This window comes from Pollicipes pollicipes, unplaced genomic scaffold (assembly GCF_011947565.3).
Source record: "Pollicipes pollicipes isolate AB1234 unplaced genomic scaffold, Ppol_2.1 Scaffold_4881;HRSCAF=5763_pilon_pilon_pilon, whole genome shotgun sequence".
Lineage (NCBI taxonomy): Eukaryota > Metazoa > Arthropoda > Thecostraca > Pollicipedomorpha > Pollicipedidae > Pollicipes > Pollicipes pollicipes.
This window is the reverse complement of record NW_023596576.1, coordinates 55,353,570-55,425,658: the sequence shown is the minus strand read 5'-3', so window position 1 is coordinate 55,425,658 and position 72,089 is coordinate 55,353,570. Positions and strand designations below refer to the sequence as shown.

The 72,089-nt window shown below is 49.1% G+C and overlaps 2 protein-coding genes across 7 annotated transcripts; both read right to left on the bottom strand.

Moving 5' to 3' along the window:
- Positions 1–1,666: 1,666 nt before the first annotated feature.
- LOC119100611 (uncharacterized) lies at positions 1,667–3,120 on the bottom strand. Its single transcript, XM_037223689.1, has 2 exons — positions 3,065–3,120; positions 1,667–2,173 (listed from the first exon to the last, which is right to left on the bottom strand). Exons 1-2 carry the CDS (start codon positions 3,065–3,067, stop codon positions 1,667–1,669), a joined length of 510 nt encoding a protein of 169 aa, XP_037079584.1. The 5' UTR covers positions 3,068–3,120.
- A 14,795-nt stretch (positions 3,121–17,915) lies between these two features.
- On the bottom strand, positions 17,916–56,811 carry LOC119101573 (COP1-interactive protein 1). Of its 6 annotated transcripts, none has more exons than XM_037224917.1 (24): positions 56,479–56,810; positions 56,109–56,218; positions 54,894–54,991; positions 52,521–53,695; positions 51,833–52,016; positions 51,256–51,374; positions 50,426–50,592; positions 47,625–47,753; positions 47,228–47,300; positions 46,745–46,861; positions 46,391–46,526; positions 43,572–43,698; positions 43,247–43,367; positions 42,631–42,792; positions 38,250–38,357; positions 31,437–31,616; positions 30,186–30,225; positions 29,760–29,919; positions 28,980–29,151; positions 26,207–26,310; positions 25,325–25,478; positions 23,196–23,326; positions 22,826–22,967; positions 17,916–18,942 (listed from the first exon to the last, which is right to left on the bottom strand). In XM_037224917.1, the coding sequence occupies exons 2-24, from the start codon at positions 56,135–56,137 to the stop codon at positions 18,769–18,771; spliced, it is 4,002 nt and encodes a 1,333-aa protein (XP_037080812.1). In that variant the 5' UTR covers positions 56,138–56,218; positions 56,479–56,810; the 3' UTR covers positions 17,916–18,768. The 6 variants fall into 6 exon arrangements, with proteins under 6 accessions (XP_037080812.1, XP_037080813.1, XP_037080814.1 ...); XM_037224918.1 differs by having other exon boundaries at positions 56,530–56,810; XM_037224919.1 differs by having other exon boundaries at positions 56,638–56,810.
- Between the last annotated feature and the right edge of the window lie 15,278 nt (positions 56,812–72,089).

The window sequence follows — 72,089 nt, the reverse complement described above, 5'->3', positions numbered from 1 at the left end:
ATATTTATTGAAACTGAAAGCAGTATAGCAACTGGAGATACGGAACTCACTTGAGGTTCCCATGACGCTACAATTCTTTGGGTTATTTCGAAATGGGGGGGGGGGGCGCGAAATGGGTCGCATGCACCTAGCCCCGAAACAAGCGGATATGAAGCCTTGAGAAACGCATAACTGTGAACTGCGACGAACGAATTTGAAAGTGACTGTTTCAGTTCAAAACACCATGAAAATGTGACACAGGCCCTACACAAGGACTGTGCCACTACGCTGGTGTCTTGAAATCATCTGTGGTTGACCTTGTTACGCGTCGTTGATACTGGAACACTACGCTGCTCCGGGGTCAGCTCGCGCGCTGACCTCCAGTGTCGCAGGGGTCGCATGGTCAGCCTCCCCTCCTCCGGCCGTTCGAAACGCGAACGGCGGCGAGAGTGTGACCCTCACTGCGATGAGGAGCCGCGGGGTGACCTCCGTACAGGTCGGGGGTGGAATGGTACAGGCGCCCCAGCGGCGGCTCCCCTGAAGGACAACGTATAGCGTCAGTACCAGTCACCGACGCTTGCAACGAGACCTAGTTTCATTTTAACTTAGGATTGCATGCTGGAATACGCACGCACCGCTAAACAAAATATATCAAGAAACGCACTAAAGAAAATATGTCATGTACTTCGATTATGGGTCCAGACTCATAGCATTCACCACTCGTAGATATATGATTAAGTACACATACATTTTAATAAATGATATATATATATATATAAAATGGAGATTATTCATAAAATATATACCTTATAAGATATTTCATATACATTCATGTACACCTTGCGAGTTAAGTTCTATCGGCCCGTAGCCCCGTTCGTTTATGAAGCACAGTACTACCTGTCAACATTGGCTTCGAATTGATTTTGCCATTGCACTGGTACTGCTCTCAACAGATGTTGTTTGGTGCCGTTGCAAACTGTAAGAGCTCCAGTAGAATCGTCCGGGTTGGGAGGAACTTAGCATACTTCTTTGTTCCCAGAAATTTCTCAAATTACTTTGCCGGGCAATATTCGTATCGAAGTTGCTTGATCAGACACAATTTCACGGCAAGAAAATAGCGAAAAAGCTTTTAATTTCATAGCGATAAACAAACTTCACAACGGACTTGGCCCGATCCCGGCATAATACAGGCCAGCGCACAAAGCTGAAACACCGGGAAGGCAGCATGTTACCTGCTAATTTATCAGTGACGAGCGTGTCCAATACATCTTCTTCGATCTGCACATCAGCCAGGTAATCAAGATCCTGTCGACACAGGTCTTCGAACGCGAAGTCCTTCTCTATTGCGGAAGATTCCACCGCGGCCTCGGAGGCCTCCAAATCATCCTGGACCCAGCCGTCGCGAAACGTAACGTGGTGTTCCACCGTCGTGGACTTCTCGCGGTCACGGGGCGAGCTGGAGGAGCGCTTCGGTGAGGCCACCACGTCCTCCCACTCCTCGTATCCTCCTCGCGCTCGTGCTCGGCTGGCGGTGGCCGCGCCCGGCGCCGCTGGCGGGCCGGCCTCCTGAGGCGCCAGCCATGGTCTGACCCCTGGTGCGAGCCGGGGTCGCGCAGCAGGGCGAGCTCGCGGCGCAGCGCCTCGGCCAGCCGTCGGCGGTGCAGCCGGTCGCCGCGCACCTGCCGGCTCAGCTGGTCCAGATGCCGCTCGTTGGTGCGCGTCTGCCGCTGCAGCTGGCGCACGTCGGAGCCAAGCTCGGTCGCAGCGACAGGGCGGCCAGACGGGTGACAAGCCGGCCGTGCTGCAGGTCCAGGTGGCTGGGAGGCGCAGGCGACGCCGCCGCCGGGGCACTGAGGCCGAGGGACGGCCACCGCGTCGGCAGCAGCCGCGCCGTGTCCAGCTCGTCCGGGCCATAGCCGATGTCGCGTAGAAACAGGATCACCTCGAAGGTGAAGCGGTTGACGCGGAATGGCTCGACGGGCAGCGAGGCGCCGCCAACGCGCAGCGAGCCGTGAAACTGGCCGAACGGCAGCAGAACGCCGCGGGACTCGTACACCGCCTTGAGAGGGCTCCAGATGAGCTCGACGACGGTGAAGGGATGGGAGATGGTAAGCGTCACGGGTAGCTGGTCCGTCCAGGTGCTCCGGTACCAGCGGAACACCACCCGGCTGGTCTGCTCCTCCGCATCCCACACCTGAACCAGCAGACAGCTGGTCATGTGACGCCTTCAGGCTGCGCGCGGAAATCAGTTGAACGGACAGCTCGCTTATTTACCTTTTTAGGACATTACTTAACATACTTTGGCAGTCGTTTGAAGTGGGGAAACGCCATTTCACTCGAACAAAGTAGCGCTCTGCGCTGCGCTCAGTAGCACGAAACGACGTGTAAACAGCCTTGGAGGAAATCTAATAAATTGTTCAGTATACTTGCGCGGAACATTATTCCCGTAAATAAGACAGTAGTAATAACCCTATTCCTCGGATAAAACAGAAAACAGAAACAAAAACAGTAGAATGGAGATAAAGATGGGTTGATATTTGGGCAGCATGCCTTTATCGAAACAACAACAGGAGATTCCCGGTAGATAGACACTTCTGACATGGCAACATGATAAAATCTTAAAATATGATACGCGCTTCTGCGTTTGTTTCGATTAAGGCACGGTGACAAAAAAGGAACCCATCTGTATTTTCGTTCGCCTGGTTTTTCCCGAGGAATAGGGCGTTTCCTACCGCATTATCTATATGATGGAAGTTCTTCGCAACTTTTAAAGTGTGCTTCAGTTTAACCCACCAATTTTACATGGGGTACACACGTATTAGTCACCAATCGATGCACCCAACCAAATACTAAACGATATTAGCCCAAACATATTACGAAAAAAATGCCTTCACCACGACTCAATGCCGTCACCATGACGCAATCGGGCGCCATACAATCATAATATTCCAAATGCTTACCTGTTAAATACATTTCTGCCCTTTTCTTCGACACAGCCACACCCATCCATCAACGAGAACTGCTTAGTGGCAGCCGTGAGGGTCATCCCACCGTGCCCCCGGGGCGTTCCACCCGCCTCACTCACCATTTGTGGGCCGTGGGTCGGGGCGACTGTAGGGCTGACCTGACCCGGCCGCGGGGCCGCGCCGTCTGCCGTCGGAATCGATGGACCGCGTGTCGGTGTCGACGATCGATGGCCGTCGGCAGCGGCGGCCGACCCGGTAACCGACGGCTCCACGGCCGCGCTTAAATAGGTCAGCGGGGCGGCGGTCGCTCGCGCAACTCCGCACTGACCGCCCCCCCCCCCCCCCCGGTCCGGCGCCGGCCTGGAGGGGGACTGGGGCCGAGAGAGGTGGGGGACCTGACGCCGAGTGAAGGGGGGCGGCTCACGCCAAAAGGGAGCGGCCAAAAAGTGGTGGTGGCTCAACCGTGTGGCTGTTGCCAGCACGAAATGGCCACACAACGCAGCCCCAAGTCACTTTCGTTGCGGGTGATACGACCCCCATGTACCATAAAGGTCCAAAATGAAAAACGTATCCAAATGCGTTAGATGCCCAAATATCCATGGGATATCTAATCGCTTTTCACGCACACCAACTCCTTTATATGGGGTGATCAAAAAGTTCCAGGGAAGATACATATATAGCACTTTCAGCACTGTTTTGTCTCTGAATTTATTTCTAGCTTGAGAGCAATGTTCTTCTCACGTTTCTCCTTGATCCTATCGATGCTTCTGGGGAAGAACATCCTTGGCCGGCTCTCCAGCCACTCCTCAGTAGACCATCCATGTTCATCCCTCCTTCCCTGGAGATGTGACTGTTCATCCCTCCTTCCTTGGAGATGCGACTTCGGAGGCCGATAAAGGTGGAAGTTACTTGGGACTTAGTCCGGGGTAGGCCTGGTGCTGCAGATCCTCAAAGCCGCAGCTGCGAATTGTTTGACTGTGACAACACTGACTTTGTGAACAGGCGCGGTGGTCGCGAAGGAGCAGGGCTCATGTTCTGCTGAGTCTATCTTCTTTACTTCAGAATTAATTGGCAAAAAACACACCACGAAATAGTGTTGAAGAAGAGCGTGCGCAACACAGGCATCCGCAGAAATGTGCAATGGAAGGGGCACAAGTTTTAAAAAAAACTGGTCGGGACGCCGCAAACGCACAAAATTCCTTGCTGGCGTGATTTTAAATCATATGTTTTCGATCGTCTTGGACGTGCTTGCCTACCTTGAGTGTTTGTTGTTAACATGTTCATAGGGGGGCGGAGGAAACGTCCCTCTGGGGTCTACCGCGAGTGAACGCCTCTGATTCGTAAATAAGACCGACAGCAAAACACGGGGGGGGGGGTATAGTATCCACAGCTCATGATGTCCGCAGTTCACAACGTCCACAGTTCACAACGTCCACAGTTCATGATATCTACGGTTGATAATGTCCCCAGTTCCTAATACCAACAAAATGGTTCTGCCTACGTTCGCCAGCGTGGGAAGTTCCGTCGTCAGGAGAGAGAGGTGTCGCTAAGCATCGTGACATCATTTCCTCCGATTTGGTGTATAGTTGAGCACCATCGTTGCGAAGCAAATCTTCCGTGGCCTCTTAAAACCCGACTTTGAATAACCCCGATGGAGATAGGCCGACTCTGAATAAGAGACCTAAAACAAAAACCAACTGGAAGTTAGCCGACTCTGCTTATGACAGATGAAAACCAGTCCTATAGGAATAAGCCCGACCTTGCATGAAACCGACAGCCCGTCCACCGATTTAGTGGAGCAGTCACGTGACAGGCGTTACGGGGTGAAACTGACGTGCAAAAAGGGCACGGTAGTGGTCAGTCGGGCCGAAAATGTGTCGGCATGCAACTGTTCAATCATCAAGGGGAGGTCCGAGTCATGATAGCTTAGCCGTGTGTACCGTGTGACTTAGGAAGCTATAGCTAGGGAAATATAGATGTTTAGCTTGCCTGATGCAGCAGATAGTTGGAACAGTATGGAGCCATGAAACATGAAAACAAATATGAAGAAGACATTTTCAGTGATTAAAGTGGTCGGCACTTTTCACGCGGTTCTCTTATGCCTATAGCCATGCTCGATTGGTTGTTCCTGTGCCCTATACCGAGTCTTACTAATGAACATATTTAGACGTGCGATGCCAGCAATGGCTATGTCAGTATAAGAAATGCCAGCAATAGGCATGTTGAAAACTACTTTTGAGAACTTACACTGTACGACCTTTGAGAGTATGCTGCAAGGTCTCCACGATGAGACCCCTTGCTATATGATCTCGTCCGAGTCCAGGTTGTCGCTTTATGGTGTCATAAGTCGGAACGGTCCTCTTGCGGAGATTTCGAGACTCTCCGCTAATTTTACAACGTTCTCGGCATGCCGCCGCGGACACTTTGAGACCATTCACGATTTTTGCAAAGCCCCCGGCGTGCCGCAACCAACGCGAGTTATGCACAAAAATCATGCCCTTGAAGATATGTTTGTGATTGACAGGTGACCGTGTGCTGAAGTCGCAGCGAGTTCGTTTGGCGTGAACGTAAACTAAGTCACATGCAGTTAGTTTTTTAGTCTTGTCGAATCTCTGGTGACGTTTTGAGAATTTTAGGCAGTCATTTTCCGCGGGAAGCTTTTAATGCAACTTTGAACTATCGTGACCAAGCAGTACCCGCCCTTCCTGAAACAAAGTCTGCAAAGTAGGTATATTTCTTTTCATACATTGATGATAAGAGGTGTGCTCTTTTCATGCACTTTGCAGGTGGCACAACGTTTAAGGCATTATAAATAGCGTCGTAGAGAGACCAGAATAATGGGAAAATAGGCACGTTGACGTTTCGCCATCATTCCTTCATCAAAATAAATAGCAGAGGTAAGTTTAGAGTTGCCTGCCGAAGATTCTAATCGATTCTTCGGAGTTTTCCGTTTGTTGAAACAGCGAGCCACAGTTTTATGGGTCACCAACATTCGGGGGATTAAACAAGGGGAAATTGCCAGCCATCACTACAATAATACGTGTACGTGCAAACGAATTCAAGTAGACAGGCATCATGCATCCCGCGCCAGGCATCCCCCATTACATTTACATGGATGTAATTACATGTAAACGATTTTAAGCTAGCACGCGTTGCACGACAAGACACATCACGTTTGCATAATCGACCATGACGAGCCCTGTACGTTAAGATTAGGTTGCCGATGTTATATAAGAAAAAACGACTTATTCACCTGTTTGGATGGTCCTGTGCTCTGTATACATCCCTGAGCTCCAAAACGGGCTTAGTGTCCATACCTCCCTGGATTTCAACCTTGTGTGTTTTTTGCCAAAAAATGGTCACTGATATGAACATTTCCTGTTTTGTTTTTAGTGTCTTGCAGGTGCTCACTATATCTCAAGCGAATAGGATGCATGAACTCCACGACATAAACTATGTCCGTCCCATACTTTTCATACAATTTACGCTTAATCTCAAAATCACTTTTTTGCATGCAAACTCCTGAAATTCGGAGTTGCATAAATGGAATTTATTGCCACTCGGGGCACTAAGGCTTCGATATAAAGTATTTCACCAGGAACGTTTTTAGCTTATTATCGTTTATCCAATCTATGCGTATGCACAGTTTTGATTTCCCAAAATGATATGTTTGATTTTCCAAAGCAGGTTCTCATCTACGTAAGGTACCGTTAACAATCCGTCGTCCGATAGGACGCATTTCCGCCATCTACCACACATAGAAGTCGCGGAGAATATCCATTACTCAAAAGCGAAGCGCATATTTTGCCGCCTGCTGAGGCTCGACATTTCAAAACTGTTGCTCGCTGTTGAAAAAAAACGACAAAAAACAACAACTGAAAAATAGAGTAAGATCATCGGCATGCAATTTTGAATTTACTTCTGCTATACGTTTCGACAAAGGCATGTTACCGGAATATGAACACATCTATACCTCCATTCTTCTGTCTTTTACGAGGAATGATGCTATTACTGGTGTCTTATGCATGTACATAACGTTCCTGGCAAATGCATTTACAACTTACGTAACGTTGATAACAAAGTCTGTGTAAGCTTAAATACAACGCTGTGAAGCGGCGTTAATGCGTAATGAAAACCGCGTTAATTGGGCTTTGGTTGCCACATTTTGTCGTACTGGAGCCTCCACGAGCGCCATGCATTTCCGCCAACGTGTACCGCTAGCGCCCGTCGGCTTCGGGAGGTGGAGGTGTTGGAGGCATTTAACGGGAAGAGGTCATTTCCCGTGCTTAAGCTATGATGTGCACGGCTATTAATGTATTGCAAATTTGAGAGACTAGACTGGCTGGCTAATGGCCAGGACGTCGCTCTAAAATCGTGTGTGTAGGGGGGGGGGAGGGGAAGGGGCATCTTGTATGATCGACACAGTCTGCAAGACGTGGCAGACCGGTCCAGGGGATAACAGGAGCGGCTCCGACTATGACCCAGGTGAAGGGACAGCTTGCTTGGCCAGAAATGGGGCCAATACCCGTCCCCTCGGGACCGCACGAGGTTTTGGCGCCTCGAGGGAGCGCCAAAGTGATCGGGCGCAAAAACATTCATTTCGGGGCACCATAACATCTGTTTTTCTTTTGTTCACCGTGATGCCCCATGGTTACCCGTGACTCTGGCTGTACCTGTTACCGTGACTCTGGCGTACCTGTTGTACCTGTACCGTGACTCTGGCTGTACCTGTTACCGTGACTCTGGCTGTACCTGTTACCGTGACTCTGGCTGTACCTGTTACCGTGACTCTGGCTGTACCTGTTACCGTGACTCTGGCTGTACCTGTTACCGTGACTCTGGCTGTACCTGTTACCGTGACTCTGGCTGTACCTGTTACCGTGACTCTGGCTGTACCTGTTACCGTGACTCTGGCTGTACCTGTTACCGTGACTCTGGCTGTACCTGTTACCGTGACTCTGGCTGTACCTGTTACCGTGACTCTGGCTGTACCTGTTACCGTGACTCTGGCTGTACCTGTTACCGTGACTCTGGCTGTACCTGCCTTACCGTGACTCTGGCTGTACCGCTGGACCCACAGTGCCCTGATTCCTCGCATTTGCTGGGAGGCAGGGGTGTCGTTTTCAGGGGAAGGGGGACCTGAGTGCCCAATACCGACTATGAGCTCCTCCCCCAATGCTCCTCTGAGCCCGCTCAATGCATATGGGCTAGTAGGGAAAACTGGGCAAATAAGTACAGAACAATGATCTTCATGTTGGTATGCTATGCATTAGGTATCTAAGCACTAACACTTTCATGCTAATTTTATACCGAACAAAACGCTCTAGGTACTTGATGTATTTGTCATGCTATCACCTTATATGCTAAGCTAGCCTGCAAATGTCTGGCAATTTTTCAAATGGCAACGCCTGTATTAGAATACAGAACGATTGACTGCAAGATGCATCAGGTTTTAAAAATACAGGGTGAAACAGCTGATCAGTGGACTTATTTTGGCCGTTTAGTGGTTTGACGACCGTGACATGCGTTGAGAGCCCAGGCATGACCGGCACAAACCATCTCCACTTACGCCACCTTGCAGCCCACAAGGCCCAGGTGATGCCATGGCGTATTGACTTTTATGGGACACGAAGTCATTTTTCATAGTTTTGTGTGGGGAGGCAGCTAGACTCCCTGAAATCTAAAAAACGAAGGGTGCTAGAGACACCTAGCTCACCGAGTAGGTTAGCCCGTATATGAACTCACTTGTGCCACAATTTGAGATCCCTAAGTCATGAGGCTCTAAGTGCAGGAAGTGCAGAAAATTTCTGGGAAGTGCAAAAAAACCGGAAGCTTTGACATAGTGTTGAACATATCATGCTGCACTGTTGTTCTCGTCAACCATTTCGGACAGGGGGTATTCGAGGTATTTGCTATGGCCACTGAAATGTTGTTGGTCACAAACTAGGCCTTAGTAGAGCAGAGATACTGCCATGTTAAGTTGGTTCATGGAACGTAGCTCGAGATAGAATGTAAAACTTACTGCAGGAGTTTATTTCTCAGCGGGTTTACCAGTTTCACATGCAAAGGTCGTAGAAATGATTGTGTATTAGGTGCAGGGGTGGGTGCGCAGGTTTGGCAACAATAAAGGGAACCACGCTACAGCAATATATCGCTTTAACCACACAGTACCCACGTTGACTACGCTGTATTCATCTGCTGTAGGGATTGAGCCACATTTTCCGGCCGATGCCAGTGCAAAATGGCTTCAACTGGCATTTGTGTGCGGCAGGTGGCTCATGTGACTCACCTACACTCTGCTCCTCTCCGGTGTCGAGCGGCTCACGTGACTCACATACGCCCTGCTCCTGTCCATCATTTAGGTGGAGGACTGGGTCTTTTCCCTGCACCCGAGCATGACCACGTTGACTGAGGAGCGAGAGGCGGCACTTTTCTCCGAGCGGTGAGAGACCCCGCTGTGGTCTGGGGTTTGGGGGAAATTGCTCCTTTTCTGAGAAGTGAGGGATACCAATATGGTCTAAATGAGCGACACCACTGCTGTCTCCCTTGTAGATAAACGATTGCATGCCTCCAGTCTCTCAACTGATTTGACCTTGCATGGCTACGGAAGCGTGATCAAAACAGATTAGGGTTGATTGGGCACTTACCCTGGCCCATATTGACCTAATTTCCAGCCGCGGGAATAGCATGATATCTGTTCGTAAACACACCAAATGGAGCTGGATCATCATTGTATGCCTTCCATGATGAAATATGAAAAGATGAATCAGAACGGGAGTTTTGCAGAAGAGCAATATCAGCCTAGGAATCAGCACTGACCTGCGTTGTAAATGAATGCATTCGGTCACAATGTAAAATTATTGTAGCAGTGCGTGCCAGTTTTCACTCCATGTACGCTATCAGTAGAACGGAGCAAAACTTTGCCACATAAAGCACTGTTTTGTAATTTTTTGTCTGTGTGAACTGAAACTAGGAGCAATAGCGATTAGGCCTGTCTTTAACTTGACGATCTGAGTCACTTTCTTTTTACTGGTCAGCCAACGCACAAGCTATGGAAGCGTGTCTTGCATACACTTAATGAAGTCAATGGAAAAATGTAATGAACATAACCAAGAAAGACAGCCATCTATGCGGACACGGATTCCCAAAATTTGCCAACTTAATCATCCTTCTGGCAAAAAGTCTAGCATCTCGGAAAAGTAGTGTTTCAAGAGTTACGTATCTGCCCTGCAAAACCGCGGGAGCAATCATGTATATACAAGGTAGGCTATGAAATATGGGAACGAAACTCACGCTGGCTCAACTGAAAAGCATTGGGGTTGTCTGCAGGATTAGGTCATCGATGGTAAAAGAGCACCCTAACGACGGGAATGAGGTGAAGAGATGGAAAGATTAAGCGATGAGTGCTAGGATGCTTAGGTATACATTGAACGTCTGTTTGTCAAAATACGTAATTCGAGTGGGATTAAATATGAGCCATGTGCGATGAGCTTTACCGTGAAATGTGCGGAGAGAAACGGCCGGAGGGGATTGTTATGTATGAAAGAAACATGTTTATGCATACAATGTTACTAAAAGACACATACTTAATCGAAAAGAGATTCCTACAGGAATGTGTTGCTACTTCCGGTGTGTTAGTTTCTGCTGTGATAAGATTGTGCTGCACGTATGCCATGCCGTGCAACCATACATCAAACAAGTGAAGAAGTATGCGATAGACCGGCTGTGGTAGTGGTGGACCGCAATGGGACCGGTAGTTCCCTCGTCAATAAAGAAAAAGTTACATTCAATCAATGCAACACTGACCCCCAGTCGTTTTCCCACATGTAAAGGTATTACAGCAGACAGGTTAGGACATGCTTCCAAACTCTTTTAGCTGTTTAACCGGTTTAAGCCCAAACTTTTATTTTTGAAGCGTTAATTTGAGCTATTGCGTAATACAATATTTTTCAGATCACGCTAGAACAAATAACTTTTATTTGACACGCATGCGAACACGTTATTAAACTCAGGAATGCACCGCGAACACCGCGATAGACTGACTGACATTGCAAAACTGACATTAAAAAACAATTTTCAGGCATGTCGGAACACCGGTAGCGTTGATATGATGAAAAGGGCGAACGAACCTTTAAGTTGTCCTATGATGATCTTGAAATGGCGTGCCCAAAGTTTTATTTAGCTTGTCCTTAATATGGCGCTCGAGACGTAACCTGGCGGCGCTATGCTTCTTCTACATACGTGCCGGCTTAAACCAAACACAATTTACATTTCGGACGGTACGCACCAAGATATTTTTATATTCAGACCGGACCTTTTGACAATACATTTTAACCTGCAAGTTGAATATTTTCCAAAGAAATTTCTGCGAGTACCTGTTAATCATGAGAAGGACCGGCATCTTGATAATGCTCGTCCGCTCTATATCCTAACCAAAATACGGAAAAAACAGCCCTCCGAAATTGGCTTCGGATCACCGTACGTTTTGTGCCAGAGGGCTGCGCCGATCGGTTCTGGAGAACTATGCCGGGGATTGAGGGCTACATGGACATTTCAGTTTCCAGTGTGGTTCACTGACAGCGGCAGTTAACCATTCTGCGCGAACCATTCCGCGTTCGACCGTGCCCAACGTATCCAGAAAAGACAACGTTCTGTCGGACCCCAAAAAATCCAAAGTCAACTTGTTCGTTAGTTGCAATGGGTTCAGACAGCTAAAATTTCCAGAAGAGCCCCTGAATACCAAATCTTAGCACAATTATCTATGCATCTCAAAACCAAATCTTGCCCATTCCGCATATTTTAAGTGCTTGAAGCTACAGCTATCAAGGTTGGTGAAGCGACGAGAAATGCGGATCTAAATGATGGGAACGTGGGCTTGGCCACGTCCGCGGGATGACTCACTGACTGACTGGGGTGAAAGGTGCGTATTGAGGCAACAAAAAAAGCTCAGGGAAGCATTAGGACCACTGACATTTGATAATAGAACTTGAAATTATGTTCGAGTCCAAACACTAACTAAATAGGCAAACTTCAAATGCAGCCAAATACCAAATACTAAATACAAATACCACACTTCTTTCTTTCACGATGGCCCCAGAGTGTAGACCCAGTGCGCGGCAACTGCAGCTGTAGCGACCGCAGTCGTCATAGACGACAGAATCTGCGAGGAACCGTCGTCAGCTGTTACGGGCTAGAGGTACCACTTTTTAAATGCCAACACGCACATTGCGGGCCTGCGGTCGTAACAGTGACACCTCCATTGCTATGAATTAGGTCAGCGCAAATGAACACTTTTGATTTGCGCAGTGGGCTACAAAGGTCGGCCATTTACCAAGAAGCGCATTGGTTGAAGTTTGAGCCAGTGCGTCACTGTGAAACCATGTGGTATTCTGTTTTCTAAAGCCAAGATGCATTTCGGATAAAGACATTGTGCTAAGCACCACAGAGCACAAATAAGAACCGCCAATATTATAACGTCTCGTTAAATTGAATAGAGATGCCTCATTTTGTGTATTTTTGTTGTTGAAAATAGTGTTTCAAGCTTTCGTAGCATTTATTTCACAAGCATGTTGCCGATTTGGTTCCCTGCAAACATTAAATAACGCATGCTTGAAGCTCGAGTACGCATCGCGGTTGCGCCATGACCTCTGAGAACTATTGAGGTCGATGCAGTCGCTGGCGCTCCTCAGTAGACACATGCGTGTTGGAGAAGGTGAGGCAAAAGGAAAGCATGATTTCCATGGTGGTACGTATAGAGTCCAAGGAGATTTTTGTCGCCGGACCTACTCCAAATTCAAACTCTGAGCTGTTCCGAATGATTTCGAGACAATTGGTATTACCAATTAAATCCAACGTGTCAGATTTAACAAGAAGTAAAAGAAAGTTGTAACCCTCTTTTCACTGCCACTCAATTGGCGACAAATATTCAATGTCTTCATATGCGTGATGGATACTTTTTGGCGGTGATGGACCACTTCTCAGCGTCACCTTGACATTGACAAGCAAACCCTCCTGGTGTCATGACGGGTTGTAGTTTCTTTGCTTGAAGGGTTTTAAACAAACTGCAGCATTATCTTCAGCCCATTCATCCGCCCGAGTGCACCCATGTTACTCTAACGCATTCATCTTTAACATGCGCTCGGGCGGGGGTCAAATTGACCCCCGAAGGTTTTTCCAGAATGGTTTCAGAACGGCGTGGCGCATCCGCGCCAGATTTTGAATAGTTGTGGACAATTAAATATTGGATAGTTTGGCATCACAAATTTAGATGCACCCTGTAAGGTCGCTGACCTATGGCAGGTCCAACTCAAACCATGGTTTCAGCGAAGGCAATTTCTAGGGAATCCTTTAATCTGATCCAACAACGAAGTGTTAAACGAAGCCATGCATTTCTGAGATGCTTTCTTAGGCAACATAACAGTTTAATGAGCATATGACCGTGACCTATGGTCAGGTATGAAGGTCACTCCAAGATCAAAACCAACCTGTTTTGTTACTCTACGGCTTGCTGTATGGGATAGCTTCTGGCGCTCATTTCGAATCTATTGATAGCAGGAACCGCATTATACATCATCCACAGACTTCCTAGAGGTCAGAATAGGTCATTGACCTGAAATGACCCAGGTCAACATTTTGTTTTAGGAACATACTGCCCAGCGTAATCTTTGTCGCTTAGTCCAATGCAAAACTGAAAGCAATATTGTATGATTTTGGTCACCATGACCTTCAAAAGGTCAAAAAAGGTCACTGACCTTAAATAAGCATGCGACTTTTCGCTCAGAAGCAATTATCTATGTTTTGGGGGCACTTTGGAGACCAACCTGGAACTTGATCTTGTTTGACCTTTTTGACCCGAAGGTCATAATCTAGGAACCTGAAACCTCGACCTAAGTGAGTTCACGTACAGGTCAACACACCCCGTAAATTTGGTGTCTCTAGCTTTCTTAGTTCCAGAGATCTCAGCGGGGGCGGGGGGTCAAATAGAACGCCCACCCGAGCGAAGGGCATCTAGCCGGCCACCCGAGCGCGTGTTAACAAAAGTGAAAGGACTGTGCATTGTATCTGTTCTGCTGACCCATGATCCACAGGTTGGCAATGCACAGGTCATCAACATCTTTTTTGGTGACATTGAAGGGGTGAAATAGCGCGAAGCATTCAGCTACTATTCAGCAGGTGTGATCAAATTACAAGCCACAAAGTCTCGTACGAGTTCCCACAGAGCGCAGTAAAGGCAGGTGAATAGGTGGCCTATGCGGGAACTCCAATGCCAGGCAATTTCCGCCACCAGATCTGAGCCACAAATCGGTAACGGTAGAAATATCCGTTAAGTAGGTAGGTACTACAGGCAGCGACAGGAGTGTCACATCATTATGAAACCTGATCACTTTTACCCAGGCATGCACTCTTTCTGATCAGCCCAGACTCAAACCGGTCTGTTCAAGTCTGCCATCAAAGTCGATTTCACGAGAGGTGGGATCAAACCAGTTGCCTCAAACAACTTGCATCAGTGGTGGCAATGATCTTTCCGAACATGCAGGCGAACAACATTTAAAGACCGAAGGAACCACGATCCAACCTGTCCTAGCGGCCAACCGCATGCTTGCAGTCATGACAAATTCGCAAATGGCCGCTAAACGTTTTGGGACTTCTAAGAAGTGTTTCTACGTGGCGTCAGTGTGGGGTTGTTACTAGCAACTCAGTCTGGCTCACAATTGTGGTGACGGTCCCCGATCATGGCCGGGCCCTGTGCAAAACATGAGGCAGCCATGGGCAGAACACCAAACCTCCAAAGGCACCATATCAGACTGCTGTGGCCGCAACTCCAGGTCTCCGGTAGCGGCACAAACTCGTCAGTTGTAAGCATGCGAGTTTTCCCGCCTTTAGGGTTGCATATTAAGTCTCAGGAGTCGCAATACCAGGTGTTGTTGGAAATATATTCTGAGTCTGGTTTCGGCGCTTTTATTTCGATCCGCACTGAGATGTGTTAACATCCCCCAAAGCCATTGAAAAAAACAAATTTTGAGAGCTCGTAGCACCCTCAATAAGACCACATGCTGCTAACACACTAGCAATGCGAGAATGCAAATTAATAGATAGCAACATCCAGCAATATTTCGGTATAGCCATGGTGGTTTGTGTGCTCAGCAGTCCACCTGACTGGCGTGCCGGCCTTTGTCGTGGGGTGAGGGGTCACCGACGCGGAGTTTCGCTCGCCTGCGCCGCCTGACGGGCACAGCCGAGCCCCCTGTCATGCCCTCCCAACTGATGGAGCGCTCTGGGCGGGCCGCTGAGGTGAAGAGTGTGTTATATAAAACGGTGAGGGGCCAGCTGAACGTGACGTTTTTCCGGGAGTTATCGGTATCCAGTGGCATCAGCCACGGTCGCCGAGCTCTCCTCAGGCAGAATGAGGCGGCGTTCGCCCCGCCAAAGTTCGCACGGAAAGAAAGCGCAGCGTTTTCGCGATCGCCAGCTGGTGGTCACTTCCTTGCTTGAATTGCTGATAAAACCCACATTATGCGCGATATACTGCTCTAATCGCCACTCAGGAGTGCGCTGGCCGGCAACGATTTTTCGCATCCCCTTGCGCTGTCAGGGCTCATGTACCGTGCGTCCACTCAGGGAGCTAGAATTGCTTTTGAACTAGGGTGGGGGCGGGGGGGGGGGGGTGAAAGATTTCGTTGCAAAAACATCGTGCGGGAGTGAAAAAATCAATTCACAAAAGGTGGAACTTATGAGCTCGTGACTGATGCTTCAGCAAACAAAGACATCTATTTCGAGATGGCATGGACGTAATATCAGAAACCTGACAAAACTGTTTTGTCTTTTAACATCTCAGGCCATTAAATTGAAACAGAATACATTAAAGCATAGTAATTGCATGACACTATGATAAGCATTAACAATCATCAACACCAATAATTTGACGCTACACTTTGCACTTGCCTTCCACAGCACCTTTAACACAAAACAAAGGAAAGGAATTCAATAACAAGATAACAACAGAAAATTCAACAAGCGTAAAACACCCAGGCAAAAAAGAACACAATAGACGCACCTCTACCTTCTGTTAAGATGGGGTCAGAGAGAACAAACATTTTGTTACTGTTTCTCACAAAATACCAATGTTTATTTCTACGAAAGTAGCGTAACTATGCCTAACCTAAAGAGGCCTTACTTCATCTCATCCTGTCTGACCCGTTTGTATCACAGCAGCAGTTGTGGGTTACTGATTCTTACACATTCCTATTGCCACTTGCCATGCACGTAACTAACTTAACCTAACTTAGAGTAGCCCATATGTTGAACATCATCTCAACTCACCTATCTGTTGACAGCAGCACTCGTGATAAAAACATGATAAAGCTAATTTTTGGCTGGTTTCAACTCGTGTTTTTATTCAGTTTATTTGTGCATGCTTGTTGACTTCAGACAAAGTTGACAACACACGAATCAAAGCACTTTAAATCACTTCGAACAACTTATTTTGATTGTCATGGCTAGCCCTTGTCAAGGGTAATGATGGGTATGCTGAACAAGACAATGTTTCTTCTCAAAAAGCAACATAACTTTTAGATGACCATGCCAGTATTGCTGCTTGCCTCTTCAGTTGCAGCAAAGACATCTATTTATGCTTGTTTATTCATATTTAATGCCAAAGCTTGAGATGTTGGCCGCACATTTTAGATGGGATGGTCTATTTGTTCCATACTAAGATTTAACTCAATTATAATTGCTATGCAGCTTAGGGTATCCCTGTGTTAAAAATATAGTGCACATATGCGGTACAGTCATTTACCAGTCAGCAAACCATGACAACTATGGAAAACATCTGGTTGAAGCTGCCATGAGGGACCACTTCAAGAAATTTGGCTCAAATAATCAAGAATATAGAACAAAATAAGCCCATTGCATGCCTTGTGGCATCATAATTTGTCGTATGACAAAACTCGATGGAATAAAGCAGAAAATGGCTCACTCTGGTTACCAATCATGTGTTGAAAGCAGATAATGTAAGCAATTACTTGGTCCACAGGAGACTTTCTGGCTTCTTCCTGCTCCCCCAAAACAAAAAGTCGGAACCTTTTGCGTGGTCTGCTGGCAGGCAAAGTCATCCCACTCACCCCCCCCCCGCCCCCCAAATACAAATATTTATCACGCCCACCAACCTACGAGATTAAAATGCGAAACAAGTAAAAGGTGTGCATGATAAACATCTCCACAGGGCAGAATTTCGCCATCAAACACTTCTGTATTAGCTGCGTCAGGTCTGTCCCAAAGCTCTGTATGGCGGCATTAGGATAGCCTCGTCAGGTAGCCTGGTGAGTTAGACATTCGTAAGGCTCAGATTTGTCATTATTGAACACGGCCATGAACCAAGAAAACGGTTAACCGAGGGTTTAACAGGGAAAAAATGGCGGTAAAAATAAGTTTCGTGCTTAAAATTGTCTCCTTTATTCCATGTGAACTGTTCACGCTTGGGTGCATATCAAACATGTTTGGGCGGCTGGCGAATTAATCCAATTTATGCATGAACTACGTACAAGTTTTTCATTCCAAGTTTTTACATTACATTACATTACAAGTCATTACAACTTTCAGTACAAGCACAAGTTAGATAAGTACAGATACGTACGAGTGCAATACAATTCTTGAATTTTTCACTCCTGCATTTCGGGAGTGATGCAATTTAGTGGTCAAGTCACCTCGGGAAAAAAGAAATACGTGGAGTAAAATTATCTACCAAGCCTTGCTGGTGTTTGCACCAGGCTCTGCTTTCGTGGTGCGGTGGTGCGACCAAAAAATAGGGGATGCGTGAAAACCTTGCATTTGGCCCACAGCTGCCGATTGTGATGCATTTTAAAAACACCACCAAACTTAATGCGCGCAAGCGGCTGGAGTCGCTGGGATTCTTGGGCTTGGAGGTACCTGGCGTCCTTAATCTGTGCATACATAGACATGATTCAGATGTAGGTGAGGCAGAACACAGCCATAGGTGTCCAGGTTCTGTGGAGCTTCGTTTATACCTGGTGGTTTCAAGTGAATTCGGTGTTAGATGACATTTGAAAACCTCAGAAAGAGAAAAAGGGGTTGGCATGTGCGATTAGACAATATCAGGCAGGAGTGAAAAATTCACGTAAAATATGGGGAAAAGGAGTGAAAGATTTGTCCTCATGGTGTTGCTTTACACCCAAAGTCGGCAATTCTAGAACACTGCTTTCACTAAGGTTTAGGTCATGTACACAAAACAATGCAACCTCCACAGGTGGGCAAGGCTCGGCAAGTGGAGCGTGATCCCCTCGAAACACCACCCACACGTCACCTTAAATCATACTTAATCTGTCAGGGAGTAGTGAATACGTAGACGCGGACACTTCTTTTATTTACGAATTCAAACAGAAGCCGCCGGTTAATAAGCTATTGCACTGACACGGTACGCCAACAACACTTCGAGGTAAAAGTTAACATTCAGAAAACCAGCAGCCGCTTTCATCCTCCACACCGACGGTAGATAGTGGTAATGCCGAGACATTCAGTAGCAAGGTGGCAGTCCATGGATGCATAGCAGGTATACGGAACAATGGTTGCACGTTGGCCCATTTCCGTGCGTCGCACAACCTGGACGCAACCAAATGGCGTGCTGTGCGTCTCAGCTCGGCGCACATTGGCCCTAATCGAACATCTCACAACTCAAACGCCGCACTAACGACTCGAATTCTATGCGCCATGACTCAAAATCTGCGCAGCACATCTGAAACTGGATGTGGCTGATCCGAACATGGCGCTACACGTCAATCTCGGCGCGTCACGACCCAATCTCGGCGCGTCACGACTCAAACTTGGCGCGCGCCCGGCTGAAGGAGCTGAACAGCAGCGGAGGCTTCCGGGAGGCCGGACTGATGACAATCTTCGGTGTCTCTCGCTTCGGTGACCTCTTGGCGGTCTTCGCGCCCCCGGAGGAGCTCACTGGTAACCGGCCACGCCGCTCAGGGTCCGCCGCCTGAGACGCGGGACACGCCGTCACACGTCACAATGCTGTTGGCCAGCTGACCGCAGGCTGCACGTGTAGCCTGCACATTCGGCACGCCAGAGTTCAGCATCACTCAGCCAATGATCAGCGGCCTTTTGGCGGAGTCTTGCACGACAACTGCAATCGTACATTACAAGTTGAAATGGTGTGAGCGTATGTCACGAACGGTCAAATATGCGCTGCTTATACTGCACACAAAGTGTGCGCAGTGTGCCGACATCGGGCAAAAGGTGTGTGTGGTGAAACCAGCCATAGCGAGCCTGTTGTGAGCATGGTATACCAAATGGTGCTGTAGGGTTGTCTGCTACCAGCCTACCGCCAGCTACCGCCAGCTACATGCTTCTTAAAGTTAGGAAGGCTTTTGCACGGAGAGTGGCTGGTCCAGTGAGATGCGACACCCTTTTCGGCTCAGGCACCCTCCAATGAGACACCCTTTTCGCGTCATCCGAAAGAAGTGGTGATTGGAGGTGACTTTTTTAATAAATTTTGCGGCATTGGTTTCCGTAAATTTATGGAAACAGGTGATCTTTGAGTGTGCATAAAGTGAGCCGGATTAACACGGTTTTCCTCCACCAGGGTCAATTTTTCCACAAATCCCATCTCTTACTGTTATATTTAATGAAAGCATGCCTGTCATTCGTCTTTGCTGTCACCTCTCAGGGATTAAGGACGAATTCACGCCAACGGTAGCGTCCAAAAATGATGCGCGTTGGTGTCTGCCTTGTTAATTGCTTTATTACAGACCGTTTAGATTGATGGAGTCAGTGCGCGGTCATCGAGCACAATTATGTTCCGTTAGGGCTGAAGTTTATCCTTAATGATTATAATGACCTAAGTAGCACCGCTCCCCAAAGTCATTCGGTATTGCGGGTATAGCTATGGACAGAGGCAAAGTTTGATTTTATGCTGAGGACTAATGCTGTTCAGAGGCTGTGCATCTAGAATCAAATGCAAAGACATCCGCCAATTTTAAATCCAATTAACACGCGCTCGGGTGGAGGTGGGTCAAATACACCCGCCAAATTTTGCATAGCTGTCGACAATTGAATAGCAGATCGTTTGGTGTAAGAATTTAGATGTACCTTGTAAGGTCACTGACCAATGACAGGTCAAAGTCAGGCCATGGTTTCAGCGAAGGCAATTTCTAGGGAATCCTTCAATCTGATCCAACAACGGAGTGTTTGACGAAGCTGTACATCTTTGAGATGCTTTACTAGGCAACACAAACATTGAATGAGCAAATTACGTCGACCTAAAGCCAGGTATGAAGGTCAGACCAAGGTCAAAACTAGCCTACTTTATTGCTGTAGGGCTTGCTGTATGGGTTAGTTTCCAGTGCTCATTTTCAATTCATTGATAGCAGGAACCGCATCATACATCTTCATTGACTTCTAAGAGGTCAGCATAGGTCATTGATCAAGATGACCCAGGTCGCAATTTTTTTAGGAACATACTGCCCAGCGTAATCTTTGTCGCTTATTCAAATGCAAAACTCAGGGCAGTCTTGTATGATTTCGGTCACCATGACCTTCAAAAGGTAAATCAAGGTCACTGACCTTAAATGAGCTTGTGGACTTTTGCTTAGAAACAATTATCTAGGTTCTGCGGGCACTTTGGAGACCAATCTGGAATTTGACCTTGTTTGACCTTATTTGACCCAAAGGTCACAATATATTAACCTCAAACTTTGATCTAAGTGAGTTCACGTACAGGTCAACACACCCTGCAAATTTGGTGTTTCCAGCTTTCTTAGTTCCCGAGATCTTAGGAGGGTGGGGTTCAAATTGACCGCCGAGCGAAGGGTATCTAGCCGGCCACCCGGGCGCGTGTTCAACAATCATCTGATATTCTGACAACCCCGAATTTCACTCAATGAAATCTGTCAAAGCAAAAGTATGTCCTTGCATGCTCATTAAAAATACGAAACATGGAATGAAAACACAACTTAACATGGAATGTCAAACACAACATACATGGGCGCATTTTTCACTTCTTGAACTGAGCTTTGACACATCAGGCTTTTCCATTCCATTTCTACTGAACAAAACAAAACATAACTTGGCGTTACAGGCATATTGGAATTCATAAAACTAAATTATGATGAAATTGACATCATGCCAAAGAACGTTCAAAGTTGCAATCTTGTGATAGGAGAGAGAGAGAGAGAGAGAGAGAGAGAGAGAGAGAGAGAGAGAGAGAGAGAGAGAGAGAGAGAGAGAGAGAGAGAGAGAGAGAGAGAGAGAGAGAGAGAGAGAGAGAGAGAGAGAGAGAGAGAGAGAGAGAGAGAGAGAGAGAGAGAGAGAGAGAGAGAGAGAGAGAGAGAGAGAGAGAGAGAGAGAGAGAGAGAGAGAGAGAGAGAGAGAGAGAGAGAGAGAGAGAGAGAGAGAGAGAGAGAGAGAGAGAGAGAGAGAGAGAGAGAGAGAGAGAGAGAGAGAGAGAGAGAGAGAGAGAGAGAGAGAGAGAGAGAGAGAGAGAGAGAGAGAGAGAGAGAGAGAGAGAGAGAGAGAGAGAGAGAGAGAGAGAGAGAGAGAGAGAGAGAGAGAGAGAGAGAGAGAGAGAGAGAGAGAGAGAGAGAGAGAGAGAGAGAGAGAGAGAGAGAGAGAGAGAGAGAGAGAGAGAGAGAGAGAGAAGAGAGAGAGAGAGAGAAGGAGAAGAGGGAAGAGAAGAGGAGGAGAGCGAGAGGAAGAGAGAGAGGGAGAGAGAAGAGAAGAGAGAGAGAGAGAGAGGAGGAAGAGATGAGAGAAGAGTAAAAGAGAGAGGAGAGGAGGAGAAGAGAGGAAGAGAGAGAGGAGAGAAGGAGAGAGAGAGAAGAGAGAGGAGAGAGATAGAGGAGAGAAGAGAGAGAGAAGGAGAGAGAAGAGAGAGAGAGAGAGGAGAGAGAGAAAAGAGAGAGAGGAGAGAGAAGAGAAGAGAGAGAGAGAGCGAGAGAGAGGAGAGAGAGAGAAAGACAGAAAGGGGGACAACCGACAAGACAGATAGACATACATACAGACAGACAGACAGACAGAGCAGACAGACAGACAGACGACGACAGACAGACAAGACAGAAGACAACAGCAGACTACAGACAGACGACAGAACGACAACAGACGACCAGACCGACAGACGACAGACAGACAGACCAGACATGACGACAGACAGACAGCAGACGACAGACAGACAGACAGGCCAGACACAGACAGACAGACAGACAGACAGACAGACAGACAGACAGACAGACAGACAGACAGACAGACAGACAGACAGACAGGACAGACAGACAGACAGACCAGACAGACAGACAGACAGACAGACAGACAGACAGACAGACAGACAGACAGACAGACAACAGACAGACAGACAGACAGACAGCAGACAGACAGACAGACAGACAGACAGACAGACAGACAGACAGACAGACAGACAGACAGACAGACAGACAGACAGAAGACAGACAGCAGACCAGACATACAGACAGACATACAGACAGACAGACAGACAGACAGACAGACAAGACAGACAGACAGACAGACAGACAGACAGACAGACAGACAGACAGACAGACAGACAGACAGACAGACAGACAGACAGACAGACAGACAGACAGACAGACAGACAGACAGACAGACAGACAGACAGACAGACAGACAGACAGAACAGACAGACAGACAGACAGACAGAAGACAGACAGACAGACAGACAGACAGACAGACAGACAGACAGACAACAGACAGACAGACAAGACAGACAGCAGACAGACAGACAGACAGACAGACAGACAGACAGACAGACAGACAGACAGACAGACAGACAGACAGACAGACAGACAGAGAAGCTAGCATGTGTTTCCGTTTGGTGTGACATGCGCTCTTACTGTGTCCGTTGGGGATGGTGGTGTGTGGACGACCTCCGGCACGTTCCGCAGTGGGGACGGTGGGGCAGTGACAGCCTTTGTTGTGGCTGACGAATCACGCTTGGAGGCACTGGTGATACCGACTTCCGCTGATGGCTCCACCCTGACACAGATTCGTACTCGGATCAATAATGCAGTCATATAGTTGCATTGACTGAAACAATCGAATCAGACTAAGCGATAACTTTCCCTCCACTGGATCTCAGCTCGTAACCTGAATTCAGAGCCCTGCCGTAAGTGAGAGATGAACAACGCGTGACTTGCAACTTTCAACAGATTTGAAAACACCACAAAGACTCTGGAAGCAGGTGAGCAGCGCACTGAAGCTAACCTGCGCGCGGTAGAGGGCGACATGGGCCTGAGCAGCTGACTGATGCGCTGCCGGAGTCTGGGCCCGGCCTGTGCCTGGTGCGAGTCCCGGGACGACGGCCGCTCCGCCTCCGAGTCCAGTCGTGCGGAGGCCTGCCAGGCGACGTGTCGCCCGTTACATACGGTTATCAGGCGTGCGAGAGGTACACAGCACATGCTAAGAGATTAAGGAGCGATGCTCAAAGACGCACGCCGCGCTCGCTGCCGAGACGGTCACGCACGGAAAGATGCGGATACCTGTAACAGGTGAAGCCTCTCTCTGAGAGATGGGTGACGCTCGTTAAAGCCACCGCGGTTATCAAATGGCACCAGTGTGAAAATGTGTACCGTAGAAGACATATGCAGATCCGAAAGAAAACTTCGGGACCACGTCTGGTGGTCACAGAGTGACGACGTATTTCAGCTGGTCATATAGCCCTGCTGGCGCACGCTTATGCGAAGAAAAGTAGCCCAAAGTTTAAGTAAAACAAAAACAAAACAGGACCAAGCACACTATACGTTTTACTTTTGCGAATTCCTCAGTGGCAGTTCCTCAATTTAAAATATTTCCAACCCAGCACAGTTCCAAACCATGCGTTCATTTCTTATACGATCGCCGTGCTCGTCTGATTCATTTGCTTAAGAAGACGAAGCTACTTGCATGCCCATAAACAGCTTCTGCACCTTGTACTACTGTTTGTAATTCGCTAGCGCAGATGAGAGGCATCAGGATGAATCATTTTCTTGTTCTGTATGTCTGTAGTTTGCGTTATATGTTAACCGTGCGTTTGGCTTTTTGCTATTACTGAGATGTACGTGAAGACAACGAGCACAAGTTAAAAATATCACTATTATTTAATAATGTAAACAATATGATACAAAGGATGAGGGAAATAAATGAAAGTGGTGAAAAAAATTATAATGAAAAGTGGGAAAGGGTGGTGGGCTGCAAATGAAACACCCACTTAATTTTTGATGCATTTTGAACTTTTGAATCTAAAATAAGTGTCACAGGTTATCCTCCGCGGCAAGTTCCTCAAAACGAAGGGCTGACCAAGATGACGTCTACAAAATATGGCTGTCAACGTCAAAGTCAATGAATTTGGGGCACTGAACCGATGAAATCGGCGTAAAACATCGGACACACGACCAAATTTACGTCATCCGGAGAACATACTAGCTGCAAAGTTCAACATCTTCTGCAATTCTGCAACAGCCGTCCTGTTGGTCTGGCCTGGTGCTGGTCGCGTGACAGGTTAAGATGCGTTTCCTCTCCGTCATCACCAGTCATGCGAGTCCACGCCGAGGCACACCGCTTGTCTCCCGCCGAGGCCAGCTTTAGCGGGTTGAGCGCCGTCCGAGAATCCCTTCCCGCCACTCCATCTTCATCAAGGCTGAATTACCCGGCCTGCTGCCCGCCGCCTGACCCGCAGGGGCCGTGTCCTGAACCTGATGCCACCCGCACGCGGGCCTACCGCCGGCCGTGTCCTGAACCTGATCGCATCCGTATGCGGACCTACCGCCGGCCGTGTCCTGAACCTGATGCCATCCGTACACGGGCCTACCGCCGGCCGTGTCCTGAACCTGATCCCACCCGCACGCGGGCCTACCCCCGGCCGTGTCCTGAACCTGATCCCACCCGTACGCGGGCCTACCGCCGGCCGTGTCCTGAACCTGATGCCATCCGTACGCGGGCCTACCGCCGGCCGTGTCCTGAACCTGATCCCACCTGCACGCGGGCCTACCGCCGGCCGTGTCCTGAACCGGGTAACGTCCGTACGCGAATATCACGGAATGTGGGAATGTAGCGACTGGTCACGACCCGCATCACCCTACTGAAACTCAACCACCGTTCCGAAGCATACCGCCTCAGACATTAAACACCACCGCCGCTCTGAAGTGCGCTGGCTAAGACACTCAACACCATCACCTCTCCGGAGCGTACCCGCTCAGACACTTAACACCACTACCGCTGCGGAGTGTGCCGTCTTAGATGGAACTCTCTTGTAGCAGGGAAGACAGTACCGCATAACTCTGCGTTAACAGGCGTCTAGCGCAGGCACGTCCTTACCGGGCGACACCGCCAGCCGAGAGCAGTATCACGTGACCCACCTGCTCTGAAGACTGAGAGGTTTGCTGGTCTGAGTTGGCGCCCTCCTCGCTTCTGGACCTGCCCCAGCTCCGCAGCAGGCCTCTGAGGGCGCCTTTCTTCTTAACCGGCGGCGCCCCAGCTATAATCTCACTCTGTGTGGACTCGGTTGATACTCTGCAAATGGAGAACGTCTTGGGACTCTTTCGCTGCACTCAAAAATTGCCCTGGGGTCAATAGATATGAAAGCGCGTGAACTGCGCGGTGAGGAATAGCACGCTGGTGCATTGTGTTGAAACTCGGTGTCAGACTGAGTCTGTCTGAGGAAATCGGCGGAAGCGAACCTGCTGGCCAGGGGAGCGTGCTTGTGAAAACTGTTCATAACGAAGAGGTTTAATGCAGAATTTCGACAACTCCATATGAGCCTAGCTTTGAAATTGCTGACCTAGTGGTTAAAAAGTCATCTAATTTTGGCCGCTCGGGGCTGAATAACAAGACAGAACAGTGGCGTGTGGGTCTCAAACTGAGAAAGAAGCACGCATATCGTGCGCCGCGCTGCACGCACGTCTCCCGTCACTTGAAAACACCACACGACTGTTTTCTAAATTGCACACTACCCAGATTGCGTGCTCTTGAACTCTGCTGGCCCTGGCCCTGGTTAGGGCTTACATTTGATGAATATATCATACTGCGCCTATGCAACGCAATCCTAACACAAAATGGCCGTGATCACGACCTGGTTGTAAACAAAATATAGCCTTTGCAAAGCGTTGTTTTAAAGATCTCATTGTCACGGAAATCAAAAGTTACACATCATAACACGCTGCGCTGAGCGAACGTCTAAAAACAATGCGTAAGCAACCCGCAATTGTAGGCGAGGACACTAGGTTGGCCAGACAGCTCACCTGTCGAAGCTCGTGTCGCTTTGCAGCTTAATCCTGGGCAGGGTTTGACAATGGAACGGTCCAAGCGATTCAACCGATCCGTCGTCTCGCTGGTACACTGAATCCTAAAAAACAACAACAAAACACCGACATTAATGTAATTCAACAAAGGGACTTTCCACGAAAGTCCAAAATAAGGAGAAAGCGAGAGCAAAACAAATGCATGGTGCATACTGCATATATCGACTTTCGGGATCAGGGTACAATACGAGAGACGGCTGTTCAATGCGCTATTAGAGCACTGTGCATTTTACTGCAACCTATGCAACAATTCTGAGCAGCCGATCCATATAACTCCATGCATTTCAGTTCCTTGTTGTGATAAGATCCATTAAAGCTGTTCCATCGTCGCTCTCTGCTGGCGGTCTTCGCCTCCGACGCCTTTTTAATCTGTCATGGCGCTGAATAACCCAATTGACTTACTTCACACGCAGGAACTCTGCCAACCATTTTACACCGTGTAACTCAGTTGACTCACTTCACACGCAGGAACTCTGACTGCCATTCTACAAACAACTATACAAGGGCCCCTCCACACCTTGCGCACTGACCGCAAAATACGCTGTGAGCTCTGTAGTCAGTCAGCTGTTTGGACTAAAGGCGCCACCTTTGAGCTTCTTACCCACTCCATGTGGCTCTGCACGGCTAAATTTGACCTCTCCTTGCCTGCAAGGTGTGAGCGGATCCCCCATATCACTTGGACGGCAGCGCTGATGTTGCTCGTCCGCATGACCTGACTGCGTGTTGCACGCTCGCGTCACCTTTTCCCAGTTGTGGATTTACCTCTTCAGCGACGACGACTTCAGTGCGGTGCCTACATGGTATGGCTCACCTCATTGCCAAAACATAACTGTACATACACAAAACAGGCATATAACAACGACGCTTGTCAGTTTGCCGCGTCTCAGGGCAAGTCTGGAAGACGCTGTTTTGCGCACCAGCCGATCCTGCCCGTTCATTGTTCTCCTATTGTTTGTCTATACCTGGTCATGCGAGATCGTGTGGTTAACAGCGACTTAAGATATCGAGATTTAATGCCAATTCTTAAAATCAACAGCCGCTGCTACCAAAAACCATCAGAATACCTTTGATACTAACAAGGGCCCAAAAGGCTGATCAAATTATGCATTGAGAGCGTTGCCTGTCCCCAAAATCTAAACACAACCTATAGTATTGCAGCCCCACTTCCGCACTTTCAGTTGGCGACATGTAGTTTTAACCCCACTGCTCTATTTCTAATATTTAATGAAACTTACACTCACCCGGTCTGTTACTTGTTGATGCATATTAAAAGACAAAATTAGCCCATATTTTTTGGGAAAGAAATGACCCATGAATATTCCAAGAACTCTGAAATTTGCTGCCCTAAAAAATTCGACCTTCCTTGTTATTTGAGTTACGAACATTTGTGATCAGAGTGTATATTCTACCGGAATTGTCAAAACTACTGATGTGCAAATGTTAGTAGCGCACAATTAGTTAAATGTGTCGGTTCACTGCAGGGGCATATTTTTGTTTGCATATGTAAGTGTATATTCGTCTATGCAGCATTAACACGCGCCCGTGTGGCCGGTTGGATACCCTTTCGCTCGGGTGGGGTTCACCTCGACCTGCTGAGATCCCAGAAACTAAGAAAGCTATAGACAACAGATTCATCGGGTGTGCTGGACTGTACGTGAACTCATCTGGCTCAAAGTTTGAGGTTCCTAGGCCATGACCTTCGGGTCAAATGAGGTCAAACAAGGTCAAATTCCTCGTTGGTCTCCAAAGTGCCCCCAGAACCTAGATAACTGTTTCTAAGCAAAAGGTCACATGCTCATTAGGGTCCGTGACCTTTTTTGACCTTTTGAAGGTCGTGGTGACTAAAATGATACAAGACTGCTCTGAGTTTTGCATTCGAATAAGCGACAAATATTACGCCAGGCAGTATGCTTCTAAAAATAAAGTGTCGACCTGGGTCATTTTGGGTCAATGAAGTATTCTGACCCTTAGGAAGCACATGGAAAATGCATAATTTGGCTCTATAATGTGGCTATAATGTGGCATCAATGAATTCGAAATGAACATTATAAACTACACCATGCAGCAAGCCATAAAGCAATGTAGCAGGTTGGTTTTAACCTTGGTCTGGCCGTCACACCTGACCCTAGGCCAATGAAATTTGCTCATTCAATTGCTATGTTGCCTACGAGAGTACCTCAAAGATGTATGGTTCCTTCTAACACTTCATTATTGCAAAAGATTGAATGATGGACTAGAAATTGACTTTGCTGAATCCATGGCCTGACTTTGACCTGCCGTTGGTCAGCGACCTTACAAGGTGCATCTAAGTGCTCATACCAAACGATCCGCCACTCATTGTCTACAGCTAAGCAAAGTTTGGTGTGACTACAGCGCGGCGTTCGGAAACAATGCCGGAAAATCTTCGGAGGGTTAAACTGACCCCCTTCCGAGGGAGGGTAAATTGATACATTTTCTTGCCCAATGTTCCTCCCCTTTGTTCATGATGCATCCCGCTGGGGTTCAAGAAGATACTTGTTGTGTTTTACTCTGCATACATGACTGAGCGTGCAGCGAATGCGCTATGACAAATGATTTTGGTTAGTTCTAGTCATGTAATTTAGTGAAGCTGGATAACAAAACATAAAACAAAACACATGTCTTGCCAGTCGTGAACTAGACATTGCTCAAGCCATTCGCCTGCTGCTCAGCTCATGATCTCACTTTCACTGACCTGCGAACTGCCTTGGAGCCCCATGGAGGCGGCCTTGCGCCCCAGGCCGGCGCCAAGGCGACTGGTTGGGCCCAAGGCGGGGTACGGGGATCGGTAGCCCCAGTAGGAGGAGCCCAGGCTGGGCTCCGAGCCCTGACCTGTCTCGACCGACGCCGTGCCCGCCGAGGCCGACCTGCCGGAGGGCGCCGGTCATGCAGCACCCGACGACAGCGGGCGCGCCGGCTACGCCTTGCATCAGCCACCCGAACTGCACGCCTAGCACACGTCTTCACGAAATGGCGCCTTCAGCGGATTCCGCGCCCGCGTGACGTCCACGTAATGTCACAGTTCTGTGCAGGCCATATCTTACGGACACGGCGAAATGGCTCGACAGCACCCGCACGCCTGGACGAGCAACGTGCTACAACCAACGTCGGAGCACCCTCACAAGGTGTAGAAAGCTCGAGTGACGTTAGCACATCAGCTTATTGGAACGGCCTGCGCGAACTCGCCGGCTCAGCATGGAAGGCTTCATCATGATCCGGGGAGATACCCACCCTGCTTGACCAACGCTCAAAGTTCCTTTCAAGTTCCAAAGTTCCTTCGGCAAAGCTGGAATGTCATTGCCAAGCCTAAGAAGTGACAACATATTTTTGTACTGGATTAGTCTGGCTGTTTGTCCGACATCAAGCCTGAGTGGAGATATCCTAATGAAGAAGGTCTGCCCAGGCCGACGTTGCACCTGACCATGCAGTCGTATCTGACCTGACCTGACCTGACCACCTGACCATGCAGTCGTACCTGCGGTAGCTTTTCTGGCGCCTCTCTTTCGGACAGCTGATCGGAACTTCGGCAGGGCCTTTGGAGGCGGTGTTGAGCTCGCTGACGGCGTTAGACAGGTCCGTGACGACGGTCTGCAGCTGATCTATGTCCTTCGCTCGTTGACCATGAAGCTTTGAGCCTGGTGGTAATCGGTAATGAATATAACAATTTTCCATAGCACTGTTGGTCGAAGACATAGGACTGAGTGCTGCAGGCTGCATGAAACTAAAATAAGTTGGCTGCGACACTAAAATTGCCGAAATAAAAAGTACAACATGCCTCTGTTTCTATGAAATGGTGGCAATCATAAACTTATTCCATAGTGAATCAAATCCTGCCTACTCGCCTTAGTGGGACACACATGGAAAAAAAAACCCCAGCCAGAATGCCATGCCCAGTACTTACCTTTTGTCAAAAGCGGAACGATTCCGTTCAAATTTTCAATCTGAAACAAATAAATAAGCTGTATACATACAGGTATATATATATATATATATATATAAATATCATATTAGACAAATATGCACAACGGCGTCAACCACAGGTGAAACTGACTACGGACGGCGATGGCGATCGAGATGATGCTGGAAGCTGCCTCTCAATATTTTACCATACTGGCTGCTAAAGATCACAGCTGTTCGGTGATATTTGAGCTCACCTGTCAACGACACGCTACAAATGATAACCACCTGCCCAGATCAGGGGTCACATGCTTCGCATAGCCTACAGCCGTGGCGAAGCCGCCGAGTCATCCACCCCGGCGCACTAGTTCCGGCCTCGCCCGATGCTTATCGCAGGTAACGAGCATTCGGAACGGTCCGGCGGTGCGGCGCGCTGACCCGGCCCCGCAGGGTCACGTGACAGATGCGCTGGCGGCGGGCGGTGGTCCGCCTGGCCCAGACGGACATCAGGCCCGCCGTCTGGTTCAGGGAGGTGGATAAACCCACCTGAACTCACCGGACATGACCTCAGTGGTTCAGCTCGCGGGCAGAACTGTCCATCGATTAACGCAAAGCTGTTAAGCTGCGCGTAGCGGTTTTCCGCGCCCAAGTTAATGGAATTTATAGCCTTGGACCCCTCTACCCTGGATCTAGAGAACGTTTATGAGACGACGCTGGATTAAAGTGTCAATTGTATCGGGACCCGACCTTTTACCGTTCAAAAGGTCTCGGTCTATGTATGCTGTGGAGTCTGGTGTATGAACACGTACGGCAAAAAAAAACGCTAGCCACAGATCACGGTATGGTGGGAAAATTTGGGGTGGGTGTGATTGGAACGGGAGGGGAAGAGACGTGACACGAAAGGAGAGCGGTGTGTTGTAATGCGCTGTGGCGTGGTGTGGTGTGGTGTAAAATGGTTGTGATGTGGTGTGATGTGATATAATGTGATGTGATGTGGTGTAACATCATGTGATGCGATATGACGTGGCGTTATTTTTCGGGCGCTGCTGGTGTCTGCCGCGCAGGACTGGCGGCTCACCTGTCCATGATCGCCGCCAGCCTGCCCTCCTGCTCCCGTTCAGTGTCCAGGCGCCGCTGGCGTCTGCCGAGCAGGACAGGCGACTCACCTGTCCCATGATCGCCGCCAGCCTGATTTCCTGCTCCCGGTCAGTATCCAGGCGCTGCTGGCGTCTGCCGAGCAGGACAGGCGGCTCACCTGTCCCATGATCGCCGCCAGCCTGCCCTCCTGCTCCCGGTCAGTGTCCAGGCGCTGCCGGTGTCTGCCGAGCAGCTCTGCCCGCTCACGCTCTGCCCTGTCTCGCTCCCGGATCACCCTGCGGCTGGTCTCCCGTAGCTTGGCGTGCGCACTCCTCAGCTCCACCAGGTCCTCCTGAAGCTGAACACAGCTGTCGCTGGTGAGTGATGCTCTGCTGGCAGTTGACGAGGATTGCGATGACAGGCTTCCACCGCCCGTGCGGGACTGAGACTACGACAGGGACGCTGACCACAGACCATCTGGACGAAACGGGTCAAGTCAGGCACGATAGTGACAACTCACAGTGAGTGAGACTTGGCGAAATGTCTCAAAGAGCCTGCTGCGCGTTGCAAGCTTCTCGGTGACCACACAACACGAAACACGCGCCCGTAAGACAATGGCACAGTGAGAGGCACGGAGCTCTCGGGCCGACCGGCGTGGCGCCGGGTGGTGACGCGAACCTGATCGGGGCCACCACAATCTACCCGTGCCACCTGTCGACTCCCCGCGGTCACAGACGTGGACGGAGGGTGGTGGTGCGGGCCTGCCCCAGGCCATGACAATCGACCCATACTGCCTGTCGACTTCCCACGGTCACGGACGTAGACGGAGGGTGGTGACGCGAACCGGCCCCGGGCCACCACAGTCGACCCGTGCCGCCTGTCGACTTCCCACGCTCGCAGAGAGGCAGACAGAGCCGGAAGCGCAGCGTGGCCGTGACAGCCGCGACCACTGCTCTCCTGGTCGCCTTATCACGGCGATCCGAGCACGTCGCGGCCGTCAGCTGCGCGCATCCTGTGACTGCACTTGAAGTTGAGGATGTGGTGTCACGCTGGGCTTCATGCGCACACATCTCGCCCTTGTACTGTTCTTGCGATGCTTCTCTAATGACCTGGTGTGAACTGTTTCTTTTAGCAATGTGAGCCGACGGGTCGTGTGGCGCTCTGCGTCCAGCCGCGCAGCGATTTCGGCGTGAGGGTATGTTCTTCAAACCTTTAAAGCTGAGATCCTTATCAAGAACCATTTTTACTGAGCACTGTTTGTTCTGCTTATCGGTGTCCCGTTTGACAGCGGGATATTATCGGCCTCAGAGCATCAGTCGACGCATCTCCGTGGTGCATTGAGCACGGACAAACAACGCACAAGGTAGGGTGTCACATCTGGGATCCTTACTCTGGACTTTGAGCTCAAATAATGCACATGGATTAAACAGAAGTTTCGTACTGAGCGGATGCACTATTATTCATTCCATTTGTTAATTTGTTGATTCACTTACAATATGCCAATGTTTTTGCCGATCATGCCCTCAACAGATGTCTCTCAACAATAAGATGCCATGGTATGTATGGTCAGTGTTAAAATCTAAACACCCCAACACGAGCGCAGTAAAACAGGACAGACTTAAACTCACGGCAGCGGTCGAGGCACAATCCTTTAATAACTGCTGCTGATACCGCACAACAAAACTGAAATGGAGTCTGACACGAGTGTTTAGCCATGCTCAGGCAACTGAGGATGTCCCTCTTCATACCGCTTTACGAGTGATGCACACGCACGCACGCACACACGTAAACACGCACACAGGCACGTACACAAGCATGCGCACATACAGACACATTTATTTATTCATATATATATATATATATATATATATATATATATATATATATGACGTCGCCTTTCACGAGCGTTTAGAGGACGTTTTAAAAACAAAACAAAACTAAACTGAAAATTCAGTTCAGTTTTGGCCTTCGCATTGGTGAATAGACCCGTTCCTATGTTCTAAACATTTGAAATTTTGGCACAAGTTCCCAGGAGCCCATTCAGTTCAATGTATGCCGAGCTGCAGGACAATGCGTACAAGGCATACTCACATATATTTTCAGCTGCGTGACAGGTTAGAAGGATGTCGCGCCGGGGAAAAGTATCACTGAAGAAAGTCAGCACAGCTATTCGTTTTTTTCACGTTCATATTGAAGAAACGAGTAAACTTGAAGTCCCGCTCATTCTCACCCAGCTTAATTTTCAATTCGCTTTTAGGTTCCTTCCATCTTATTTTCAAGTTCATCCAGCTGCCATTGTCCGAGTTCATGCATACGAAACTGAAATATTTCCTTCCAAATGACACGGTGTGCCTCCTTTTGCAAGTTCTTCAATGTTACCGTTGAAATATGACGCGATATTTTAGAACGCTTTTACAGTTATGCACACCACACTGCCTGCTCAGCGTAGTGTGGCCGATGGCTCAGAACGTGAGTCCGGGTGTGTGGTGTAACTGGTTGTGGGCGTGTATGTGGCAACGTATCATTATTGAATCGGTAAATTTTCCCTGATTTTGAGAAGAATGTTGACTTCCTAAGGGTCCACCAGATCACGGTTCTTTGCTTCTGGTTCAACAGCGTATAGCGACCGCAAAATGTCGTCAGGAAGCTCCACTATAACCTCGTTAGCAAACGATTTTCAAGTTATAGTCTTCCCTTGATAAAAACGTACCCATTTTCGAACCCTGCAGAGTGCCCAGACCCATTTTCTGGACCTAGGTGTGTTGAATCACACATAAGCAGCTGTCTGGCTGCGCGTGAACCACTGCAGGCAGCCAAGACTTTTCCCGTCCCGTGTTGGGGTTTTAGTGGTCCGGTGCCTGTAAACCCTCACCAAAGTCGATGAACGTCACATATTTCAGAGATGAGGTTAGCTCCCGCTGGTTGCCGTCTGCACTGTCCCTGTGCACGCCATGTTGCAGACATGAGATTTGGCAGCAGTCTGGGCGGCCTGCTGCTGGCCTGGAGTCTCGGCTGCGTGGCTGCGCTGCCGCCGCTGTCGGTCCAGCCGTCCGTACCGGCCAGTCCGCTGCTGGCGGAGGAGGTCCGGTCGCGCTCCGCCTGTGCCCTCCTCTGCCAGGTCGGAGCCGGAGGCAGCGCTTGCCACTGCGACTCCTCCCAGGGACCACCTGGCACCAAGACCCACTGGCCACTACTGCTGACGCTGCGACTGCTGAAGCTCCGCAACGAGAATCCCGCTGCTCTACTCGCCCTCTGTAACCGGCGCGGCTATACGTGCCGGCACCCGATCTGCCCGTGCCCCATGCCGTCAGCTGCTCCCCCTTCCCCTCCACCGACGACCCGTCCACCTCCTCCGCTGACGACCCGACCGCCGCCTCCACCGACGACCCGTCCGCCTCCTCCACCGACGACCCGTCCACCTCCTCCACCGACGACCCGACCGCATCCTCCACCGACGACCCGTCCACCCCCTCCACCGACGACCCGACCGCCTCCTCCACCGACGACCCGTCCACCTCCTCCACCGACGACCCGACCGCCTCCTCCACCGACGACCCGTCCACCTCCTCCACCGACGACCCGTCCACCTCCTCCACCGACGACCCGACCGCCTCCTCCACCGACGACCCGTCCACCTCCTCCACCGACGACCCGTCCACCTCCTCCACCGACGACCCGTCCACCTCCTCCGGTGACTTCCGAGCTGCCAACAAGCCCCTCTGTCCCCACTACCCCTAAAGCACGCAGCACAACTCCAGCCCCTTCTCCCACGCCAGACATCGACAAAATATGCGCCATTCTATGTCCTTTAGGCCAAGGCGGATCCCTCTGCAACTGCTTACGTCCCCCCGCCGCCCCTTTCGTTCCAAAGTCATTTCCTCTGCTTCAGTGCCGCTCCCTGTGTTCAATCAACCCCCAAACAAACCTGTGCATCTGCCCTGAGGCGCAGCCCCGGCCTCGGCAGACTGTACTGCCATCTATACAGCGGGCGATGACGGCGCCACAGACTGCCCGCGGTAGCGGCGGGCATCATCACCCTACCGAGTCGCCCCCCGACTGGAACCTCATTTGCCGGGAGCTTTGTCTGTTGGGCGAAGGCGGGCTGCTCTGCCACTGCGACTTGCCGCCGCTCATGGCGTAGCCGTGCTCAGACCGGACGGGTCACGTGCGCCGGCCGATTACCGTCGTCCGCACGACCGACTGGTCACCAAGCCGGGCACGATCATGCGTGGCTTCGATGTGGCTCTTTACGGGCGTGGTCGCATGTGTTATATGGTGATGTGTGTCCAGCGACGTAAATTACGTACAGGCGCACAGATTAGCGTTAGGCTGCTGGTGTATTATCTGGTGACATGACCCAAGTATCACAGCAAGAGGAAGACAGTGACGCATAGGAAACTCACGGGACACTCCTAAAGCGAGAAACACCGAATTCTTTGTGAAAGTGATACTTCTTCACGTGTTGACGCATGGTCGGCACACCCGAATTGTTAGGAAAGATGTGCAGCTTGACAGTGAACAGGTTTGAGAAGCCAATAACTCATCCCGAGAGTGTCCCGGTGCACACTCCGCAGCATCTGTTGCGTCGCAGTGGGCAGCTCTTGTGACGCGCCATTGGAAGTTCCCAAACGCCCCGCGCCAGCCGTGGAGTGCTTTCATCTCCGAAAGTGAGCCGTTCAAAAACAACCAATGTTATGAGAGCAAATACAAAGTTACGGCTTATCTTGCAATCGACGCCTGTACGCCAATACTTAGTTCAGATCCGTCTCGAGACCTCGAGATGGCCGATAAGATAGCGTGTCTTCCCTTCACTAAGGACATTAATTGAGCCTTGCGACCAGCTAACGAATAAGCACGTTGTGCAGCGATGCAGTGTTTTCACCATAACGCCGAAATGGAAGAAAATGCAGAATAATTTTTAAAAGATTACATGCCGTAGTACACAACGTGACCAATAACATAACGGTACAAACCACGCTCAGTAACCGTTTTTACGGGTTACCGCACGCAAATTTTCAAGCCCTCTTATTAGGGTCCCTGGCCAGCAAAGAACGGGCCCTAGTATGCCAGTTAGAGGGCCCCTTGCACAGAATGGGAGCCCCTGGGGCAAAGCGTACGCACATGTCGGGCACACGTACGTACGCACGTACGTACGCACACCGCTAACGCCGAACAGTCGGTTTTGTGCCGATCTGGGTCCTGCGGAACCATGTCCAAAGAAGAGACAAGGCAGGGACTCGAACCTCACATTGGTCGGGCCCCTAGAGCAATGTGTCGGGTGCTTATGCAATGGTTAGACTCGGGGAAGAAATCGCAATTTATTTGTGCTAACCTCTTCATGAGTACCGATGAAGAACTGCCTCCCTCCCTTGGGCGTTCATCCGCAGCTTCCGTATCACATACCGTCGATTCGCGTTTGGGGGGGGGGGGGGGTATCCCTCCACAACATGGTACGTGCATTTGCCGCATGAATCTCATGTATGGCCTTTAATGCGAATTTTCGACAGTTTATGTTGGCTGCAATGTACAATATCATGCTAATTTTCGTGCACGCGCGGTTGTGCGTGCGTGCGTGCGTGTGTGTGTACGTGAGCGCGTTCGTGCGTGTACGCGTGCCTGTCTGTGCGTAGGCGTGAGTGTGTGCGTGCGTGTGTGCGTGCGTGTGTGCGTGTGTGTGCGTGTGTACGTGCGCATGCGTTTTATAGGTAGCATAAAAATTCTGTAAATTTGCAAAATCCAGGGACTTTGTGAAATCACTGAGGTAGTACAAAATAAGTCTTTCACTTCGCTTGCCAATGGTATCGTAATAACCAGTGAGTCACATTTCATGTTCCTGCTATTTATAGAGGACATCTTCTCCCCTAATACCAAGTATTTGACGGACATGAACACGCATGCGAAAAAAATGTGACCATTGACAAACTGACGATAGACAGCTAAAAAAGTAAATAAAAACATGCGATGTTAAACGCCAAACACAGAATTTCTCAATAACCGCAAAAGTCCTGCAGTTTTGCTGCAAGCAACATTCGCTACTAATTATTCAAGCAACGCATTGAATCGCGCCTCATTGGCACTCCTTATCTGTTGCTTTGCCACCAAGTTCGCGGTGGACGCTGTGCCATCCTGTACACAACAAACACGTGACATGTACCCGCACCTATAAACATCGACGCCCCTCTTCAGATCCTGCGATGCGTTTTCTTTTGCTGCATTCCCGCGGTGTGAGTACCATACTGGTAGAATATATGCCTATTTGATAAATTATACAAAAGAATAAACTCCAAACTCACCGCTCAACAGCATGAAACGGACAACATTCTTAAAGTAACATGTTTTGGGGAGGCTAGCTCTCCGGGGCCCTGGATTGACCACTTCCATCGATTTACCTTACAGGATGAAACTGAGTCAAACGTGGCTTTGGAAATGTCACGTGATGACATCAACGTTGCTGTAAAAGCCTCCAAGGGCCTCAGCGAGTTCCCCTGACACTCGCATGGTGTCGAACGAAGAGGGAAGTCCGTAACAGGGGAAGCGAGCAGAAAGATGGAACACACTGGACGCCATGCGCTGATCCTGGCTATGGCCTGACCCCGAACCGCTCTGCCAATGATAGGCAAGAGCAACGACTTAAATGATTGACTTTGTCTCAATACTCGACGCTGCCGACCTAGCTCAAACATGTGCTATTCATTTCAATAGAGCTTTAGCCACGCAAATGATATTTCTGTAAACTTGAAAGAGCTACACCACCGCAATCATGCACACGTTGTATACGTGATTGTTAGCCCGTTTGGTGCTGCTCACACACACACACACACACACACACACACACACACACACACACACACACACACACACACACACACACACACACACACACACACACACACACACACACACACACACACACACACACACACACACACACACACACACACGCACATACACACGCACATGCACGCACACGCATGCACACACATGCACACACCTGCTCTAACTGTTGTCTGGCAGCAGCAGCTTCTTCCTCCCGAGACCGTTTCTCTTCCTCGACCGTCTTGCTGTTGGCTACTCGTTCTGCATCCAGCTGACGGTCGGCCTGCGGAATCACATGCCGGGGACTTCAGAACTGGCCGGACACTACTTGGCACGGGAACGCATGCTTATCTTTCGTAACTTGTCAACAAAAAAGCTACTTAAGTGGGGCGCCAGGAAACGTGGCGTGATTAGCACGAATCACTCGCACGCACCCACGCACGCACGCACACACGCACGCACGGGAGGTGTATTATGCCTGCGATATCTTATGGCTTGTCCTAGACTGGCTGATGAATTGATAAATCCCGGAAGTACACGCGAGCCATCACACAAGTGTCTGATCATCCATTGCAGGATAAGCCAATGCCATGCAGCTTATACTTGGATGAGCACTTACGGCGATGCTGTTGCTATGACGTCATGACGTGCATGGTGCCGGGCGTTACGTTGCACATAGTGGATTACCTGAGCACGCGCTTTGTCGTACTGGTAATCTAACGCCCCTGAGCGCGTCTTGCAGCGCTTATCTGAGACAGCTCACTGTCGGCAAGGTGGGTTTTTGGGCATCGTGGGAGACGTGTCCCCCACGCGCCGATACCGCCGACACAGACTGATAGTGACGTCACAGTGACAAGGACATGGGACCATACTGACGTCACGATTTCCTTCGTGCGTGCCTCGGTAACGTTACAATTCCGGCACATGTAAGGCGATGAAGTCATGAAGCAGAAACTTTGTGGGTGTGGGGCAGCATTTTAGCGCAGCTGAACTAAGCTAGGATATTCTGCGCGCAGGACTCAACCAGTTAGCCGGAGCCATTGCCGTCTCTTCGACTCAGGGCTCGACAGACCTCTGTAGCGAAACTTCTTATGGTGCTACCTGAAGACGACGATCTTTTACATCGCACTGTTTTGACATTCTACACAAGGCGGCATGGTTACATCACTTTAATCACCCATCCTTCACCATCTTAAAGAGAGTGTTTCATAATTGGAAAGAAGTTTTGAGCTGAGATAGCCATTTTGAACACTATTCGGTGCAACACGCAGCTGCGTTCCCCTAACACTTCAAACCCTCGGGCTTCTGAACTAGACGCCCACGAAATTGAGCGGACTAGTTCGCGCAGACTATTTCACGGTCACCCAGGCATAAATGACGCCATGGAAAAGTCACACAAATACTGCCACCTCACTGGCCATGTGACGTCCAACAAATATGGTGGTTGAGTTAGTTGTGTCTGGCGGATGTGAGGACAATTTCTGGAACCAAATGGCTCAATTGGCCCTCAACGAATGTTACATATTCAGTGCAAGTTTCAAACAGTTTTAACACGCGCCCGGGTGGCCGGTTAGATACCCTTCGCTCGGGCGGGGGGGGAGGGGGGCAAATTGACCCCCGCTGAGATCTCGGGAACTAAGAAGGCTAGAGACACAAAATTTACATGTGTGTCGACCTGTGCGTGAAATCACTTAGGTCAAAGTTTCAGGTTCCTGGGTCTTGACCTTCGGGTCAAATAAGATCGAGCAAAGTCAAGTCCAGGTTGGTCTCCAAAGTGCCCCAAGAACCTAGATAACCGTTTCTTAGCAAAATGTCACATGCTCATTTATGGTCAGTGACCTTGTTTGACCTTTTGAAGGTCAAGGTAACCGAAATCATACAATATTGCTTTGGGCTTTGCATCTGACTGAGCGACAAAGATTACGCTAGGCAGTATGTTCCTAAAACAAAATAGTGACCCAGGTTATTTTAGATCAATGACCTATTCTGACCTCTAAAAAGTCCATAGATGATGTGTAATGCGGTTCCTGCTATCAATAAATTCGAAATGAGCACCAGAAACTATACCATACAGCAAGTCGTATAGTAACAAAACAGGCTGGTTTTGACCTTGGTGTGACCTTTATAATTGACCTTAGGTCAATGCAATATGCTCATTCAACTGTTGTATTGCCAAAGAGAGCATCTCAGAGACGTATGGCTTCGGCTAACAACGCGTTGTTGGATCAGATTAAAGGATTCCCTAGAAATTGCCTTCGCTGAAACCATGGCCTGACTTTGAACTGTCATAGGTCAACGACCTTACAAGGTACATCTAAATTTTTGATGAGTATCATGCTTACGAAAAAGTGAAATTTTGTTGTCTTGAGCAGTATTTTGTATAAAAGTAAATAATTTCAAGTATAAGTATATACAATTGGCATCTATCAACAGTAAAAAGGAAGCTTGTTTCATCATGTCTGATGTTTGCCTCAGCATCTTCAAGTGTAAAACATTCCCTTTAGGCAAATACCACGCGATATTAACTACCTGCCATGATGATCTCATATGGATTCTCAACGTCAATGATCATGATGAGTGCAATACGGGCTCTGAACGCCGGTCCATATCTCTGTTCGTAATATCATTTGTGGGGATGTGCTAGAAATCGGGGGTTTGTAAACTTTTCTCGTTGCTTTGCCTGCTTCCTCAAAGGAAAACCAGGCGAATGGAAATATAGTTGGGTCGATATCTTGGCAACATGCCTTTATCGAAACAATAGAAGAAGTGAATCCAAAATTGTCTGCCGATGATCCTACTCGATTTTTCAGGTTTTTTAAATAGCAAGCCACGATTTTTACAGGTTACCCACATTCAGGGGATTATACAAAGAGCCATTGCCGGTCATTACCACGATGCAGTGCCTAGTTACGAATTACAAGACGCGAACATACGTGCGTATTCAAGCAAATAGGCATCACATATCATGCCATATTCAAACATGCAAGCGAGTTAGAGTAAACAAGCACCACGCATCGCCCATCAGTTATACATGCAAGCAATTTCAAATAAACAGCCATCGCACATCTTGCGTCAGACATGACTTACACACGTAAACGTTTTTAAGCTAGCACACATGACACATAAAGGCACATATCACGTTCACATAATCGGCCATAATGAGCCCTGTATGTCAAGATTTGGTCGCCGACCTTTTATAAGAATATATTCATGTATTTCCCTATCTGGGTGGTCCTGTGCTCTGTAGATAACTTTAAGCTCTAAAAGGGGCATAGGGCCCATGCCTCCCTGGATTTCGGCCTGAGCGTGTTTTGACAAAAAAAGTCACCGAAAGGGGTATTCTCTTTTTATAGGAAAATAAACGAATCTATTCTTATGAAAAATCGGCACCCAAATCTTAACATACAAGGCTAATTATGGCCGATTATGCGAACGTGATATGTGTCTATATCTGTGATGCGTGCTGGCTTGAAATCATGCGTTTAGATGTGTAAGTGATACCTGACGCGTGATGCGCGATGCCTGTTTAATTTAAATCGTTCTCATGTATAATTGATGCGTGATGTGTGATGCCTGCTTACTTCAACTCGCTTGCATGTTTGAATGCAGCATGATGCATGATGCCCATTTCCTTAAATTCGCTTACATGTACACGTATGTTCGCGCATTCTAATTCTTGGGTAGGCACTGTATCGTGGTGATAGCTGGCAATCTCTCTTTGTTTAATCTCTTTGATGTTGGTGTGCTGTAAAAACTGTGGCTTGCTGTTTCAAGCAAAAAACCCAGAAAAATCGAGTAGGATCATCGGCAGGGAATTTTGGGTTCACTTCTGTTATTGTTTCGATAAAGGCATGTTGCCGAAATATCGACCCAACTATATCTCCATTCTCCTGGTCTTCCTCCGAGGAACAAGGCTAATACTACCGTCTTGTCTATGTGAATAATGTTCCTCGCTAATGCACTGAACAACTTACGTAATTTTTTCGTTGATTTCCCTTGAGTAAAGCTGATAGTAGAGCGTCGTTTGAATGGTTGCTGGTTAGGATTCCTCATAGGCTCAAAAAGGTACGAGATTCATCTCGAGATAACAACATCAATGGCATGCCTGCGTCTTTGTTTCTTTTTGTCTATATTAAGCCGAAAACTACAGTAAGGGGCATCCAAGTCTTGATATTCGAAAAACCCACCACTCCTCGCATAGTATCAAGCTGGTTAGAAGGCAGTGGCATGATCCTACAGCCTCCACTCGGGAGCGGCGGATGGATGACATCAGTTGAGTTGCGTGCGTAGAATGCCGAGGTCCTGGACAATTTTGTAACACTTATAGCATTATGAAGTGGCATATTGTTAGTTGGGTGATTCTCAAATGGAGTGAATGTCCATGTTCTCAACCGAAGCTGACAGCAAAATTGCGACTTGTCCAGGGAAGGAAACGCATTGCAAGTCAAGCAGAACACGAACAAGCAGGACAACCTTCAATGTAGCTAAGCGGCCTCGCCACAGCAGTCTGAATTCAAGTGTCTGAATGCACTTGGTAATAAACAAGTGATTTTCACCTCTTTTTTGATGGCCTTGATCTCACATTTGAGCGAGAGCTCGGCTTTCTCTAGCCGCTGCACGTCGTCGGTCATGTTTCGGAGTGTGTCCTGCAGGCGCGACCTCTCCAGCTTCCAGGAGATCTCCTCCGCACGACCCCATCGCTTCTCCGCCTCCCTCACCTGCAGTAGAGAGGAAGGCGTCGCAGCCACCGCCCGCTGCACGATACATGTTGTAGCGACGTTCAAGGACCACAAGCCTCTGACCGGTGGGAGCTTTTGAAGCATTTACTAACTTTCTAACACAAATATTTCACTGGCTGATTGGGAGAATGGTGCTACCAGGTTTTGTGAAACCTTTGGACAATTGAGAATCAGCATTATGAAGATCAAAGTCAACCGAAATTAGAGCGGACAGACCCGAAAAGATCGGAGAACAGATAAACACTTTTGAATTCCCATTACGAGCCTACTCATGATTCCAATCACCCTAAAAATATATCTTAGACTGGAGTCAATCGGCCTGCAAGACTTTAATCGGAGCACTTGTTTTTTTACGTGTTCCATTTTGAGCCTCAATGATCTATAAAGCAGGCCTGCTCGTGCGGCTGCCAGCCATCCTGAGTCGCTTAGGCACCTTGTCCTCCATGGACAACTTGTCTCGCAACCACTGGTCTTCTCTGGTGTTGTACGTTTCACGCAGTGTTTGCAGCTCCTTCTTCACCGTGTCGTATTCGTGCTTCAGCACCGTGAACTCCCTGCCAAAAACAGCAGCGCGGCTCCGCTGAGGTGGAATGAACACTCACACGTGTGGAGAAAAACTCCATTTGTATGCATCCCAATCTGCAGATGGCCTCTTGTAGGTTTAAGTAACTTAGATTAACAGCTGCGCTGCTGTCTCCATGGACCTTCATACCGACATAGCATGGGGAATTGTGTGAAAAATTGTCTGCTGCAATCACCCTTCGAATTGCTCCTTTTCGAGCATACGCTGTGCCTTGCAGACGACGTAATCTTCCTCCAGCAGTGTGTACTTCCTAGCCAGGTCTTCACATTCTTGCTTCTGATCAGCGAACTCTCGCTCGAGTCCTGTTAACGAGGGCACACGGTATGGGTGAATTCAAGACCAAACAAAAGTTATCGCAGCACGCAGGCCACAGGTTCAGAGTTGCTGTACCCCAATCCCCCATTTCAAGCGAAGTAGTCATCACACATGCGCCCACACACTGACACACGCACACATACACATACACACACACACACACACACACACACACACACACACACACACACACACACACACACACACACACACACACACACACACACACACACACACACACACACACACACACACACACATACACACACACGTACATATATATATATATATATATATATATATATATATATATATAGGAATCTTTTGGCAGAATCCTTTCTTTTATACATGTTTGATTAAAAATAACTGCTGACTCAGGATTGACGAACTTTTTGACGCGTCGCTCTAGTTTCCGGGCCTTTGACTTGGTACCATCGCTTAGATTAAAGATAGTTCGCACAAAATTATTCATATATTCATCGCTCCTTACATTCTAACGTTTCGAGGTCCTATCTCATCGCCGGAGAAGACTGAATGACACAAGAAATAAGGGTTGAGTTTTAAAGGGTAAAAATTGTGCATTTCTGTTGGAAAACATCTTTTGGTACGGAGAACATCAATGAAACATAAATAATTGAAGTAAGACAGAATCCTACTTTCACTTTGATACATATAAGAAAAACTTACAATGGGAGCCCTGCAAAGACACAATGAGAACACTATTGCCACAATCACATCAATAGTGCTCACCGCCCACCACCTAATAGTTCAAGAGTTGTGCCAGAATTTATTTATCTCTTAAGGGCCAGAGAGTTCATGAATATGGTTTCCCAAATTTGAAGGCGTATTCTGTCATTGCTCGTCCGTAAAATCGCACTGTTGTCAGTCGTTGTCGTGTCAATGTCATGTCGTGTTCCTGTCGCATGTGGTCCAGAGGTGCTCCATCACGTAAGTGCATTGTCAGGCGTCGTGAGAGCGTCGTGGTCACAGCGATGTAGTGCATGAAACGAAGTTTGCAGCCTTCGATGTTGCATTTAAATTGATGTACTACATTGGTGCATTTTAGTTTGTCGGGCTCGTCTGGGCTGTTCCTCATCAGAAAGTTAAATATTTTCTTGCTACGGTCATAAATGACGATGCCTATTTTCTGGTCGTTTTTGCCTTTAACATGTCGAGAGATAAATTCCCGTAAAGCTTTTTCGTCTTGTTTGTGGGCAGATGTCATTTGATTTTGATAATGCAGTTTGACGGTTGGTTGGATGCCTTGTCTTGGCTTCCTGTCAAATTGTCTTGTCATTGTCATGTCGTTGTATTTCGTTTTCGACGTAGGAATTTGAAAAAACCGTCGTTCACCAAGATCTGTCTGATTCTTATCAGTTCTGAATGTAGTCCTGTCCAATCAGAGCAGTGCTTAACTCGTCTAATGAAGGACCTTATGCCGCTAATTTTGTAGCGTCGAGGACACTCACTGTCAGCATTTAAGCACCGTCCGTTGTTGGTCTGTTTCCGATATACGGTCGTTTTGAATTGTTGTCCTTGTCCATCGACAGTCACGTCAAGAAAGGGTATTAAATTCTGCACCCTTAGCTCTATTGTGAATTTTAAGCCAGACTGCTCTTCAGATGTGTTTTTGAGACGCCCTAGATGGACAATGTCCCTAACTTCCACAAAGATGTCGTCTACGTAGCGGCAGTAGATGTCCGGTCTTTTGCCGTCATTTTGTAGTGTGTTGGCTTCCACGTGTCCCATAAAGAAATTAGCGAAAAGAGGTCCTAGAGGTGAGCCCATCGCAACACCCCCAATTTGGCTGTGCATTCGGCCATCAGGCCCGCGTAAGGGAAATAGGATTACGTTGGAAGTAGATTTCCGCGTAAATGAAATAAGATTACGTCGGAAGTAGATTTTCGCGGGCCTGATGGCCGAATGCACAGCCAAATTGAGGGTGTTGCGATGGGCTCACCTCTAGGACCTCTATTCGCTAATTTCTTTATGAGACACGGAGAAGCCGACACACTACAAGATGACGACATAAGACAGGAGATTTACAGCCGCTACGTAGACGATATCTTTGTGGAAGTTAGGGACATTGTGTAACTAGGACGTTTCAAAAACACGTTTGAAGAGCAGTCTGGCTTAAAATTAACAACAGAGCTAAGTGTGCAAAACGTAATGCCCTTTCTTGACGTGACTGTCGATGGACAAGGACAACAATTCAAAACGACTGTATACCGGAAACAGACTAACAGCGGACGATGCTTAAATGCTGACAGTGAGTGCCAGTGAGTCGTCAAAAAGGTCGCCAATGCTGAGTCAGCAGTTGTTTTTAATCAAACACACACCCGCGTATATATATATATATATATATAATTAATTAAAAAAAGACTGCATATTTATAATTAAAAAAGACTTCATATATATACATATATATATATATATACATATATATATATATATATATACAATCATTCACTGTCAGTCTATTTCCTGACCAGTTTCTTTGCTCAGATAGGATGCAAGCAAATCAGCTCAGGGCCTATGAATTTCAATCGCAAAACTGTCTCGCCCACAATCTGCCTGCCTATGAATTCGACTGTGTCGCTGATTGCACGATCGAAATGAGTCAAAAGGAATGTGAACTGCGATGGCAGTACAATGCTGCCGTTCACCCGGTACACTTGCTTTGAATTTTTCTTTTAGGAGATGCTCCATTTCCTAGTGTTGTAATCTTGGCCTTTTCCCATTCAGCCTTTTCTTTTTGATGGTCTTCCTGCACTTTTTTGAGACGCTCATTTGCAAGACGCTCATCATTTTCATGCTGGAAGAAACATGTGCATACATTATTAGCCACGAGCTGTCAACTTGTCCTCAGGCAAAAGTGTTTTGCACATATATTTTTAAGAGAAATTTATTTGACCATCAATGAAATAAATCGCATCAACCACGGCCAACATTGCCGATGTCTTAATTAACTCGTCAGGAAGGGAAAATTGTCATGCAAAGGAAAGGGATAAATAAGCTGAGCACAGCTCGTGCCTGCTCCTTCAACTCCTTTATTCGTCGCTCCATTTCGTCCATTTCCGCCTGGGGGCTGTCGGCCTTGGTAGTGCATGCACTAAGGACCAATAAACTCTCGTTCACTGCAAGTTCATCCTGCGCAGAAAGAGAAAACATGCACATCGGCAAGACGGGCCACACATGACAAGCAAGATCAACATAACATAACACAGACCCGTTTCCCAAGGCGTGGATCACATGCACTAATCACCGGTTAGACGAAACTTAATTAAGCACAGAAAGATTCAAAGTGACTGGTATTGCTATAGTTTTGTTTTTGTTCGGGCTATTGCGTCCGCCATGAACCAAAAGTTTTGGGCGGTTATAAAGCAATTTTATGGCATTTACATCATCGCTTTCGTCCTGGACACAATGTCAAATATCGGAAGGGTTGGGAAAGAATGCCCCCGTCCTTTCTCAGAAACACATGGCGGATCTCAAAACCCTGTGTAACTGGCTCACCTTGTCCTGTGGCTTTGATGAAGCTGGCTGCCGCTTTCGTACCAGAATGCCTGACTCGTTCAGCTCCAAGGACCTGGGGAGTGCGCGGAGCCGAACTGTCACAGCCCCCAAGTGGAAGCTCTGGCTCCGAAACATCACAGCCCCCAAGTGGAAGCTCTGGCTTTGAGTCCCACCCCAATGGGTGGATAGAGGCCGCCAATGATGTAACATCCGAGCGTGAGCTTTGCCTCCGGGCACGTTTGGATTTGTCAGCTCCAGACATGTAGAATAGAGACACAAAACGGCCCACTGACCGAGCAGACCAGGGACCAGATGGTGCGCACAGGTGATCCCTTGAGCAAGAGAAAATCCTGCCCCATCGAATTACAGAAGCCCGTCTGCATTGACATTGGCTTACCTGGTTCTTGAGAAAGGAGGCTTGCCTGCCTTTTTGTGGTGCATCTCCAACTCCGTTTTAAGTATGTCATTTTCCCGCTCCTTGTCTATCAGCTTCTTGCGAACTTGGTTCATTTCCTCCTCAAGCACACTGTGCAGAAAACAACTGGTCATGATTTATCTGAATGACAAACAAGCCCTCTTCATTGAGCACCTTGTGTATTCAAAACATCCGTAATACATCTAGCTAAGGTACAATTAAGGAGGTCTAGGGAGAAGGGTCAGGTGTGTTTACCGGAATGAAAAACACCTAGTAGACGTGTGGTCGGGTGGTTCACAGTTGGTCTGATGTGAATAAAATACAAGGGTTAGGAAAATGTCACGACGTCGTTGACGTTTGGATGGTGTAATGTGTTGCTCCTTTCTGGGTAATAGCGAAATGAAATGTGTCAGGATTGTGTGACCCTTTCTGTATTTTAGGGGTGCAGTCGATTCGGCCCCCTCGTGGCTTGCACTGGTTTCTCAGAGACGATTTGGAGTTGTACGTTGGTATTTTCCGACCTGTTCTAAATATACTTCGCACGCATTGCGTCAACACTTGGGATGCTTGACATGAGCGGTGAGGCATCAGAGTCTTACTTTGAGGGGACATCCAGTGAACTTTGGCAATAATGCTTACATATTAATCGCCAAAGAGTTATGCGTGCTGCCTTGCAGTTACAGATGCTACTGCTGTTTCCAGTAAATGAAACAGTTGTACCATAGGCGTCGTCATTACAGCCTATCACAGTAGCATGGCCGAGGCTGTTCCAGGTTTCGGACAGGGCAATGCTCACACAGTATGAAAACTATTTCGTGTCGTCAATGCATGTATATAACAGAGGCTACCGGTGACCTTAACGAAAAGCGTTGCATTTTTTATACAATTTTTACGCAGCCAAGTCATAAATATAATGGCAAAGTGATCCTCAGGTGGAGCAAAAGAGGATGCTGGAGGAAAAACGTTCAACCTAGGCCAACGCTACAGTGCTATGAATTTTACATGATAAAAGAAACTGCCGTTTGACTGCTGACAGCTCAAGAACCGTCGGCGAAAGATCGCCGGACCACATATGTTGTGAATCAGCGTGCGAAGAGAAAGGTGTATGTAATACTTTTGCACGAACCAGACCATCACAGAGTGTGGAATCGCCTTGGGATCCCGTAACTATCTGATGAGATAGACCGCCGGTGAGGCGCTGACGGTGACATCATTGAAAGGGAATATCGAGTCACATTACGGATAGTATGCATGGTTTATATACAGACGGAACAGATGGCATGTGTTGAGTGATCTGCTTGCCAGCCAGATTGACACAGAGACTGAAACGAAGGGGGGTCAAAATTTGGGAAATTCAATACTTGGGTCGGTCACCCGGTCAGTGGTTCCAGTAGATACTGCGCGGAGGTTATGTGTGGCTAATAGACAGCGGCTGGCGTAGGGCCATAAAGTCAGCTGTCCGATGACGTCAGGTGGATTTTGTCAGTGAGTGATGCGCACTGTGGCGGAGAGTTCACACCAACCAACTACTAAGGCTCCACTTTACACTCCCCTGGTACCACCTAAGGCAGTAATTTTTGGTAACACTTTTTCTGGCACATAGCAACCAAGCATCGCATCTGCCAGCATGAGCTTTATACATGACTTTTTTGGTGTTTTTTGTTTATCCTCTTTCATTGTCTTTCCCCTGGATACCCGACGACTTTTCAATTATATAATGCCACCCGGCATTTCAATTCTTAAGCCTTAAGATGAGTGTTCCACATGTATATGGGGTTTGGAGCTGAACTAGCCGCCTCAAAAACATTTCGGTGCTGTTCATAATTCTGCCCTTCTAACGACCTAAGTCCCTTTAGTTTCTGAGCTACACGCCGCAAAAATGGGGAAAGGTACATCGGGGAGTATTTCAGAGTCACCTTGGGATTTATGACGTCATAATAACGTGATTCAAATCCGTGAGCATAACTCCAGATCTAGCGGCTGTCATTTGGCTCTCAATCAGCATTGAGCAAGGTATGATCGCATAATCAAACCATGACGCATTAAGGAGCAGATTTCTGAGCAGATCTCTCTCTCTCCCTCTCTCCTCTCTCTCCTCTCTCTCCCCTCTCTCTTCTCTCCTCTCTCTCGCTCCCTCTCGCTCTCTCTCTCTCTCATCTCTCTCTCTTCTGCTACTTTCTCTCTCCTCTCTCCATCGTCTCTCTCTCCCTCTCTCTATTCTTCTCCTCTCCGTCTCTCTCTCTCTCACTCTCCTCTCCTCTCTTCTTCTCTCTCCCGACTCTCTCTCTTCTCTCCACTCTCCTCTTCCTTTCTCTCTCTCTCTCTCTCTTCTCTCCCCCTCTCTCTCTCAGCTCACAAAAGGGTCTCTCCCTCAGTCTCTTCCCTCGCTCTCCTCTCGCTCTCGCTCTCCACATCTCTCATACATCATCTCTCCCTCTCTCGCCGTCATCCGTCTCGGATCTCTTCCTCAAATCATCGGTCTGGCCTCGTCTCTCTCTCTCGTCTCCCTCTCTCTCTCTCTCTCCTATCCTCTCACTCTCTCCTCTCATCTCTCCTCTCGTCTCTCTCTCTCTCTCTCTTGTCTCTCTCCCTCCTCTCTCTCTTCTCTCTCCTCTCTCTCTCTCTCTCTGTACGACCCATCCTTTTGAGCACACTCAGCTGTACAGCTCCATGATTGTAATTCAACCCATGAACGCGATTTTTAGTAAGAGTATCCATTCTTTGCGGGTGGTTAAGCATCCTTGCGTTTGCATGCACGCTGCCATTTTAATAACATTTCTCACTTGATTTTCTGTTCGTAGTAAGCGTTGGGGCTTTGCACGCTGGCAGCTGGAAGTTTCTCGGCAGCGGCTGGAGGGTGCGGTTTTTGCTGAAGCTCGCCGATTTGACGACGCAGAGTCTCATTTTCTTGTTCTACCCGGTCTACCTTCTGCCGAAGAGCGGTTGTCTCCTGGCGCGCACGGAGCAGACGTTGTTATCGACACAGATTTTGCAGCGTGTTACGACTTTCGAGGTGGCGTTTAGTTGGTTGTTTAAATCAAAACCCTTTCGACCAGAAAGGATCGTTTCGGGGCTTTGGGATGAAGGAGAAGGGATGGCGGTGGAGCAGGCCTACGTGCGCCTGCGGGCCAACCGTCGAGCTTCAGCCCGCGCAGGGGCCCCTCCGAGTGTACGCTGGGCGCCCGGTCGGGATCCCCCTCCCAAGGGGGCCTGTCGGCCCACTCGTGGCTGGCGCATGCAGCCTGCCCCGGATAAGCGGGGCGTCGCGAGGATTCAGGATAAAACAAAAAGGAGGATAAGAGGGTCGGTTGTGAGGGGCGATGGCCGAGAACAATATATATATATATATATATATATATATATATATATATATATATGCGGTGTATTGCCAATGTTCTTCTGCTGTAGCTGGCACACACATAACATTTGTTGTCTTTTGAAGAGCATTTATACGATACACCCATGTCAGGACACGGCTTCAGTGCCGAAGGAGATAGTGAGACGATGTTTGACAGATAATCGCGTCAGTCCTCTCGATGAAATGGCTAAAGCTATACATTTTACTCAGATCCGACCGCCAAGTAAAATGAACCTCAAAGATGGTGCTGCTAACCCTTTCATTCAGCTCCAGTTGAATCTTTAGCTCGTGCGGCGAGAGCTCCTCGAGGTCCTCTGCGATCCCTTCGTCCCCCTCGCTGGACAGGGCTCTGTCCTGAGAGTTTTGTCGACGACCTGGAGGGAACACAGCCGCATCCTTTTGGTGCACAGGCGAAATAGCACGTCAATGAAAACAGGGACATATGTATATTTAGGGATACACGGGTATATATATATATATATATATATATATATATATATCAGATACTACTGCTCCCGCAAAAGCGCTTACTTACGCGTAGTTCAAACTTATATACATGCAAACGGCTGTGAACTCTGGCACCAATACAGGTGCCAATGCGGATGTGTGCATGCGTACACATGCACGCAGCGCCAGGCAGGCAGGTCATACACAAGCGGAGTGAAGCGGAGTCCCTAGATGACAGTACTCGCTCTGCCCTGCAGGTTCTGCACATCACTGGGCCGTCCCGACTCGCCGTGCCATAACCTACACGGCGCCTGACCAAGTGTCATGATATGGCATCAGGCAACAAACAGTCATCTAAAGCAGGACCAGCCATCAAGCGTCTCACCCTTGCTGGCCATCTTCTTCAACTGAACTGCAATGGTCTCATTCTCCTCCTCGACGCGCTCGAGCTTCTTGCGCAGCTCGAGCGCCTCCTGTTCGGCGAAGCGCAGCTGCTCGCGCAGGTCGGCCTCGCGCTCCATGGTGTCCTCCAGATCCCGCAGCAGTTGGCTCTCGTCACTGGCGGAGCGCTGTTGGGCAGACAGCCGGCGCCGACCTGGCTGTCAGGCCAACGTAGCCCGGCCGATTCTGCCTGAACTTCCCCGCCATCTGCTGCTAGTCACCTTTATTGTATCAGCTTCACATGTAACACCATAAGGCAAGGAACTGGTCGAGGAAAAAGCGGTCGGAATAGTGACACGAATGAAAAGAAATGAATGGAAGAATCGCAAAGAGAGCACAGTCAACAAGAGAACAGAACAAAACACAAACAGAACAGAAAGAGAACAACACAGAACAAAAACAACAAGAACAGAGAACATCGCAACAACAAGAGAACATTTCTGGTAGTTATTTGTCTCCTGTTTCAAGTCCTAATAATCTTAATTTACTAAGCAAGCAAGTTGGCACGCAAATCAAGAACCTTAATAATGGATCTATGCTTGGCCGACTTAGGTCCGCACCAGTGACCCCTAATGCCCCTAAAACCCCTAATGGTTTGGCGTGTTCTTACACAAATAGTCATAGTCCATTACCTGTCTCTGAACCGGCGTTTTGCTGTCAGGTGATTTACTTTGATTTCGGAGCATTTCCACTTCTTCACCCAGCTTTAAAGAGACGTCTCTAGCAACTTTGAGTTCTCTTTGTAGCACCTCTAATTCTGGTGACGTTCCATTGCTAGGATTTTTGAAGGTCTTCACCTGAGCCTCCAGTGAGTCCTTCTCTTTTTGAAGCTCCTCCATCGCCCGCTCCGCCTTTCTGAGCTTAAACTGGACAATCCGACCATTTTTGTTTGCCTGCTCCAGCTGCTTTCTCAGATCGTGATATTCCTCGACCTGATCCTCGCAAAAGCTATCCTGTATCTCTTCCATTTCGTCCTCCATCTCTTTCATTTCGTGTCTCAATTCATCATTTTCCTCTTGTAAGTCCTCTACCAGTGACTCCGCTTTAGAAAGGCGCATTTTCAGGTCAATGATCACGCGATCAATACTGGCACGCGTTGCTTTGAACTGGGCATCACTACCGATCCCCGCCATCAGCAGCTCTGAGCTCATTTTGTCCTCCAGATCTTCAGTGGTCGACGGCACCTCGTGGGTCGCCTGCTGGAGCTTAGCCACGTCCGTCTCATGCTCGGGATCCAGCACGAAGCTCACCCGCTTCTTGAGCAGCTCACTATTTTTACGCTCTAGCCTTTCGATCTTCTTCTTCTGCATCTCGACTTCCCTGTCGAGTGAGGCGATCCGCCCCTCCAGCTCCTGGTTTCTCTCGTCCACCAGCGTCGTGTCGGTGTCCGTGCCGCCGCTGGTGTCCGTCAGCGCTGAACACTCGGAGGGCGCCAGCGTGCTGAGGTCGTCGCCTTCGCCGGTCGCCTCCCGCGCCGTTTTCAGCTTGATCATGAAGGCGACGTCAGCGCTCACCTCCTCACCGTTGGAAGCGTCTGGCTTGATCTCGCGCACTGTCATCTTGGTACGTGGCCTGGCGGGCGCTGGCGATGGCCCGGCCCGCGGCGGCGTCGACGCCGATGAGGACGAACGGGAGGGCTCCATACGACCGGATGACAATGGGAGACAGGCGGAGAACGCCGTAGCGGGCGAAGGAGCTCGTAAAAAGGTGAACGGTGACAATGAAGCGGAGTCCCCCGGGAACCTGGTCTCGCTGTTCGCACCACTCGTTGAGCGGCTGTCAGCGTCTGGACCTTTTGCAGGCGAGTCTGAAAACAATGATTGTTTTATTGCGCACACCGTGCTGCTTCTAGATGCGCTGTTCCAAAAGTAGCACGCGCAGGCCCGCAAAATGTGTCATGCGCTTTGAATTACTTGCACCAATGTCGGCCATGACACCATTCGTGATCCTGGCAGCACACTGATTAGCATGGCAGCCTCGTTTAAAAGAGCAGTAAACGCAGTTGCACCCAGATACATCACTGCGTGGCCTCTATGCCCACTCACTGCGTCAGGGCCCGACATGGGTGTTCGTGTCCTGGGACCGCGTGCCACGATTACGGTTCCGCGTTACTATCTGACCAAAGGTGTGCGGGATTGTCCGACATCTAGGATAATTGGACTGGCGAAGTCTGCCCCACGGATCAGGCCTCTCTAGGTGACCACTCTGATTGCAACGGTAAACGAGCAAGCAATCAGGTCATCGCGTTTGTTTGTACAGGTTGGTAGACGATTTGCACACCCGGACATAAAAATAGCATGCAGCTCCATGCATTGCGCAGAAATGAAAGGTGTTGAAGAGGTTGAAAACCGACCAAAAATGTCTGATAAGTTATATGTACATATATACATATATATATACATATATATATATATATATATATATATATATATATATATATATATATATATATATATGGCGAGAGGGTGCACGTTTTATGCGTTACAGCTGAAGAGCACTGCGTAAAGTGCATATTGTGGCAAATAAATTCACCACTTGAAAGCCAAATATACGTTTGTACTTGATTATTTCACGATCATGCATTTTCCGCGCCATGCAAGGCTTAATAAACATTTGGTCTCCATCACGTGCGTCGTGGGTGCAGCAGAATGAATGCGGTTCAGCTGACAGTTAAAACAGATCAGCACATTGACTTTGAACGTCTCTGTCCTGTTCCGTCCGGTCGCGCCCCGTGATGTGCCGTCCCGTCCACGCCACATCGCGTCCGCGTCCCATAGCGTCCCGTCCCGTCCACGTCACGTCCGCGTCCCATGGCGTCCCATCGCGTCACGTCTGCGTCCCATGGCGTCCCATCCCATCCACGTCCCGTCCCGTCCACGTCACGTCGGATCCCATGGCGTCCCATCGCGTCACGTCCGCGTCCCGTGGCGTCCCATCCCGTTCACGTCACGTCCACGCCCACGTCCACGTCACGTCCGCATCCCACGGCGTCCCGCCCTGGTTACCGTCACTCCCGGTGGCGTCGCTCGGATCGTCGACTCCGACGAGACGGAGGTCGTCGGCGGAGGCTGACAGCCTGGGGCCGGCCCAGCCGACGCCACTCCTGCCGGGGCCGCCGGGCGCTCGACACTCCGCAGGACACGACGGCGGAACACTGATCACTGCCAATGGCGCCCTGGGCTCGGCGCCACGCGGGGACGATCTGATCCAATCCGTCACCTAGCAGAGGATCGGGGCGGTACCGAATGTGGACGCCCCAAGCGTGACTGATATAGGAGAGGGAGACTCCGGGGTGGCAATGCTCTCGCGAACTGTTGGCTTTGCGCCGAGACGTTTTTTGAAAGAATTCAAAAACTCGCCAACGTAAGCCGTATGCTTTTAGGTGATTGGGCGTTTCATGGGCGCTTGGACGATTCAATTTCACATCTCCGGGAACGATGCTTAAAACTCTGACTAATCTCTCCCTGTTTTACAATGCTTTCCATCACGCTTCGGGCAGCTGGTGAGCTGCGGCGCTGGCATTCTGTCAATGTGGCTCGCTGCGGGTATTGCCTGCCATCTGATGTAAGGAGAGTTAAAAATACGACCGCGGGAGATGCAGGCCCGCCGACAGTGCCGGCCTGGCACCACGCCAAGTGCATGATGCCGCCTCAGGTATCCCGCGTGCTGGAGATTAAGCTTCAGACGCTACTCAAGTACGATAACGGTATATGTTTGCGCACGGCTCACTGCATTGGCGATAATGCGATGCTGTCTCTGCCTGTTCGGCCGCGCGGTGACGGTCAGGAGGCAAAGGTCACCTCAGGGAGCGGCCCCTTGCCTCGTGACGTCATGCCCTCTGCGCCATGCGTCGACCTGGCAGTTGCCTGGTAAGCACCAAGGCACACCACCACCTAGTTTCATCTGTTTCCAAAGATGGAGCTAGATGTTAACTGCATTAATTTAACGACCAGCCTATGTGAAAGAGCCATGCACGACGACCAACGGGGAGCGCCAGCGACGGCTGCGGCGGAGATGAAGACACGACTCTAACGAACAGGGTTTTGCAATAAAAGGACTGCAGTCAGTGCCCTCACAAGACACGATACCAATGACATCCCCCAAGTTACATGGAGAGATGAGGTGAACAACACATCAAATGCAAGTTGTAATCAGTCAAGAGCGAAGTTTAACTGCGTTAGCTCCGTGGCATGACTTACGTGACTGTCAAGATGGCTTACCTGAAATGGTTGCTACGCTTCAGATACATTGTTCATGTTCTGGCAACATTCAAAGGTGGCGAACTCCACATGTCTGCATGGTCTTATCTTTGTCCGCTTCATTTCAATTCCTGAGGAAAATCCAAAGTGGAGCACTGCTATGGGCTTTTTGCCTGGAGATCTCCTTCGCAACAAGCCAATGGAAGACGCACAAAATGAGTTTGAACACTTTTCTACCCTTTGACGTCAAAGTTCAATCTCCACCGAATGCGGCTATTTTGTCCCAGGAATCCAAACACTATCTGAATCACTATGCGACACAACATTATATATAAATATTCCATTTAAGAGTGGCTCAGCGTACCGAATATTCAGCTGCTGTGGGGCTCACCTGTGGCTGTCCAGGCCGGTGTACCGAACCTTCACCCGCTGCGTGGCTCACCTGTAGCTATTCAGGCCGGTGCACGACCCCCTCCCACGCCGCGTTACACAAACACACACGCACACACACACACACACACACGCGCGCGTTCCAGCGCCCGGTCTGCACCTCTCACAAATGGCACGCCACCAGGGCCTTGGGGGTGCTCACTGACGGCGCCCCGGCGCACAGGCAGCCGGAACGCCCCGTCGCCTGCCCGGCAGCGGAGCCCTCGTCACTGCCCTGCCGCTCACAGCCGGCGTCCGCTCGACGTCGCACGGAGAGCGGCTCGCGCCGAGCCGCGTCCGCTGGCCGCCGCCGCCGACGGCCGGTGCATCGATGCCGACTCCGGGCCCGTTCGACGGTGCCGGCCGCCGCGGGGCAGGATAAACATCCCGTCGGCAGGCGGGCCGCGCCGCCTGGATGCGTCACGCGGCCGGCGGTACAGTCGGCGAGCTCTGCCAGGCCTCCCGGCACTTGGGCAGCTTCTGTGAAGCCTTCGGCACCCGCCGGGCGATCAGAGGAGAGGCAAAACCGCATGAATATTATTGGGGGGACGGGATGAACATGGCCGGTGGGAATGCGGGGGGGGGGGGGGGCACTGGGGCTGATTTTTTTTTAACGCCGCGTCAATGGCCCGTTTAATCTGTTTTAAACCCTTGTTGGAGTTCAACAATATTAGGACTTGAGCCCCTCCAAAGACGAGTGCAAAGAACCTCTGTAGTTAACGCGCCCTTCAAACCCAATCACAAACAAACTAAGCTTCTCGAAAGGTGTGGGAAGTTCCACAAACAACGCCACGCCCTTAATTTGGCCGCCTACGTTAGGAGGTTTCCCTAATGACATCGAGATGCAGGCCTACCTCCCCAGCAGCCTATGGGGGATCTGGAGATGTCCTTCGTGGAAGCATGCCGAAGACCTAAGAGAACACTGCTGTCGCCTCGGTGTGCCGGCCGGACGGCGGCTGACAGAGAGCACTGCCGTCTCCTCGGTGTGCCGGCCGGACGGCGGCTGACAGAGAGCACTGCCGTCTCCTCGGTGTGCCGGCCGGACGGCGGCTGACAGAGGGCACTGCCGTCCCCTCGGTGTGCCGGCTGGGCGGCGGCTGACAGAGAGCACTGCCGTCTCCTCGGTGTGCCGGCCGGACGGCAGCTGACAGAGAGCACCGCCGTCTCCTCGGGGAGCTGGCCGGACGGCGGCTGACAGAAAGCACTGCCGTCCCCTCGGTGTGCCGGCCGGACGGCGGCTGACAGAGAGCACTGCCGTCTCCTCGGGGAGCTGGCCGGACGGCGGCTGACAGAGGGCACTGCCGTCTCCTCGGGGAGCTGGCCGGACGGCGGCTGACAGAGAGCACTGCCGTCTCCTCGGGGAGCTGGCCGGACGGCGGCTGACAGAGAGCACTGCCGTCTCCTCGGTGTGCCGGCCGGACGGCGGCTGACAGAGAGCACTGCCGTCTCCTCGGGGAGCTGGCCGGACGGCGGCTGACAGAGAGCACTGCCGTCTCCTCGGGGAGCTGGCCGGACGGCGGCTGACAGAGAGCACTGCCGTCTCCTCGGGGAGCTGGCCGGACGGCGGCTGACAGAGAGCACTGCCGTCTCCTCGGGGAGCTGGCCGGACGGCGGCTGACAGAGGGCACTGCCGTCTCCTCGGGGAGCTGGCCGGACGGCGGCTGACAGAGAGCACTGCCGTCTCCTCGGGGAGCTGGCCGGGCCGCAGCTGGCGGTATCGCAGCCGCGTCGGCTGCGGTGCCATGTCTAGGTGTGGTGGGTATCCAATCACTGGATGATGTGGTAGTCAGTTTATGACGCAGGTAATTTGGGTGGCCATGCTAGCAGAGGTCCTGTGCAACAGTGAGAACCGTCTGTTGAGTGGCGCGACGCGTGGAGATAGACAGTAGAGGTTATCCCATGAGAAATCGGCCGCGGATGCGGGCATTTCAACACGGAACCTCCTTCAGATGTGATACCAGAAGGTCAAAGAGTAATTACATGTTCAAAACATAATTCGGAAAGTTTTAGAACCGTATGGCGCACCGCTAAGGAAATAGGAGCGGAGGAAAATACGCAATGACGTCACGAGCCATGCTTTCAACCCGCTCTAACGAAAGCAGTATTTGGAGCATTGCGTTGCGTGAAGTGCAGCGGAAATCCTAATATCTCTATTTCTCAACATTGGCCAACGTAACGTTCAAGTTTCACGCGGTGCATTAAATGAACTAGTTTGATCTTTAAATCAATTTTCTGAAAACGTGGTTCCATAGTTTCTTTAACCAGATATGCACGTAAGGGCCAATGCATTACTGTTCAGACTAAGGCACGAATCTTTTCTAGATCGGTTACAAATCTAATTTGAACACTAGAGGCTCGCGCACGGCGGCACACTATAAGATGACTGGCCGACATTCGGCGACCGGTCGCGATCGGCCCACGTCGTCGGGAGCTACAACCGCGATCTTGACACCGATTGGGACGCTGGGAACAAATTAAAAATGAAGGATGCGCTTTAGTCGAACCTGTCATCCATACCGAGTCACGTAGATAGACGAATCGTATTTGAACGCGTTTATGTGTAGTTACAAATGATTAGTTCCAGAGTCGTCGTTTGTAATAATTTAGGTCACTGGTCATTTGTTAATGTCGGTTGATGTGAGTTACTCGAGCTACCTATGCTTCCTATATTAGACCTTGCAATGTCAACTACCGCAAACTTTTGGTACGGAAATATGTCCTATGTAGCGAGGAGATCCAAATTAGCTAAGCTGCTACTTGTGCAACTTTGTGACATTTTGTGATCAGAATGTAAGATGACGGCCGGCACCATCATGTTGATACAGGTTCAAGGTTTTTCTCTAGGCGACTTGGGGCTCGCTTGACACCGGTTTTTAGGGCTTTTATCGTAGAGAGTCCATTTCTGCACTTAATTGTAATGTATGGGGTCAAAGTCAAGGTCAAATCGAAAGCCGAGGATCACATTTGGCCATTAAACACAGAAACCCTCTGTATTGATCGATATATAGCGTTTGATGTGTTTTCGTATTGATTACGAGGTAACCACTCACCAAAGCTGCACATGTTGTGTACGGTAATTATGCAAACATGTGCCAGATACCAAATGCAAGCCCTCTAGGCCAGCTTGGATGAACACGTGTTGTCGAATTGTCATCATCATGCTTCTTATATGAGAGCATGCAACGTGGGCCGCCGCGAACTTTTGACGGTAGCCTTCTATGTAACTAGTCTTGTGTAGCTAGGAGAGACAAATTAGCTTTGCTGTTGCTTGCACAACTTCGCGCACTTCTCAGAATTCAAGATGGCGGCCGCCGCCATCTTTAATGTTTGTTCAATTTCAAAGTTTTATCTCGGCGACTTCGAGGGTGGTGTGGTGCAGATCTGTAGGGATTTTTGATGGCAGCGAGCCCATCTATGAAGTCGCTCAAATGAATGAGGTCAACATGAAAGTAAAATGGAAAGTAAAAGGGCAAACTTAATAGTAAAGTACTGAAATCCCCTCTACTAATAGATGTATGCCGCTTTATGTCTTCCCGTACCCATTGTGACTGTACAACCTGCAGCGGTTGTGTGTGTTGCAAATGATAACAATATGGAATAATGTGTTATATATACGATGCAAGTCGTAGTAGACTATAATGCTTACACAGACAAATGTTATCGGATATAGTAAAGTGTCAATTCAAAGACTCGTCGCTGCAAAGCGGTACCTTATGAGTGGCACACAGCTCTGCCAGGGCGTGATATCTTGGCTCATAAATCATGCCACTGCAGCTCTATGTCGAAGAGTAGAAGCAATCGTCTCAAGAAAATCTCGGGCTCATCGCGATTTTTCAAAAGTCGGTGAAGTCCCACTATAGTGAGTTCGATTTGAAGTGAGTCTGACTGCTGTCTAAGGAACAGTGTAAGTCGAAAGACAGCTTGACCACCCAGGTACAGGTCAAACAGTGTAAAACCGTACATAAGCGTAGTGACGTCACATTCAAGTGCCAGTTGAAGACCCTCTGGGGCTAGACTGATGAGAAGTCCTTATGTTCAGTGGGGTGGCTGATCTGCATCCTGTTGACGCTGAATGACGTGTCCCTCGCTTTAATCACTCATGTGCTGTTCCGCGCACCACTCATCCGCCAAGGAGTCTGCTGACATCCCCCGGTCGCGCACTCTCGGGCCGTCTCCAGGTAGCCGCTCGGCTCCAGGCATGACTTGCTGCCATTTGGGAGAGGACACGCAGCAGCGCGCCAATAACGAGGCGGTATGCCCTTACGCGTTGCTCCAAGCCATCCCATTTGTCCTGCTGGTGATGCCGCCACCAAACGCTGCGCTCACAGTTACGCTCACGACAGATGCCCTCATCAGTGTTCCTCCACAGCCCACGGCACTGATGGGAGTGTACATCACGCCCGCGTGAGTGAAGTTTGCGGTTAGCCCGGCGCTGAGGGTCGTCGGATTAGACTAGGCACATTGAGAGTCCTTTCGAGACACAAGCGCAGACAGAAGGCTGTCTGACTGTAAAGCGGCTAGTCGAACATCGACCCGAACACCACCAGTGTCTTTTGTCTGCTCACGAACCATCAATGTGGTTGATGAGGCTGCAAAAGATATCATGTGACGCAATATTTTATCTTGTTCAGGACGTTACAACAGCCCGAACACCAGCCAGTTCGTCGCTATATTCCGGCACCTGCACGAGACGCAGTAGAGAAATCGTGAGACTGCATCCTGCATCCATCCTGGCTGTGGGGCACTGTTCCAGCCAACGGGACGACGTCACAATGGCACGCCTAACACCGGCAACACCGGAAGAGCACTCGGCAGAGTGGGCTGTGCCACCTGCCAAGAAACGCTGGTAAGCTGTCAGAAGCCCGACGACCTCACATCCTTATGTCACCGTCTGTAACTGAAAAATCGTGGTGGGCTGATGAACCCTTCCACAGGAGCAGTAAAGAGGTGGTCCTGAGGTCTGAAGAGGAGCTCCGCCGCTACATTGTGCAGCAGGGGCGGCTTATCATGTCATGCCGTGGTGGATGCTGGAGAAGGCGGTGGTGTGCCGCATCGATACCGATAGCGTGTGAGATACGGGCCACTACCTCCTGGAAACTCGGTATGATTTGAAAAGCCGCCACACCGAGCTGATCAGGATGCTGATGGTCACCTACCGACGTGTGTGTCTTCATCACCATGCGCCGCGGCACAACGCACGCCTGAAGGGAACGGTATCCGCAAAACATCACTAAAGCGATGCTGTTTAGAGGATACTAGGCCAGCTGCGCCGATGTTCTGTCTTCATTTGTCCGGTGGCGTGACCGGCAGATACCCTTTCCTACAATTCCCACACCTCTCCGATGGTCAGGTTTGTCTGGTTTATTCCCTGCCCTTTGTTTGGACTTCTGTTGTACCTGATCTGGGATTTCGTCGGAAGAAATAGCTTGTTATGTGCGATGTTGAATGATATAAATCTGTGTGCGCCGTTTCATCCATGTTATGTACTACCTAGCTTTATAACTGTTCCCAATGTAGTCAATTTTAATGTCAGTTCGCACAAAAAGTGCGGCGAATCCCAGACGTTTTTTCCTGGCGGATGTTTGTGGCGCCCGCCCGCCTCGCGACGGTCCAGCCGGCGGCTCGTGCGTGCCTGGGAGCCAGTCAAGCGCCTTGAAGTGCTTGTGAAGACTACCTGTTGAAGGACGATGGATTCGCTGCAGTTACATTATCGGGTGGTCGATGAATAGGTTGAATCAAGTAGTGTTGAAGTATTATGAAATAAATAAACGCAGATCTCATGGCATTGTCAGGTGATGAACATGTGCGCTGGATCATGAAGACGATGTAGATGATGATGTAGACAATGTAACATAGACCATGACAAAGACCGTAGACAATGCCATGAAGGCATCATGGCATTGTCTATGGCTGAAATGTGAAGTCTATTATCGGATGTATTAATCCTCCTATTGCTGTAGTAAGCATCGCTGTGTAAGTAACTAGCTAGTCTTGAGCGTCCATACGCATTCATTACATTTATTAGAAACTGGCTAATCAGCCCCTGACCTGACGCGGTGCCCGGTCGTACCTCAATATATCTGAGCGTGGTAATATATATATATATATATATATATATATATATATATATATGTATATAATACCTTGTGCTCTTCATCGCTTTGTGAAGGGAGTGGAGCTGGCGAAGGCAGCGGAAGACGGCATATCATGCCTCGCACGATGTGGCTTCGGTATCGACTTGAACGTTAGCGTCATGTACGTGGCTGCCCACCCGTAGACGCAGCACAACCGCGGCACCATGTGTGCCGACGTCCACTCCACGGCAGTATCAGATATCGCGCCCCTGGACACCCGCTACGGAATCCGGCACAACGGTGGCTGAATCCTACGGCATTTGCTTCCCGAACGACAGGTAGAACGGCAGTCCCGCTGGTGCTCGGCGTGAGCGCAGCAGAACCATCCGGGCAAGCAGCGGCGCCGCGGCGGCCGTTATCAGCGGCGAGACCGCGCTCCCCAGGCCTTCCGAGAGTATGTCGTCTGTGCCGATGGGATACGACCACAGCCGACACCCGCAGAACTCTAGAGCACCAGGAAGACAGGAAGGCAGCGGTCCCACCATCGCTCGGTGGTGGTCACCATCACTACGAACTGTCCGCGCAGGCTGTGGTCGTGGAGCTCAGCGACGGGATTTCTCCACGCGGATAGCTCATTGGGCAGTGAAATACAAGAAATAGACGTTTCAGGATTGTTGGTATATGGATCATCTTGTAATGCCCTTCAAAATTGATTCTAGCTATAATTTTGCTTCCGCGGTCTTATATAGATATCTTACTTACTTCATGCGCTGTGATGGCTCTGCCAGAGCGGCTCTATGTTTCTTGGCTGTGCCAATACGGCGGCCGGTTTTACCGCAGTCCCGTACCGTACCAGTAAGCGGACCACTCCATTCAGCTGTCCTATCTAGTCCTGCATATATATGCATAAGGTACTTTTATACCCAAAGCCAAAGTGCGCATCGAAAAGAGCCGCCGTGGTAAACGCCATAGCGTATAAATCAGCCATAGTATTACATTTCGTTGAATTCGCGGGATAATAGCTTCAGGCTCGCATAAATTTTTGCCTGAATAGTGTTCCAAGCTTTTGTTGCAATTGTTCCACAAATATTTTGACGCCTGAGTGTGTTATTAACATAACAAAACACCCACGTTGGAGAGAAATGACAAATCAACTATTTTACTTTCATAGTGGTGAGCGGGGAGCCTAATGGGATTTCTCCCGTAGGTTTGACCACTTCAAGTCGAGATTCTAAGCTATTCAGGAGGATTTGGAGAAAACTGGCAGTGTTGCATCAGACATGAACGATTGATTAGCACTAAGTGAAAGCACGAAAAGGTGGGGTGCTCTTTTTAACACAGCTGGTTGCATGTTTGGAATGCACTGCTACAAGATGACAATAAACGAGGCTCAATATATCACTAATCATGCCGCAGTTATTTTGACGAATATTTCACTAGTACCACCATATCCTAGGAACCAAAATCGCTTCTGATTTAAATAACCTAAAGGCATGAACACATAATCTAACATTTACAGACTCCAGATTGGTTCCAACATGCTTGCATACGCCACTCCACATTTTCAGTTCACAACCGCAGAAAGACGCTCATCTGGTGTGCCTTCTGCTAAATCAAAACACCCACCTCACTTAATCTATGCCACTTCAGGTGTGTATCCATTCTCGGACACTCCAACTGATGAAACAACCTCAACAGCGACCATTGTTTCCTGCGAGGTTACCGGCTTCGTTACGATTGTAACGCTTCGTTACGATTGTAATGCTTCGTTACGATTGTAATACACGTGTGCGACTGCATACTTCCTGCGATAGTGGCTCTTGCATGCAGGGGAATAACACGCTTGTGTCATTTTGAATCATATTGCTAAAATGCCAGATGCTACCAAATCTTCCGATTTGCTGATGCTGAGAAAAAATCGAAGCCATTTTTAATCGCGGTTACGTATCACACCACTGCATGAAGACACCTTTACGCTGTCACGGATATTTTGTTCGATGTATATTGGCAACAGCACGTAGCATTGTATCGGTTGTCTTGTCTTGAACGCTCTAAGAGAGGCACCATTAATATTTTATTAGATGGCATACCGTTTTTGTCAAAGTGTGCAGCGTCTCTTGCGCGCCGTGAGTGCCTGGACACAAATATCGAGTCATCTCATATTTACGAAACGTGATGCGAGAGTTAGGTTACTTGTTGCCCATCATCCAATATCTGTCATGACTGTTGGCCCTTTGACATGTCCTATACATACCAGTCACTTGCCAAGGACTCGGGTAATCGCGCAAACAGCTCTAAATTCTGCCAAATCTTGATTTGAGGTATGGATGAACGGTCTTGGGTCTCATGTCCATCTAGTCGGTCAGGTCGCATCTAAGTGGATTTCCTGACTGTGTAAAGTATGATAGACCTGTTAAATCATTTCAGGCAATTACAGATATGCAAATGCATTGTTGGCGTCCAATTTGTGCGTAGATTATGCAAGTTGGAGTAGAAGAGGTACGACACAACTCAATAAGTACTATCCCAATACAAACTTTTACGGATACTAATAGCACCTAACTCGGTTTTGGTGAGAAAATTCGCTCAGTCCATGGTTATAGGGAAGAAGACAGCAGGCTCATTCATTCGATGTACATGGATTGAGGAGGGGAATGGGTCAACAAATTATTGTGAGCGTGCGACCATCTTGGTTCTGGCAGACACCTGGAAATGCATCAGGTGAAGCAGCATACTTTATAAGAACCTCGTGTTGTACCCCTAAATTGGGCCGACTGAGCAGATAAAACAGAAACTGTAGTGTTGTCATCGAGTAAGCCTTTCTAAATTTCTGGGGCAGAAACTTGTCTGTTAAGACTCTACCTTGTGTTTTCTACCAACAAAGCATGCTCCTGCCGTTTTTCCTCAACCCACGCTCAACCACAACGGTACTTTGGGCAGATCAAGCTCGAATCGTCGCCTTCACCACAATTTCATGACAGCGTAAGGGCACTGAACCATCATCGCCATTTGCGTATGACCATTGGTCATGGTCACGGGCCGTAAAAATCGTCTTCCGCCTGATCATGAACGTTGTGATACTACTGGTGTGGTTGATTATCGATGTCTCAATCGTCTACGCATGGTTTGAGGACTGCCCGACATCGTATAACGCTCTCTTGATCAGATTGACTCAATGCTGGGCTGTGGGAAGCATGTAAAGGCTTTATGTAAGTTAAGTGCACAGTTGGTCAATGAGCTCATGATCCGTATGGGTGGTGTTTGATGATCAAACTAAAAGTGCAAGTTTCAGCCATAGATGGCGCAGTAAACGCTGGCAGTATGCTGCATCTCAGTGTTCTCAGTGTTTTCCAAGCATCCTTTACGGTGCATTCCAGATTGCGTAGTGTCTTTAAAGATCCTGATTAGTGGAACACACATGGGAGTCACATGTTAGAACGGAAGGTGGACTTCGCTAGTGCAAATGGTGACCGTCCAAAAGAGTCATCAAGAGTCATCAGTGTCATACGCAGCTCGCGTACCGTAATTAGGCGCTGCTGGCACTGAGAGGCTGCGAACATCGCTAGACTTCAATAATGGGCACGGCGAACGGTGCTCACTGGTGCTGGATGCTGCACACATTTGCGCGCCGTAACTGAAGCCGATGTTACTGACGCGGGTGTGTGGTGCATGAAACACACGTATTGTAGTTATTGTGACGGAAGTGCCCCCCCCCCCCCTTTGTACTTCATCAGACTTATTGTTACACCAGACGCATACAATGCAATCAGTAAGACTAGTTCTCTTGAAATCCTTCTAAATAGCTCAGAGTTGATATACAAAGTAGCCGACACTGCAGGTAAAAAGAACGCATTTGACTCACTGTTCATACTATAAGAGTAATGCTTTCATTTGCTTTGCCTTTCCCAACATGTGTGTTTTGTGTAGCTTATGACACAGTAATAACTCAAAATGTTTGTGTAGCAAATGCTACGAATGCTCGAAGCAACCTCTTTAGGCATAAATATATGCGAACATGAAGCTATTATCCCGCCAATTCAACGAAACGTTATGCCATGGGTTTGGTTTATCCGCTATGGCGTCTACCACAGCGGCTCTTTTCGAGGCAACCTTACGCGTTAGCAACGGGAGTATCGCATGATCATAGACGCATTGGTTCAGACTTCAACCAACGCGCTCTTCGGTAAAAGGCCCTTGCGCTCTGGCCAATCACAAACGTGCTTTTATTTTCACCAGTAGAGGTGCGCACGGTGATTGTCAGGACGACGGCGATCGCGTCTGCAGGGAGTAAGCGTAGTGCTGTTACAAAGCATTCGCGGTGTTAGTTGAACTCGAAAGTAATCAAATTTAATATCCTTATTCTGTCTTGACAGTGCCGCAGTGCCAGTACCCAGTGCTCTTATAAGACGCCACTAGTTGTGAGATTTCATTAAAGAAGGTTTTTGAGATATGCCCCAAAAGTGGGACACTCCCTTAATGTCTGTGCGGAACGAGAAACATTATTTCTTATCCTTCTCATTTGATGCATCTCTACGCAAGGTGTTCCGGTCCCATGTGTTTTGCATTTGCTACCTATCGGAATTTTGACTGGTGTCCAAATACAGATACGCGAAGGGGTGTTTAGCTGGCTTTACGCATGTTAATGCTGACATATTTTTCCTCGCAGATTTATTTCCCACTCTAAAATAAGCGCAACGTCTCCAACACCCGGAGAAGAAGGATGTGTACGTTGTCTAGCACCCTCCAAGACCTGGTGCATATCTCAGTGTGTAGATCCCCCTCCCACGCCCACTGGCCCGTTGAACAGATTTTCTAGCGGTCTGCAGACGGCCGAGTCACCAGCGGTGTCCGACCGCCGTCTGCGCGCCTCTGTGTGTTGGCGAACAGCTGGGGCATTCCGCGTTAAATCGTCAAGTGCCTTACACCCTCAGCTCTTGGATTCTGACTAAACTGGATCACAGAGGCTGTCCTCAGCGCTGAAGTCGTCTGTAGCTTATTTAAATCTCCCAGTTGCATTGTTTCGGAGCTGTAACCTTCGACAGTTTCCAGTTGCATGGCTGCAAGCCTGCTACAGTGGTGATTTTTCTACTTCCTTGAAAGACAGTTCGCAACACTATACGTTAAAATGACCAGAAAACGGTCCAGAATATTTGTATGCCATTCTTAGGTGCCATTATGTAAAAAATACAAGGACAATATTTACTTTTCGAAGGCACAAAAAAAACATTCCCATGCGATATTGATTTTTTCACATGCATGTGAGGGACCGTATTCTGGTCTCCGACTTCCTCAAGTAAAAAAGATGGTTTTCCGCGGGGAAACGGATGCGCCATGCAGGGACGAATCATCGTTACGCACGACTAGGCGCGCGCCACGCCGTCGCGGCACATTACCCCTTCCCCCGCCATGTGCGCTGCCGAAGTCGGGGTAATGGGAACTGGAGGTCATATGGAGGTGAGTGCGTACTGCAACGGTGGCGTCGTTTCTTGTTTACATGGGGGCACTCAGAAGTCAGGCAAAGGCTCAGTGATAAAGCCTTGGGCCAGTGCATATTCTGCGGCTGAAGCGCGTAGGTGTGTTGGCAGTCTGTTTTTCGACAGTGGCAGTGAGGCCTTCAAACAACCCCAGGTGTGCCGATCCATTTTGGAAGTACAATACGAGAGCGCGGCAAAGTTTAAGAACCGCATCAAAAGGGCAGCCAATTGTGTCCAGGATCCGTGGAAAACTGTTGACGCCTGTGTTGCAACTGTCGCATCAAACTTGCTAAATACCCTGGAAATCTTCCTGGAATATTCCAAATTCGCCTCAACCCCTGGGAAGAATAAAACACGAAAATTTCAGAGGCTTTAACTGCAAAACCACTTAACTGAGAAACCGGAAATGCCATTTGCGTCTTCAGCGCCGCCAACAAACCGTGCAGCCAATTTGTGTCAGATTTAAGAGATGAGGGTATAAAACTGACCCTAAGACTTATCGATTTATCGTGGAATGCTCCATCCACACAACACCCGGCCCCCGCGGTGCGCGGGCCTCCAACACAAATACGGGCGCTGGCAGCGGGCCGGCCGGCCGGGGCGGGCGGGCCGCGCTGCCGCCGTCGCCTCCGCCCCGGTGGCGGGGGGCGGGCGCCGCTGCGGCACGGCCCAGCAGCGCCTCGCCGAGGTCAGGCGTCAGTCAGCGTGACGACCTCTGGGGTCTAATGCCCGGCAGATGACGCGGGCACAGGAACATCCTCGTATTTTAACATCTAGCTGTAAACTCTAAGGAATCACAGCAGATATTCGTACTGCCAACACATAACGGAGAAAACAAATAGATATTGTTAAACGCTTCGGTGAGTGACTTCAAGAACAGCTTTGTGGCGGGTGTGGGTTCCGGCCCCACAACACTCAGACAGCTTGCCTTATATGCAGCCTGCACTGATAGCAGAAATAAGCATTGCTTGTGTGGTGACGGCATAATGCTAGGAGTGCCAATTTATATGCATACTTAGGGGAAGGCAGCAGCCCATTGGTTATGCCCAATAAATTTGGCCCAGATGAAAGGTTTTGGGTCAAAGTTATCTTTTTTCTCAATCTTGTTGTTATGTTCCAGCTAAAAGTATCGAGGGGGAGGAGAAATCAGCATTGAGGGCCCAGCCCAACATGAAAGCTGGTTGGAGCCCCAGGCATTGATTTGAAATAACGCTCATGCATTTGAGATGGAATGTATCACAGGTTCCATTATATTTACATACTTCTTGACATACAAGCGGCAATTTTGACGTGCTGATTGACATTCTGTCATGTTTCGGTGGTGGGAACGAAATGTGTCACTTTGCTGTACCAGCTGATGTTCTCGTTATTTGAAATGCGGATTTTGACAAGGTACGAAAAGCAAAAAAGGATGGTTGCCAAAAATTTTATCCCTTACCGTACTTGGCCGGTTTTCATATCACGGACTGATGGGAGGGGGGGGGGGGGGAGGCGATGTTCTGCGGTCTGAAAAACTAAAAAAGGTGGATCCTCGGATCGTCTTGCAGTGCTCGTAAAAAAACATCGCTACTCCGAAACCAAAATTGCAAGGGACACATTTTTGGTGTTAAAACGAGTGCAGTGCATGCCCCAGAAATGTATGCAATGAATGCCCCAGGGGCCACCAAAGATTTGAACAAGACTGCGCAATATACCGGACTGGCATTCTCAGAAATCCTTAGAAAGGGGGTGGGCGTCTCGCGCCAGGCTTGGAGCATGCTTAAGGTATGGTGGATAGTTTTCTGACGGTTGAGACGGGGCTCGAAACGCATTCGTGATTTTCATAAGGAGGCGTGGCCTCGAGGAGGCCTGCATATTGGACGTCATCCCCATTGCGGCCCGTCACCGGTTTGAACTTGGTCATGTATTCTGCTGCCCTGGCTATCGAGGTCTTTGTATTTATTTTCGCGGCCGAGGGAAACAAAGCCAGCGGAAGATCAAGTTTAAACGTGAGGCCCCGGCATGTCCCGCGGGTGAAAGAAGACTGCTTGTTGTTTCATCTCATAGTCTATGGCAGGTGCGCCTGCTTTCTTGGCAGCAGTAGTTACCCTGACAGTAGTTGAAGGACATGATGTAATTGAGCATTTTGGTTGTGTGCATGATATTGAAGATTGTAGTGATGAAAGCGGCTTTCAGTAATGTGTTGATTCCTGATGAAGCTACTGGGCATGAACTTCATTAGCATTTTATGTCATATGACATCGTACTAAGCTGCTGGCGACAATGCTGCCTCCAGAAATTTGGTTGACGACAAAATGTGCACTTTACCACCCCTGGTCATACTCTGCAGCGATAAAAACACATGCCGTGAAAGTTGTTAAAAGGCTGTTGTGCCTTGACAGCGTTCCCTGCTTACAAACATGTGCGGCAAGTTTTCCTGCCGAATCGTTTGTAACTCATTCTCAACTTATCGTTGCAGTTCCTTTTCTATTTGCGCTTTCAAAGGACTGAAACAATCGATTTGATCGTCAACGTTACGCACCTGTTTTGCTCACCACGAATAATTAGATGACAGCTGAGATAGCGCAGTACGCCGGCTCACACACAGCACGTGCGATTTATCACGTTTTGCTAAGAAAAAAGAACGGTGTCGGTGAATGGGCGGTCAAGCGGCGCCTTTTAACGGCGCGAAAAATTGAATTGTATATTTTTGATAAGGTTGATCTTAAAACAGATGTTCCACAGAGTAACGAATAAATGGGTGGTGAATATAGGAAATGAATCGGCGCATGCGATGATGTAAATTTCGCCGCGACCCCGGAGACTGTTTCGGACAGTGCCTTGTGCTCGGCGCCATTTTCCCAAAGGCCGATATTCCCGGCTCGCACAACTATTACTGGTGCAACGGTGCGTCGCATGAACTCGTGTTGGCCACATGAAGTGCAGACGATACAGTGGTCGACGCTTTGAAACTGGATTGAGTGTCCAGCTGTGCTTAAAAACGAAAAAACTGTCAAAAACGGATGACTCCGCTTCGATCGTTCTTTGCATGTGACACGTGCCAAATGGCGCCACAAACTTACAAACACCCAGTTCCCCATTTGGTTCAAGGACAGGCAGACAAACAGACAGACACTTTACACAAATGGTGTATAAAACAAGTAGGACCTGTCGGCCTGTGGCCGACGCCCGGTGTGACGAAAGAAATGAAGAGGTGACAGGGGAAATTAAAGGAAGACTAAACGTTGTTGGCCTGGTCCAACCTTTCCCAAAGGCTTGCACCCCTCCGAAGCACATAACATGATCGGCACGTGATAAAACGCTATACGTTTTACTCTAAGTACTTGTGCGATGCTCTGGCAAACAATTTCATCACGTAATTGCGTAAAATAGCTGTTATGATGTAAGCAAAGGGGAAAAATAAAAATGGCTAAACCTACCTGAAAAGTTATCCCAACGGTTTACCGGGAGCACGCCAATGTTGTGACTAGAATCAAGCCACTGTCACGACTAGAAGCAGGCCGCTGTCATGACTAGGACCAGGCTGCTGTCGTGACTTGGAGCAGGCCACTGTCGTGACTAGGAGCAGGTCACTGTCGTGACTAGGAGCAGGCTGCTGTCGTGACTAGGAGCAGGCCACTGTCGTGACTAGGAGCAGGCCACTGTCGTGACTAGGAGCAGGCTGCTGTCGTGACTAGGAGCAGACCACTGTCGTGACTAGGAGCAGACCACTGTTATTACTAGGAGTAGGCTGCTGTCACGACTAGAAGCAGGCCGCTGTCATGACTAGAAGCAGGCCGCTGTTATTACTAGGAGCAGGCTGCTGTCGTGGCTGGGAGCAGGCCACTGTCGTGACTAGGAGCAGGCCGCTATCATGACCAGGAGCAGGCCGCTGCCGTGGCTAGGAGAAGCCCATTGTTATTACTAGGTGCAGGCCGCTATCATGACCAGGAGCAGGCCATTGTCGTGACTAAGAGGAGGCCACTGTTATTATTAGGAGCAGGCCACTGTCGTGATTAGGAGCAGGTCGCTGTTATTACTAGGAT

Excerpts from the sequence above, each read along its gene's own strand:
- LOC119101573 (XM_037224917.1), bottom strand. The coding sequence starts at position 56,137 with ATGTATCTGAAGCGTAGCAACCATTTCAG. Across the intron at positions 38,358-42,630 it reads TCAAGGCCATCAAAAAAGAG|GCCGACCGTCAGCTGGATGC; the intron begins GTGAAAATCACT and ends GTGATTCCGCAG. Across the intron at positions 23,327-25,324 it reads CCTCTCAGTCTTCAGAGCAG|GCCTCCGCACGACTGGACTC; the intron begins GTGGGTCACGTG and ends GTCGCCTGGCAG.